This window comes from Arachis hypogaea, chromosome 5 (assembly GCF_003086295.3).
Source record: "Arachis hypogaea cultivar Tifrunner chromosome 5, arahy.Tifrunner.gnm2.J5K5, whole genome shotgun sequence".
Taxonomy (NCBI): Eukaryota; Viridiplantae; Streptophyta; class Magnoliopsida; order Fabales; family Fabaceae; genus Arachis; species Arachis hypogaea.
Window position 1 is genome coordinate 1,561,294 of NC_092040.1, and position 69,628 is coordinate 1,630,921.

General features: G+C 37.1%; 8 protein-coding genes and 1 long non-coding RNA gene across 14 annotated transcripts in view; 6 read left to right on the top strand and 3 right to left on the bottom strand.

Annotated features, from left to right (window-relative positions):
- The first annotated feature begins 685 nt into the window (after positions 1-685).
- Positions 686-5,488, top strand: LOC112800057 (uncharacterized). The gene is made up of 5 exons (XM_025842114.3): positions 686-1,416; positions 3,147-3,183; positions 3,577-3,813; positions 3,918-3,965; positions 4,642-5,488. The coding sequence occupies exons 1-5, from the start codon at positions 1,097-1,099 to the stop codon at positions 5,227-5,229; spliced, it is 1,230 nt and encodes a 409-aa protein (XP_025697899.1). The 5' UTR covers positions 686-1,096; the 3' UTR covers positions 5,230-5,488.
- A 7,752-nt stretch (positions 5,489-13,240) lies between these two features.
- LOC112799887 (probable pectate lyase 3) lies at positions 13,241-15,011 on the top strand. The gene is made up of 3 exons (XM_072236506.1): positions 13,241-14,150; positions 14,284-14,526; positions 14,793-15,011. Exons 1-3 carry the CDS (start codon positions 13,557-13,559, stop codon positions 15,009-15,011), a joined length of 1,056 nt encoding a protein of 351 aa, XP_072092607.1. The 5' UTR covers positions 13,241-13,556.
- Positions 15,012-18,043: 3,032 nt separating this feature from the next.
- LOC112800058 (cellulose synthase-like protein D3) lies at positions 18,044-22,699 on the top strand. 6 transcript variants are annotated; one of them, XM_025842116.3, is made up of 5 exons: positions 18,044-18,290; positions 18,412-18,491; positions 18,743-19,614; positions 19,910-20,717; positions 20,822-22,699. In XM_025842116.3, exons 3-5 carry the CDS (start codon positions 18,788-18,790, stop codon positions 22,571-22,573), a joined length of 3,387 nt encoding a protein of 1,128 aa, XP_025697901.1. In that variant the 5' UTR covers positions 18,044-18,290; positions 18,412-18,491; positions 18,743-18,787; the 3' UTR covers positions 22,574-22,699. The 6 variants fall into 6 exon arrangements, with proteins under 6 accessions (XP_025697901.1, XP_025697904.1, XP_025697902.1 ...); XM_025842117.3 differs by having other exon boundaries at positions 18,045-18,294; XM_025842119.3 differs by lacking the exon at positions 18,412-18,491.
- A 914-nt stretch (positions 22,700-23,613) lies between these two features.
- LOC112799888 (protein FAR1-RELATED SEQUENCE 5-like) lies at positions 23,614-25,738 on the top strand. The gene is made up of 3 exons (XM_072236574.1): positions 23,614-23,645; positions 23,708-24,750; positions 24,876-25,738. The coding sequence occupies exons 1-3, from the start codon at positions 23,614-23,616 to the stop codon at positions 25,736-25,738; spliced, it is 1,938 nt and encodes a 645-aa protein (XP_072092675.1).
- A 16,907-nt stretch (positions 25,739-42,645) lies between these two features.
- On the top strand, positions 42,646-43,368 carry LOC112799891 (uncharacterized). The gene has a single exon (XM_025841881.1). It carries the CDS (start codon positions 42,646-42,648, stop codon positions 43,366-43,368), a length of 723 nt encoding a protein of 240 aa, XP_025697666.1.
- A 527-nt stretch (positions 43,369-43,895) lies between these two features.
- On the top strand, positions 43,896-44,615 carry LOC140184640 (uncharacterized). The gene has a single exon (XM_072236575.1). The coding sequence runs from the start codon at positions 43,896-43,898 to the stop codon at positions 44,613-44,615; it is 720 nt and encodes a 239-aa protein (XP_072092676.1).
- Positions 44,616-48,152: 3,537 nt separating this feature from the next.
- On the bottom strand, positions 48,153-48,767 carry LOC112799893 (putative F-box protein At1g67623). Its single transcript, XM_025841883.1, has one exon. It carries the CDS (start codon positions 48,765-48,767, stop codon positions 48,153-48,155), a length of 615 nt encoding a protein of 204 aa, XP_025697668.1.
- Positions 48,768-49,518: 751 nt separating this feature from the next.
- LOC112799894 (uncharacterized) lies at positions 49,519-50,283 on the bottom strand. The gene has a single exon (XM_025841884.1). The coding sequence runs from the start codon at positions 50,281-50,283 to the stop codon at positions 49,519-49,521; it is 765 nt and encodes a 254-aa protein (XP_025697669.1).
- A 17,648-nt stretch (positions 50,284-67,931) lies between these two features.
- Positions 67,932-69,628, bottom strand: part of LOC140173297 (uncharacterized) — a 4,661-nt gene continuing 2,964 nt past the window's right edge. The window contains exon 3 of the long non-coding RNA XR_011861775.1: positions 67,932-68,129. This is a non-coding gene — a long non-coding RNA (uncharacterized lncRNA). The remainder of the gene's footprint in view (positions 68,130-69,628) is intronic.

Here is a 69,628-nt window from a genome sequence, read left to right on the forward strand (position 1 = left end):
AAAAAATATATCATTTTTAAATACACACACAAAATATCGTATTTTGCATTTAGAATTAATTTTTATAAACAATATAATCAAATTTCATAAATAATATAATTAAACTAAATTTATATTTGTATCTATAATTAAAGTATAAATAAAATATCATTATAATTGTGAAAAATATTTAACTATTCTGTTATAAAATTTTTAATTATTTTAATAGTTAAATATTTATTAAAGATATATAAAATAATATATATAAATTTATAAAAATACACCATAGTTGGTTTTTGGTAACTGGTATTTATGAAGCATTTTTTTTTAAAAAATGCACCTAACAAAAAGTGATACATAAGAGAGTAAAATAAACAACAGATGTTTTTAAAAGCAATACATAAATAAAAAAGTTAAAAGAATAATATTTATTTTATATTTCTAGCAAAACCTTTTAATTGTAATATTTCTAACAAATATTCTATTAGAAGAGTTTTAACCATACCAGAAAGATTGATGTTTTAGTTATTTTAATCATTAATTTAAATTATAAAAAATATATATAATATATATTAATTAAAATCAACTGTTAAAACAATTGCAATACTAATATTTTCGGTAGACTTAAAATTTTTCTTATCCTATTAACACACTTGTTACTTGTTGGTAAACTATATAAAAAAAAATAGTACAGAATACACAATTTGGGCATAAAAAATAGACAGATTGGAAATAAATGATAACAGTGTTTTCCAAAATTAAACACTTGTGTTGGGTGTTCTGTGATGTGTGTCCTTCTTCTCCCTTTCCCCTTTCACCTCTCTCTCTTCACACTTCACACACTATATACAAACACTTCCTTTTCCAGTTTCACATAGCAGCTACTAAAACTAGTGTTAGCAGCAACTGCACTAAGTAACTAGTATCTTATTCCTTCAAAGTTGAAGTTGAAGTGAGAGAGAAGAAAAGCTCAAAACTTGGCACGTGATTCACTGACCCAATAGGCTTGTTAGGTGAAAAAAAGTCTCTTTTCTTGGTTTCAAGAATCCCCAAACACAGATGCACTAATGAGTGTGAGCCTTCAACATTTCTTATTGGGGGGTGACTCAATTCATGAATGGGTTGCATGGTGTCTCAGCTCGCTTCAAAGTTCGCCTTCTTCCCACCCTCTCCACCCACTTACCACCTCAAGAACCGGGACAACGACGGCAAGCTCACGGTGGTCTCCACCGCCGCTCCGATCCCTCACGCCGACGACACCAACTTGGATGTTCTCCTTGTTGACACCAAACATGGAAACAAGATCGTTGCTTTCTATCTTAAGAACCCTTATGCTCGCCTCACTCTTCTCTATTCTCATGGCAATGCTGCTGACTTGGGTCAACTCTATGATCTCTTCGTTCAACTCAAGGTCAATCTTAGAGTTAATCTCATGGGGTTAGTCTTCCATTACTACTATATCTTCACTTCATTTCAAACACTTTACACGTTACTCACTCACTCACCCATCCCTTCTTTTCTGTTAACCTTGGCATGTGTAAACAAAACTCCTTTCTTTCTCTCTCCTATCTTCTCTGTCTCTTTCTTCCTACTTCCTATGTTGTCTTAATATCATTTTTTTATTATCTAGCATAGCTGCATAGATCTGAGATTAAGTTTATTTTTTTTAAAACATACAATTTTATCTTTGCTTTAGATTAATTTCGACTTTTGATGAGTTACCCTCGTGTGTTAGTTCTTTAGATCTGGTAGGTGAATAATCTGTGTGTGTGTGAGAGAGAGAGAGTTAATCAGAAAACGCCAATGTCAATGCCTTTTGAGTTTTAAGTTTTAACTATTACTATCTCTTTTCAACTAAAGCGGAAAGTAAGTAAATGAAGTTGTTGAGGGTTTTTGGACCAAAAAACAAAAATAAGAATTAAAGTTAAAAAAAGTGAAAGAGGTGAAAAAAAGTAGCTTGTATTTTTGTGGTTTCTTCTTGGTATTCCGTAACAATCTTCTTCTGACCTCTCCTTGTCCTCCATTATTTCACCTTTTCTTTTCTTTCTCTTCTCTAAAGGTACTTGAGTTTTTACCTCTATATACAGATTAAGACATAGCCTAGCATTTTTCTCTTTTGCACTCATTTGCCTTTCTTTTTCAATTTTATTTAGTTCCTTTTTAGTTTCTCTTATCTTTTTTTGTAGTGATTTATTGATGCATTATTATTAGGTGGAAACCTTGTTTGGTCAAACAATTTGAGATGTTTGACTAAATTGTCGTCTAATGATTCTCAACTATTAACTTCACATGAATACATTTAATTGGTGGTTTCCACTTTCCACATTCATTAGTTACATTTGTGTAAAGACTTTTCATGGGAAGATAATATCATTGATTAATTATTGGCTTTAAGCTGTAGTTTCACCATGTTTGGATGTTTCTATGTAAATGGAAATGAATTAATTAATGGTGAAAACTCACTTACAGTCGCCTTACGTAAAGTTGATAGTTGAGAGCCGTTAGATGATTTGACTGATTTGACTAAATTTTCATCTGACGGCTCTCAACTATTAACTTCACGTGAAGTCGACTGCACTTGAGTTTACACCTTAATTAATAGGGTTGGATTACAATGCCAGGGACAAAATGGGAAAACAAAAATCCTTCATGTTAACAAGGTTAATTGTATTTAGACAAAGTTTGCATGGAAATTTGAAATACATTGAACGTTGGATGCACTAATTTTGTAACGTGACACTTATTATTGACCAAGGGAATATAATAACCTTGTCTATAAGGGAAAAATAAAGAAGAATTATAATGTTTACATTTTTTAGTTATATAATTTTTTCCCCTCTAATATTACTCCAACTTTGGACAATTTGGTGGGTCATTGGTTAGTGTTTAAAGAATCTATATGTATTATCCAAACACATTGTTAGAATGTATGTTGTATGTAGTTACATCAATTTAATTTATGAATTGACTTAACAAGGCTACATACATGACTCAATTCAGTTTGTAAAGGTAGTTGATTGAATTGGATTTGGAGAATTATGTGATCAATTGATGAGAACCATTATTGATGGACTAAAATTATATATATGCAAGTTTAATATTTCAGGGCAAACATTTATGGACATGAATTGAAAGTTGATATTTTCCTTTAACGTTTTTATTTGCAGATATGACTACTCTGGATATGGGGCCTCTACTGGCAAGGTAGGCCATTCTTTTGGAAAAATACAACACTATTTTGTTCTCTTATATTCATGTACTCCTCACACACACTCACTCTCATGAAGGCACCGTTATTCTCGACCAAACGAAAAGAGAAAAAGAAAATAATGTAACGAATATCAATCAAAGTACTTTATTTTATGGTGTTGTCATTTGATGTTTATTTTCATGCTTTTGTCCATGGTAGTGGTTGTTCCAGTTGGAGATTAATTGATGGCAGGCTTTGAATTATATAACAATAGAAATAATTCCGATTATGTAACTAAGCTATCTATTTAGACTACAGTGCATAGCAAGTAACTGATTTAATTTTCGGAAATTCTATGAATGGCATGTCATTGATATGTAATTGAAGTGCTTTTGAATTTTATGCAGCCTAGTGAATCCAGCACATATGCAGACATAGAGGCGATATATGAATGCCTCGAGACTGAATACGGAGTTAGCCAGGAAGATGTAATCTTGTATGGACAATCGGTTGGAAGCGGACCAACATTGCACTTGGCAGCTAAATTGCCGAGGTTGAGAGGTGTCGTTCTACACAGTGGCATTCTTTCTGGACTTAGAGTTCTTTGCCATGTGAAGTTCACATTTTGCTTTGATATTTATAAGGTAATCTATATATTTAGTTCTATAATTCTTATTTAAAAGTGTTAGGATTAAGTTGGTTAAATTATCTTTTTTCTGTATCATCTCATATCATCTAAATCATGCAGAACATCAACAAAATAAAGAAGGTCAAGTGCCCTGTATTGGTGATACATGTAAGTAATGAACTCTGATACTGTTTTGTCGCTTTTTCGCGTTTGTTTCTATCGGCATTTATAGGAAGTAGTAGACAAAGAAATTACTGTGTATAAGATTTCTTTCACTTTGGAACCTCTGATTCATTGTATAAGGAAAGACAACATGCACTACTCTTGTCGTCCTGCCGGATTTCCTTAGTCGCAAGGAACTTTGAGTAGATAAACTCTAAGTTCTCTCCAAGTTGTGTAGCTTATCTTGTTTTCTATATCCTTGCATTTGTTCATGTTTTATATTGTCTTTGGACTACTGACTAATAATTGTGTGATGTTCCATCATAGGCTATAATTTGATTTCGAAAACTTGAACCTTTTTCTTTGGCAACTTGTTCCCTCTTGATTCAGACTAATTGGTGCAATTGGTTTTTGAACTTCTATAATGCTGCCTCTTTTGGAAATATGCATTTGGAAAACAGGTGGCGCAAACTCGAGTTTGGAGAAAGGGACAGAGACAATGACAAAAACTTATAATCGTTCTTGTCCCTGGCTTGTCACAATTTTTAAGATAATGTCTGTATTTTTAAATTTTGAGAGACTCATCTGAGCATACTAATCTATCATATCCAATTATTTTGCTCCTTCAAATGCTACCAACTTCATCTGTATGTGATTGATTGAATGCTAAATTGTTTTCCAGGGTACAGAAGATGATGTTGTCAATTGGCTACATGGTAATGGACTGTGGAAAATGGCGAAGGACACCTACGATCCGTTGTGGATCAAAGGAGGCGGCCACTGCAACTTGGAGCTTTACCCCGATTACATTCGCCACCTATCCAAATTTGTCCAAGAAATGGAGAACATGACAACCGAAAAACGCCTCAAGAAGATTCGTCAGAATAAGAAGCTGCAACCGAAAAACTGTTGTTTGTCTGGTTGTGAATGCTGCAACATTAGTAGTTGTACATGCGAATGTCCGAAATGCTCTAGCTGCGAATGTCCGAAATGCTCTAGCTGCGAATGCCCGAGTTATTCCTTGTCCTTCAACTGTCCTAGGTGCTGTAAACTTAGCTGTGCAAAGTGTTGCCGCCTACCGAAGCTGTCGAATTGTTTCGGACCATGCTTGTGCTGCTGTGGAAAATGCTCAGGTTCTAGTTATAGTATAAGATGCTCAATGCCTAGTTGCTGCTGCTCAACACCAAGTTGCTGTAAGAATTGTTGGTGCTGGAAATGTTGTTTTGGATTTGGAAGACACAGTGGCACAAATGGAAAGCACAATGGCTAAGTGGTGAGAACATAAAAAAGCATGAAGCATGTTCATGATGTATAGGTGCCTAACACTCCCTCCGGATATTATTGTGCTCTGAATGTAAAAACATATGAGGAATTAGGAAAATGCATATCATCCACTGTCCCCCCCTTTTTTTTTTTCTTAATTGTTTTATCTACACTTTTAATTTCTTAAGCTCTTCTATTGGAATTTATAACTCATAAAAACTTTGATGTTTTTAATTCATTTGTCCTGGTGGCTGGTTAATGTTGCATCATGGATCTTTACTCTTTTCTAGCACTTTGTAGCCTCATTATCTACATGTCTAATTAGTGATGAAACTATTAAGAGTTGAGTTCAGCTGGGAAACCTTATTTTTTTGGGCAAACTAATTTTTGAAATTACTTTTATTTTATATTCTAAATTTTCAATAAAAAAGATGAGGTAAAAAATATTTTTACAATAAGGGAAAAATTGGTTAGTGTTACCTAATTCAAAATTATTTTAGTTTTGTAGTTAAGTTGTTAACACAATGAGAATATAACTATCAATCTAACCCAAACTTGGGTTGGAAATTGTGTCGCCAATTCAGATATTGATTTTAACCAATTTAGGTTGATTGAGTAGTTAGTTCATTTGTCAACTTAAATAAGTGTCGCAAGTTTAGGTGTTCGCGGATCAGATTAGATCTAAATTCATACTTTATATGTTTAAATTTGGGATATATTCACAAAATAAAAAAAAATTAAAAAAAACTTATTTCTATAAAAAGTCAATAAAACTCCCTTTTCATTCTTTTAAATATGTTTACTCTTAAAGTACTATTAAACCAATTTTTCTTGAATAATAAAAATAAAATAACAATAACATATATAAATAATAATTAATTGAAATAAAGTATAAATACAATATATATATTATTTATTTATTTATTATTTGGTGCAAATCTACAAATATAGATGTGATATCCACCATACAATCAGATTATCTTGTATATCTAATTATATCCGTAAATTACGGATTAGATATAAATAAATACTACAGATTTACAGATATGATTTGATCTATCAATATCTCTAATCTCATTTGCCACTTGGTTTAGGCCTCGGCTGCATTTTGTTCACTTCTTAAAAAATTATTCGATATTTTTGTATTTCTTTGCCTTTTTTGGTCGTGCAGTTTTTTATCAGTTTTATGTTTTTGTTTATAACTGTGACCATAGGCCCAGCATTTCATCCAAAACTATGAGAAGGCAGTTAGACTTATTAGCCCATTTGTCACAGCAAATGAGCGTCAAAAGGTCATAACCCACATTTGCTTATAGTGAACTTAAATAAATAAAAATGGATTTGGATCTTCTAAAATTTGAATTTTACTTTAGAGAGTAAAATATGATTTCTCACCATTGATTTTATAGGTGAGACCAAAATAAATATAAAAGAGAAACTATTCAATGATAGAAGATCACACTTTACTCTCTAAAGTGAAATTCAAATTTTAGAAGATCCAAATCCAATCAAAATATGTGTGAATTGCCCAGAAAAGAAAAATCAACTCCAAGAAAACGGAACCAGGAAAAAAGAAATGATATAAATAGTAGTCATGATCCAGTATACGAATTCAAGAAATTTCGTTTTAGGATAATCACGTAGTTTTTTAAAATTATTTACATTTACTATAATATTGCTTGACATTAGAAGATTTGTAACCCGTAATGTTAGAAAAACAAAAAAAACTTTTTTTATTTAACATTTATTAATTATCACCAAACATTTTCGATTTGTAAGTTGTAACAATAACATAAAGTAAATTATGAAATACTCTACTCGCAAATGTGGTTGATGCATGAACAAAATAAGTTTATAATAAATAGAGTTGTGTAAGTAACACATAGCAGCATACGATAAGCTTTCAAGTTTGTCATGATTTCTATTTTAAACATTATATGAAACAATTTGATTGGTCAATTTTATACTAATCTTAGTTTCACCTTTTCAACTTTTATCAGGTTTTATATTCCATAATCTTGCATGTTCCAATGGAATGTGATACACGAAATACATACCAAGAAGTAAAAAACCATGCCATGAGCTTAATTAATTAATGAGTTGATATCTCATACAAATGTTCATTAATTAAAAAAAAGATATAATCGTTAGTGTTTAGCATGTGATGTAGGTGTAGGAGTCATGGTCAGCATTCCCTACACGCCAAGAAGTGAATGCACATTCACACCACTACTTGAAGTTAGAGTCACATTGAAGTTGGAGGCTCCTATTTTGTTCTATTTTTACATTTCATCATTCCACCAAGAAATTAAAGATACCCAAACGCAAACAACTTGATTGCATAGTTGCCTTTTTGTGTTTAAAGCCAACAACTAACACCCTTCACACAATGGGCATGGCAAATAATACAACATGAATTATTTCAATTGTAAGGTTGAATTAAATTGAATTGTTTTAGACCTTTGACTTTTAGATATGGACGGAGGGTGGGGTTTCAAATCATGGGTATGTATGTTTCTAGCGGACCTACCTCACATTAATTTTAATTTTTTTTTAGGTGTCTCACTAGATCTTGAATGGGACAAGAATTAATTCGTCGCAGATGTTTAAAGGTCTGCTACTAGCCAATAAATTATTACATGCATAAGACAAGATTTAAATTTCTACACTTGTTTAAACGGACGAATGAGTTAATAACTCGACCAACAACCAAAGTGGTTCACATTAATTTTAATTTAATTCTATCAAAACAACAATAATAAAGTAGTACTCAGAATGTTCTGCTGTCCCTTTTTTATTTGTTTCTGTTGGGGTCATTGGCTTTAATCATGAACAAAAAGAAGCAGATCTTGACATGGACAATACAAATTGATGTTTAATCAAAAACAAAATCTATGGAAGAATAGAAATTTTATAATAATAGAAATGAGCTTCTAGTGCATTTATATATATAATATGAATGTGTTTACAAATATTCTTTTTATATGTGGTATGGTATCTATGAAGAGAGAAGGAAGCTCAAACTTGCTGTCTCTTTTTAACTGGCCATCACAAATTTTTCAATCAAATTTATTCTAATAATGATTTTCAATATCATTAAAAAAAAATTCTAGAATATTTCAGTAGATATATACCCCCTTGATAATTTCATTTTTTCTACAAATAATTAATTGATTTATCTTCAATGGTTTAAAAAAAATATCATCTTTCTATAATAAAAATGAATTAAATCTATTCACAGTATACAGAAGAGAAAAAAAAGAAAGATCACTCTGTATATAAACAGTTGTTTAGAAGTTTTAATTTAATCCATTAATAATAATAATAATAATGATGTAAAGCAATGATAATGCCATTAAAATTTTTTTAAAAAGGCATACAAATTCCTAAAACTTATATTAGCGAAGAAAGTCAAATTAAAAACTCAAATCCTAAATTATACTGATTTAACGCTTTCAAATTAAAAAATAAAAAGTAGTTCCCTCATACATTTGCTATATATTTTTTTAATTAAAACGCTATTAATTAAATTAATAGCATGTAATACTAATAATTTGGTGGTGTGGTATCACTTTTGACATGGGATGGACGTGGGAAGAGTAAGATCTCAGAATCCAACCGTTTGTGATGAGATAACATTTAATTTGGTGTATGAATTCATCAGTAAATTTTAATTTAGTCTCTAAAATTTTAATTATTTTTATTCAGTTTATCAATTTTACAAATACAATTTATATTAGTCTCTAAAATCATTTTTAACATATAAGCTTTAATAGAATATTGACGTGGACAATTTTAAACGCGATAAACGATATTATTTTTGTTTAGGTACTTAAATAGTTCAAAAACATTGTAAGTAATATTTATTAAAATTTGACTACAAACAAGTGATACGAAGATAATTTTTAGATTAGTTAAATTTTAAAATTAAAATAATATTATTTTATAACTTTTATAATAGTATTTGATTGTACATTTTATTAATGTTTATGTGCCAAAAATTATTTTAAAAATTAATATGAGTGATATTTATAAAATTTAAAGACTAAATAAAAATATAAATTTTAAATATTAAATTAAAATTAATATATAAATTCAGAGAATAAATTAAATATTAACTCGTTTGTATTTTGTAATGTACATAAAGGAATGAATCGGAGGAAACGACATGAATATTGTGATACGTCGTCGTTTGAAAGCAGGGCACCGATGAAGGCTTTTGTGTTCTTGGATGCCAATAATTGCGGCGACGCACAAGCAGCCCATTGCGGTCAGATGTGGCTCCCACACGCTAAATTTATGGGCCCACAACTTCGGTTTCACACTTTTACAGCTCTCACGTGATGACGCACGTGTGTCAAATTTGCGCCTCTAAGCTATAGTGTGCAGCTGAGAGACATACTGAAACTGGAAGTAACAAATCATACTGCCATCTAATATTATGTATTGGATGTTAAAATTTGGTAAATTATAGTAAGTAGAAACCTTTTAAGTGTTAGGCGTGGGAATATATAATATGAATGAAATTGTGATGTAATACTTATAATTAGAAGTTGTCCAATTTATTCTATAACAACAAAAATTATAGTGTATAAGTATATAATTATTGAAATCAATTGACAATTAATTTAGTCAAATTATTAAATCATTAAGTTAGTGGTTTAAGGGTCTGTTTAAAAAATTTTAGAAGTAATTTTTTTTTAATTTTTGACTTATAAAAAATAGTAATATTAATGTTTGGTACAATTTTTGAAATCAAATTGCAACTTTCTAAAAAACTATTTAGAAGCTTATAGAAAAGTTAAAAAAAAATGACTTCTCTCATAATACTTCTACTTTTCATCACATTTCTATAAAATAAGCACTCTTAGAATTAAAAATCCAAACACAAAATAACTTATTTATAAGTTACTTTTAACAGAATTATTTATTGTTTAAATTATTTTGTCAAAAGGAGTTTAATTAAGTTGGTTACCCAAACTGCGCCTAACTAGTTAATCATTAATTGAGTAAACAATAATTAAATAAAAATATAAGATTTTACTAAAATTAAAATTGATAAAATGAATTATAAGGTTATCACACGTTGCTGAGTAGTGGTTTACAAAATATAGAGTATGATCCTAACAACTATATCGAGCTTAACTAACTAACTTGACATAGAAGTAAAAGGATCTATTATAGCACAAGATTTTGTTTTGGCTTGATTAAGTTCTTCAGTTACACCACAAGAAAAACGCAGAATATTGTTGAATTTAATATCTCGAGTTACCAGATTTTCTTTCTCTATGTAGCTTAGTCCCTTTCGTCGCCGCTTTAGACATTGCCGCCGTTCTAGCACCATCGCCACTCTAAATTAAGATGCATCCTCACTCTCTATCTTCATAGCATCTATTTTAAAATTAAAAAATAGAATTTTTTAATTGTTAGTGTGTTATTATCTGTTAGTTTATTATTCTATTAGTGTTAGAAATTTAATTAATGAGAGTTGTGACTGTTAAATAATTCTGAGTTAGGGTTTTGGAATTTATGATTTAGGGTCGGGTTACTTTTTGATCATGTTAATTTAGTGTTAAGTTAATTTGGGAAGAATGTTAACAAGAAATTCCCCTTTTCATTGTTTTTATAGCTACTTTGCCACGGTTGAAGTGTTTTATTTTGGATATAATTTATTGTATTCATGTCTGAATTTTTTTTCACTCAAATTAATTTACAATAAGTTAATTTGTGCTACTTTTAATGGTTATCGAGCTTGCACTCATCCAAGCCTGATTCAAATATTTCAGGACAATGAGGATAATGCTATAGTTTCATTGCTTAGTAAATGGGAATTGTGTTTCATTTTTTATTGACAATCCGATTCTATCTTGATAATAAATTATTTTTTTCTTCTAAATTTTATCTTTTTTCTAGTGTTATAATCTGAAAGGTGCGTGCCATTTACTGAATTTCAGCACTTATACAAATGTTGAGACACATTTTAAATTTTACGATTTCAACTACAGATGAAAGAAAAAAAAATAAAAAAATATAGTAACAGTAACTTTATCATGGATTGGATATTCTGTTTTCATGTTATGGATTTTTTTCATTGTGGTAAAAGGCAGACTTTCATCGAATCTTCTTACATTGTTCAGTCATCATCTTCTACTTTGACTATTATATGGACTTTATGATGTGACAAGCGAGTTTAGTGGACCAACAATTCATCATGGTGTATGTGTCTCCTTCTGCTACACTCTTTGTAGATGCAGCGACAAGAGAGAGAGAGAGAGCCTGCAGGGTGATTCTTCCAATGTCTCCCAGCAGGATTTTTCTGTACGACTGCCTATCATCCTACTAAGAATTTGGCCCGATGGCATGCAACTGTGAGTATATATTGTATTTTAATCTTACGTAGTCTAATGTTAGATTTTTTCTATGAGTTTTTTAATGTAAGGTTTTTTCTCTGCTAGGTTTGCACCAAACCCTAATTCTTGCACACAGGAGATATCTGACGTCATTAAGTCGATGTACGACCACCTGTGGTCGACCTACACTCAGATTCTAGTTGAGATTAGAGATTGATGGTTTTAGAAGTGGGCGGTAAGAACCCAATGATGTTGAATTAATTAATTGTATTTCAATTGCGGGTTCTAGTGGTAATGCTGCTGGTGGAGCACCGACGATAGCACCTACTCCGCCGCTTCAGCAGGGAGACCACGACGCCAACGACGATGACGATTATCATGATCTGTAGGAGTTAGGATTTTATGTATTTTTGTTTGTTTACTTCATTGTACTCTACTTCTGTGACATTTTATTGTATTCATACTATTTATTTTTAATAAAATAATTTGTTGATTTATGGTAATTTTAGATTTCTGATAATAATTTTATTAACAAGAGTTTTAATTTAATTTTCTGTTAGTTGTAGTTAAACTGTGCCCAAAAAAAATAAAAATACTATCGTAGAATTTGTTGTCGGATTAATTTGACGGTAATCATCAATTCAGTCTCGATAAATTCATTGAAGATTTTTCTTCCCGTAATTAGCATCGGACGAAAAAATTTGTCGATAAAAAATTTTCGACACCATTTACATTGTTAACTCTAAGACGACGATAAATTCGACGATAATCAACATTTTTTTTCGTAGTTTTCCATTAGTCTCTAGACTCAAATGTCAATGTTTTCATGTCAAAATTTAATTTGTATGAAATACTGTTAAATTAATATCCAAAGAGAATTTAAGCTTCAATTTATTTATAGAAATTCTATTAAAATTAAAGATATTTAATTCGAATTTTAGCAACCCATTTTCTGTAAAATTGGTCATTTGAACTAGTTCGTTGATCTTGATCAATGGAGAAGATTTCTATTTATTATTATTATTATTATTATTATTATTATTATTATTATTATTATTATTATTAGACATAACCCATAATCCTGGATAAATAATTTATTTAATACAACGACAATAAAATCTTTGTTAATTTATATATATTAATAATTAAAAGATAAAAAACAACTTAATAATAATCAGTGTGTATGGATCAATAAAATCTTTACTAGTATGTTATAACATTTATCCAGTGTTTTGTTTTCGATTTGAAATAAGATAAGACAGTAACACGTAGTTAATTTGTTGGATAACAGATCTTTTTGATAGTTTCTTACTTTCTCATTTCTATAAATAAGAATTTCACACACATTTTTTGTCTATGTATAGAATATTCTGTGTGTTTAACCACTGTTTAGTATTTTTCCAACCTCATCCCAAATTGGGCTTTGGAATAGTTTTCTTCTGCTGGCATCACACATATTCGAGTCATATATATTACAAAGTGCTACATTCAACATTCATCCAAGAATTCTTAAATATCATCATCCAATAAGATCAGAGCTCTTCAAATTTGTCTTGAATAGGGAGAGAATTCGAAACATCATTATGGTAGAAATGTATAACTTGTTCCTTTCATTATGTTTGGTTGCCATGATACCAATCTTGAAAGCTAATATCTTAGAGAATACAACATACCTGAATGATTTTGATGAGGAATATTGGAAGGAAAGAGCAGCAATTGCTGAAAAAGATAACAGAGAAGCATATTTCTTAAATCCATACGAGATTTCTGGCAACTTCAGTTCTACTGTTTTAGAGTGAGCATTCTCAAACTATATATATATTATTACATATTTAATTTCATAGGAACAAATTTTAGCATAAATACAAGTTTTTTATATGATAATTAAGTGTTTTTTTTTCTTTTTTCTTGAAAATACAGAGACATAGTTGGAAACAAACATGCGAGAAGAAGCTTGAAGGGTAAAAATGCAAGAGTTCCATGCATGGCAACAAACAACATTGATAGATGTTGGAGGTGTGATCCTAATTGGGCAAAGTATCGTCAAAAGCTTGCAAATTGTGTTCAAGGTTTTGGAAAAAACACAATTGGTGGAAAAAATGGTCCAATTTATATAGTTACTGATTCCTCAGACAATGACATGGTTAATCCAAAACCAGGTACTCTTCGCCATGCAGTCACAAGAACAGGGCCATTATGGATTATCTTTGCACGTAGCATGTTTATTAGACTCAACCAAGAACTCATAATGACTAGTGACAAAACTATTGATGGAAGAGGAGTTGATGTTCACATTACTAGAGGTGCAGGAATCACCATTCAGAACATTAAAAATGTGATTATTCATGGAATTAAGATTTATAATATTGTTCCTGGTACCGGTGGACTTATCAGAGATTCTGAGACTCATTTTGGTCAAAGGTTAAGCACAGAAGGTGATGGAATCTCTATTTTTGGCTCTAGCAATATTTGGATTGACCATGTTTCTATGAGAAAATGTGCAGATGGTCTCATTGATGCCATTATGGGATCTACAGCCATTACCATTTCTAATAGTCATTTCACAGATCAAAATCACGTAAGTATTAGTAAAATCAACCATTAATGTATTTATGTATAAATATATATGTACACATAACATAGTCGTTTTTTTAAATGGACATTTTGTTTTTTAGTTCTAAAATAATTGTGTAATTATTTGTGATATATAGGTTATCCTGTTTGGTGGGAGGGAAGAGCACACAATTGATAAGATGATGCAAGTGACTGTAGCTTTCAATCATTTTGGGAAGAGATTGCTGCAAAGAATGCCAAGGTGCAGATTTGGATTTTTCCATATTGCTAACAATGATTATACTCATTGGCAAATGTATGCCATTGGTGGTAACAAGAATCCAACTATTATTAGTGAGGGCAATCGATTTTGGGCTCCGGATAATATTCATGCTAAAGAGGTATGTTATATGTAGAATATCTATGTTGGTAAAAATTCAGGTGCAGTCGACTTCACGTAAAGTTGATAGCTAAGAGCCATTAGATGAAATTTTAGTTAAATCAGTCAAATCATCTAACGACTATCAGTTATCAACTTCACGTAAGGTCGACTGTACCTGAGTTTATAGAATTCAAAATACAACATTTTGTCTTGTATTACTTGTAAGTTTTAATTCACATTATTTTTCTCATATAATATATGATCTTTTTTGGATGAATGGTGAAGGTAACAAAGAGAGTGGACGCAAATATTGGAGAATGGAAATCATGGCAGTGGAGATCAATAAATGATGAGTTATTGAATGGAGCATTTTTCGTACAATCGGGATCTGAGTTGGTAAATTGGTCAAACAAAAATAAGATTGCATCAAAACCTGGAAAATATGTCGCACAACTTACTCGCTTTGCTGGCACCCTTAGATGTAGAGTTGGTAAACCTTGTTAGCCATCTTTATTTCCTTGCAAATTGAGTTGTGGCAAAGGAGAGAATAGATTGAAAACAAAACCATCATAAAGTTCTTTAATTTTATCTTCTTTGTTAACAATAGTGTGTCAAAAGACAAAATGTATATCTATATATATTAAAATGGTTCCATGGAATATTTATATATATCTATATATTTTAATGTTTATTATTATTATTATTATTATTATTATTATTATTATTATTATTCAAAGGAGCGAAGTATGTGAAAAGAAAATCAGAGAATTCAGATAATCACGTAAACCCATATCATTAAGAACTTTGGAGGATTCAAACATATACTCATTATTTGACCTCATGGCACTCAAAAATTGATTCGCGAAACATAACTTTAAACGTAAGCATGCCACATAGTATATCTGATTAATAAATACTATTAATATATTAAAAATTAAACGAGCCACTGAAATAAAGGTGTTTTTTAATAATTAAAATTTAACACAAATAATCAATTAAATCATGTTATTTTTATCAAAATTAAGCTAGACAAATTGATTTGATCGAAAAATAATGAATCAAATTTTAAACTGGTCTAAATTAATATTATTTTTCTATAGAAAATGACTACAATACCCTATTGTAGAAAATGACTAAAATACTTCTATTATATATATTAATTTTACAAATTCTAAATTTTAATTCTTTATTTTTCTATCATAGGGTTAGAATTTAAAATTTTTAAAATTTATATATATATAAGAGTATTTTAATTATTCTCTATAATAAGGATATTGTAGTTATTTTTATAAAAAATATTAATTTAGATCAATTCAAAATTTGATTTATCATTTTTTCGGTTAAATCAATTTGTGTAGTCTAATTTTGACAAAAATAACATAATTTAATCGATTATATATGTTAAATTTTAATTACTGAAAAAACATCTTTAAAAAAAGACATTTTAGACATCTTTATCTAAGTGACTCCCTAAAATTAATCACCAAAATAAATCGACATACATTTTGTATATAAATATATGTATTATTTTTAAATAGACTAAAATATATTCTACCACTAAATATACATGGAAATGTTATTAATTAAATTTTTTCCTTTAATATATGTAAATATTTTAATATTATGATCTTATCTATAATATTTATTTTAGAAAATATTAAAGTTCATTTGGTTAATAAGTCGCTTAACAACAAAATTAACATAGCGATAAACAGTGATTTTTTTTTAACAATAACTGAGTTGTTAATTAATATTGTTTAACTAATTACATTTCACTGAATATGTTACTAAGGATGGTAAACATTTCTTCCAAACTTAAATAGATGGACAACTTTGAGTTCAGTTAAGAATTTATAGAAATAAAAATAAAATATTTTAAATATTAAAAGTACAATTAAAATTTAATTTAAATATGCAAGACTAAAATATATATTTTTATCAATAAATAAAGAGTAAATGTCATTTTCGGTCTCTAATCATTTGTCCGATGGACTTTCCATCCTTTAAGAAATTTAAAAACTCAAATCGGTCCCTATCTACTTTGATATATGTACGTTCCAGTCCTTGGTTAGAGACCGGAAAAGACATTACCAAGAATCAAAAAAGTATTTATTTAAAGTTGATAGGGACTAGAATGTACATATTTTAAAATAGATAGAGACTGATTTGAATTTTTAGATTTTTTAAAGAGCGAAAAGTTCATCGAATAAATGATTTGAGACCAAAAAAGACATTTACTTATAAATAAATCAAAGTGGTATCTGAATGTGTGACAATTTGGTGCAGAGCGGCGTGGATATGCCGTGGCCATGGCGTCATGCCACAGAAAGTATCAAAAATTTCGATGGTACCGGAGCCTCATTTTTTGGCTATTTTTTTTTTAAAGGGTGTTTTTCGTTAATATTATAATATTTTAGTATAATACAATGATATTGGATAAAAACAAATTGTGAGTAACAACCAAAAATTAAAAATAATAAATAAAAATTGTGAATCATAATTCTAGATAGAATAAAAAAAAATAAAAAATATTATAAAATTCAATAATTAAATGTTACACTAAATTTTTTTTATATAAAAAAATAGTCATTGACTAATTTTTTTATATGAAAAAAATAATATCCGTACTCAATACGCAAAGAATATATTATTCCGCTTTCATAATTTTAAAGATACCATAAAATCTAATAACTAAATATTACACTAAAATTTCTTCCATAATTTTAAAGAATAAACGGAAAATTTCATCTTTTATATTATCCTTAGCACATTTGTTATCAAAATTCTACTACTGAAAAGAATTTTACTAATGAGTAAAGATACAAAATATATATTTTTACTTAAAATATATAAATTAAATAATTAATGTAAATAAAAACTAATTTTTTATTTTCCAATAAAAACTTTTTTAATTTTTATCTTTAACTAGTGTTCTTAACTAACAACAACAACAAAGATGATGATTCAAGAAATATGTGTTCTAAATTCAGAAGTATAAAAATTGATTTTTCTAATATATTTAATATATTAAAAATTTAAAAAACTTATTTAATTTATAAATATACTAATAATCAAATTAAGTAAAGTAGTGGAAGGTCACGTTTTGTTTTCTCACGCACACCGAAATTTGTGCGCCGTGTGCAATCCGCTTGCTGTAAAAGATTATTAAAGAAGGAGTAATTAAAACAATATCTATGAAATTAATTTGATTAAATATATTAAATTATTTACTAATTCTTATTATATTTTAATTTTAATACATCGATTTAATAAAATATTTTTTAGATAATTATTTATAAAATTAATATAAAAAATAATTATTTTTATTAATATATATTAGGCAATTAAATATACACGAAATAATATTTTACATTATCAAAATATTTTTGTATTATTATCTTCCATGAAAATAATTTTAACCGTATGTCCTTGTAACTTGTAAGTAACACTTCCAAACTAACCTCAAAAAAAAAAAAAAAAAAACATCGCGAGAATCAACACTACACTATATTATAGTACCTTGTACACAACATTCTTGTGTTCTGTCTTTGACCCTTATAAATTTATTTATTTATTTTTTATTATTACTATTTATTTCAAGTTATTATTTCGTGGTTCTTCCTTACCATACAAAAAGCTGGTCACAATTTTGCAAAGCACCGAACTTGGTCATCATTCTCAAAACCACTGAAGAAAAGGGAAAAAAAAGTTTGCAACTTTCAAGTTCAGTGAACGTTTAAGGCTTCCGGGCCGGCATTGATCTTGTTGTTCTGTTCTGTCTGTGTGAGTATGTGTTGGAATTTTTAAATGGGGTGTTGTTATATTTGTTTTCTGAGTGTGTTTTGAAATATCTTTGATCTATGTTTTGGACTGAGTCTTCTTTTTCTTTGCTTTCACTTGCCAGCGTCATCCAAATTGATAAACACGCGCTTTTTTCACTCGGCTTGTTTTTTCTCTCACAATTGCTTGGTTGTCATTGAGTTGGTAAGACATTTTTGTGATAGAAATTAGAAATCGTCTTTGCCACACTGCATTTGTTTATAACTTCATGAACCACGTCTTGCCATTTGACACAGTTTTCCCACTTGGAGTGGTTGCTGATGTTGTTGTTCTTTGAACTTTTCTAAGCTTCTATTATTTAATTATTCATTAGCTTAATTGTCTTTTTTCACATATATAAGTCCACGATGGTAATGAAGTAGTGGATGTGGTGTTTTTGGATGATGAAATTTCAGGTCTTGTAGAGAGTGTTTGGAACTGTGGAATTTTCATTTCTCATCATGGCATCTAAGTCACCTCGATTCAAACACGGTTCATCAATGGTTAGAAAAATCACCCAACTGAGCAATGATCTTGATCATGATCAAGATCAAGAGAGTGAGAATGGTGGTGGTGGTGTTGCTACCTACACAGTTCACATTCCACTAACCCCTGATAACCAACCAATGGAGATTGCTCTGGAGAGATCGACTTCGAGGCGAGTGGAGGACCAATATGCATCTAGTTCATTGTTCACTGGGGGTTTCAATCAGGTTACAAGGGCTCATTTGAAGGAGAAGATGATTGAGTCTGAGTCAAGCCACCCCCAGATGTCGGGGGTGAAGGGATCGTCCTGCGCGGTCCCTGGCTGTGATGGGAAGGTTATGACCGATGAGAGGGGGTTAGACATACTCCCTTGTGAGTGTGATTACAAGATTTGCAGGGATTGTTATAGGGATGCTTTGAGAACTGGTGAGGGGATTTGCCCTGGCTGCAAGGAACCTTACAAGGAGTTGGATGCAAATGATGGATATAGGGCCGGCCAGCAGCCTGCACTGCCCTTGCCACCCGGTGCTGGAGTGTCGAAGATGGAGAGGAGGTTGTCGTTGATGAAATCGGGGACTTTGACAAGGAGCCAGGCTAATAATGACTTTGATCATGCTCAGTGGTTGTTTGAAACTAAGGGGAGCTATGGCTATGGGAATGCTATGTGGCCGAAAGAGCCCGAAAACGATGCTAGTTCTGTTTCTGAATGGATGGGTGGTGATCCTCATGTGTTCAAGGAAAAGCCATGGAGACCTTTGACCCGGAAATTGACTATCTCTGCTGCAATTCTGAGTCCATATAGGTATAAGATCCTTTTTCCTCTTAATTTCTTTTGCTTTACATTGAATCTTTTAGTACCTCACTAATGATACCACTGAATCTTTTAGCACTTTGCTTTGCTGAAAACTGAATTTATAACTAGTGTTCCTTCATTCTAAACCAATAAATTATGTTAATTTATCTGATTCGTAGTTAATTTCTAGTTTCTTGTTGTTGGAGTTGGTCAATGTTTGATGGATGCTCTATGTACTTTTGTATTATTTGAATCAAGATATTAACTAATTGAAAGTTAATTTTCATGGTGTTTTAAATTTCAGGCTAATAATATTTGCTCGGCTAGTGATTCTTGGTTTCTTCTTAGCGTGGAGGGTTCGAAACCCCAATGAAGATGCACTCTGGCTGTGGGGTATGTCTGTTGTTTGTGAAATCTGGTTTGCCTTCTCCTGGCTGCTTGATCAGCTTCCTAAGCTCTTCCCTGTCAACCGGTTCGCGGATCTTGATGTTCTGAAAGAGAAGTTTGAAACTCCCACTCCCAACAATCCTTCTGGCAAGTCTGATCTCCCAGGAATAGATATTTTTGTGTCGACTGCGGATCCTGAAAAAGAACCTCCACTTGTCACAGCAAATACTATTCTTTCCATTCTAGCTGCCGATTATCCGGTAGAGAAACTTGCATGTTATGTCTCTGACGATGGAGGTGCACTTCTAACTTTTGAGGCCATGGCAGAGGCTGCAAGTTTTGCCAACTTGTGGGTTCCTTTTTGCCGAAAGCATGACATTGAACCGAGGAACCCCGACTCATACTTTAGTATGAAGAGAGATCCCTACAAGAACAAAGTTCTCCCTGACTTTGTAAGGGATAGAAGGAGGGTAAAGCGTGAATATGATGAGTTCAAGGTTCGGATCAATGGCCTTCCTGATTCAATCCGCCGGCGTTCTGATGCTTACAATGCCAGAGAAGAGATAAAAGCTATGAAGCTTTGGAGGGAGAATGGACATGATGAACCAATGGAGAATGTGAAAATTCCTAAAGCTACTTGGATGGCAGATGGTACCCACTGGCCTGGCACTTGGACAATTCCAGCATCGGAACATTCTAGGGGCGATCATGCTAGTATCATACAGGTAATTTTTCAGTCTTTTTAAGAATAGCTTTTAATTTGGAGTGTTCAAGATTTATAATGATACAGAATTAGTCTAAAATGTTGTATTTTCTCACACAAATGCAGGTCATGTTAAAGCCTCCAAGTGATGAACCACTAACAGGTGTTGCATCAGATGCAAATGCTATGAATTTAACCGAAGTTGATATTCGCCTTCCCATGCTTGTCTATGTTTCTCGAGAAAAAAGACCAGGCTATGATCACAACAAGAAGGCCGGGGCGATGAATGCGCTGGTCCGAGCCTCAGCCATTATGTCAAATGGTCCTTTCATACTTAATCTGGACTGTGACCATTACATATTTAATTCCCAGGCATTGAGAGAAGGTATGTGCTTCATGATGGACCGTGGTGGCGACAGGATCTGCTATGTTCAATTCCCTCAGAGGTTCGAAGGAATAGACCCTTCGGATCGCTATGCCAATCATAACACAGTCTTCTTTGATGTCAATATGCGCGCCCTTGATGGGATTCAAGGTCCTGTATATGTAGGCACAGGTTGCTTATTCAGAAGGACTGCACTCTACGGCTTTGATCCACCTCGGGTGAAAGAAGAGTCTAGTTGCTTCGGCCGCAAGAATAAGAAATCCTCCACAGTTGCCTCACTCCCGGAAACTGGTTCTGTTGAGGATCAGTCATTTGCAAATGGTGGCGCCTACGATGAAGGCCTTGCTCTTATTCCCAAGAGTTTTGGCAACTCAAGTCTCCTTATTGATTCAATCAGGGTGGCCGAGTTCCAAGGTCGACCCCTCGCTGATCATTCGTCCATCAAAAATGGAAGACCACCGGGTGCTCTAACCCTTCCTCGGGATCTTCTGGATGCTGCCACTGTGGCAGAGGCTATCAATGTTATCTCCTGCTGGTATGAAGACAAGACCGAATGGGGCCTTCGAATCGGGTGGATTTATGGGTCTGTTACTGAGGATGTTGTGACAGGTTATAGAATGCACAATAGGGGATGGAGGTCCATATATTGTGTGACTAAGAGGGATGCCTTCCGTGGCACTGCTCCGATCAACCTGACCGACCGGCTCCACCAGGTTCTTCGTTGGGCTACCGGCTCTGTCGAAATATTCTTTTCTCGAAACAATGCTCTTTTGGCCAGCCTCAAATTGAAGTTCCTACAGAGAATAGCTTACCTCAATGTTGGAATCTATCCATTCACATCAATCTTCCTCATTGTTTACTGCTTCCTTCCAGCTCTTTCCCTCCTTACCGGTCAGTTCATCGTCCAGAGCCTCCAAGTAACATTCCTAGTGTACCTCTTGGGCATCACCGTGACCCTTGTCTTACTCGCCATCCTCGAGGTTAAGTGGTCCGGTATTGAACTCGAAGAGTGGTGGAGGAATGAGCAATTCTGGCTGATAGGAGGCACTAGTGCCCACCTTGCTGCAGTTCTCCAAGGCCTACTTAAGGTGATGGCTGGCATTGAAATTTCATTCACTTTGACATCAAAGTCAGCCGGGGACGACGAAAACGACGAATTTGCTGACCTCTATATCATCAAATGGACATCTCTGATGATACCACCAATCACCATCATGATGGTAAACTTGATAGCAATAGCTGTGGCAGTTAGCAGAACTATATACAGCGAAGATCGAAAATGGAGCAGCTTGCTGGGTGGTGTGTTTTTCAGCTTATGGGTGCTGGCTCATCTCTATCCCTTTGCAAAAGGGCTCATGGGAAGAAGGGGTAGAACACCAACCATTGTGTTTGTATGGTCAGGGCTTATATCAATCACCATTTCTCTTCTTTGGGTTGCCATTGATCCTCCTTCAGGTAGCTCTGATATTGGAGGATCTTTTCAATTCCCTTGATTCATTCTTTTCTATTGTTTCTAGTGCTGACTTTTTTTCAGCTAGCACTTGTAAGTAATCCAGATTTCAGACATTGTTTCTGACTTTTTGGTTCATTAATATACCTGTGATTCATTGCTGTTCAAATAATAATCATTTGCTTCATTTTTGTTTATTTAATTTTGAGAAGCAAATATAATGTCACTAAAAAACTTAGGGCCAGTTTGGCTGCGAAACTTCTTAAATAAGTTCTTTTGAAAAAGAAGCTTAAAATATAAGAACTTTTATTAATAACAATTTTTAAATAAGTTATTTTATCTTTGAAAAGTTATTATAGAAGTTACATTTTTTAACTTCTTCAAAAGCTCTTAAATAATTTTTTGAAAAATTAAAAGTTTATCTAAAAAATTGTACCAAACACTATTAATATAACTTTTTATAAGTTAAAAGTAAAAAAAAAAAATAGTTTTTTAGTGTTTCTCAAATGGACCCTAGAAAGTCAAATTTATTATTTTTGCTTACAGAGTCTCAAAACAAGTTTGTGGGGCACGGATTCGGTACACGGGTAGTGTTAGCGCATCCAAACGCCATTTAGGAGTTTGGCGTACCGGTCAGCCAGGGAGGGCAAAAATGAAATACGACGCTTTTTTTGGGGGCTTTCTGCAATTTCATATAAAATAGGAGGGCATGTTTACGATTTTTAAAAAGCATACAATTAAGTTGATTGTTTAAATTAGCTGCACACTCAGTATTTGATTAACAACTATTACTGCCGCTCTCTTCCTCCCCTGCCCTTCCGTTGCAATCGCACTCTCTTTCTCCTGTTTCCCCTCCGTCGCAATCTCACCCTCTTCCTCCCCTTCCCCTCCGTCGCAATCGCATCGTCCCTTCCTATCTCCACCACCGAGAACGACTGAAACCTCCCCAGTCAGCTAACTTCTTCTCCCCCCACCAACTCAGTGTTAACGATTCTGTTTAGGCGGATCGAAGCACACAATCAGCCTCACCACATCTGACGACCACGGTACCTGATCTGTATTGTCGGTTGGCTTCGGCAGTAGATGGCTTCGCTGTCTCCATCAATGGAAAGAAGGTACCCGCTGTATTATGACCCTTCACTTGATTTACAAATATCCCCCTTTTTCTTCGTCATAGGTCTGAAATTGTCTTTGAAGTACGTCCCACAATTTTGCGTGTTTCGCTAAATTACCGCGTTGTTGCTGTTTGGCACAGGGTTGCCGGTGATGAAGATACCACTGGGGGCGAAGCAAACCATGGAGTTGGATCGGTTGAGGGCGAAGGCTTTGCAGGGTTGGAATCGTACGAGTACGATTTACAGGAAGATGAAACAGAAAACGACCATCCGGTTGAGGGCGAACGCTCTGCAGGGATGGAGTCGGACGAGAACGACTTTCAGGAAGACGATACAGAACACGACCGTCATGCAGAGGCCGATGTCGACAATGGGGATGCGGTTGAATTGGAAGACGGTTTGGACGGCGCCGGAGGAATGTCTGAGAATTATGCGGAAGAGGAGTTTTACGCCGTTGATTCCGCCGAGTCCATAGGTTGGATTGATTTTTTGAACCTGAGCGCGGAGGATGTTCTCCGGTTTAATTTCGCAGATGTTGACATTGCATTTGAGTTCTATCAGCAATATGCAAAGCACCATGGATTTGGCGTGAGACGTTCCAGAAGCGAAAAACGCGGCGAATTAAGGATACGGCAGGAGTTCGTGTGCCACCGACAAGGGTTCCGATCCCCGAAGTTCTACTCGATGCCTAACCGGCAAAAGAGGCCGAGGGCCGAGACACGGTGTGGATGCCCTGCAAGGATGTTACTCCGCATGGACGATGAATCAGGACGTTGGCACGTTGCGTTCTTTTCAGACGCGCATAACCACCACGTTCTTGAGTTGCGATTTTCTTCCATGCTCCCGGGCCATCGGAGGATGAGCGAAGCGGACATCCAGCAGATGAACGACATGCGCAAAGGGGGCATTGGCGTGTCCCGAATCCACGGTTTTATGGCGAGCCTGGCCGGCGGGTATCATAATGTCCCGTACACAACAAGGGACATGCACAATGTAAATGCGAAGCAACGAAGGGAGGGTGGCCTAGATGCGGAATCGTGCTTGAGGTATCTCCGAGAGTGCAAGGCAAATGATCCAGCACTGTACTACAAGGAAGTCGTTGACGGTGAGGGCGTGTTGCAACACTTGTTTTGGTGTGACGGCACCAGCCAAATTGATTACTAGTGTTTGGAGACGTGGTTGCGTTTGATGCAACGTACAAGAAAAACATTTACCTTTCACCTCTCGTAGTATTCTCCGGTGTGAATCACCACAACCAAACGGTTGTCTTTGCCGCTGCACTGGTGGCAGACGAGAAAGAAGAGACCTATGTCTGGCTGCTTCAGCAGTTGCAAACTTCAATGAAAGGGAAGGCTCCCGTGTCCATAATAACCGACGGTGACAGGCAAATGAAGTCTGCGATCGAGCAAGTTTTTTCAGAGGCTCACCATCGACTCTGCGCTTGGCATCTACTCCGAAACGCCACGAGCAACATTGGAAAGCCCAAATTCACCAGGATGTTTAGGGATTGCATGCTCGGCGACTACGAGGTCGGAACATTTCAGAGAAAGTGGTTTGAGATGGTTGAGAAATTTGGAGTGGCCGATAAAAGATGGGTACAGGACATGTACGAGAGAAGGCACAGCTGGGCCACAGCACACATACGGGGAAAGTTCTTTGCCGGATTTCGAACAACATCAAGGTGCGAGGGCTTGCACGCTGTGATATCACGGTATGTTAAGTCTCGATACAGCTACACTGAGTTTTTACGTCATTTCCATCGATGCTTGATGTTCGTCCGCGCAAAGGAGGTGGAGGCCGATTTCGAGTGCGCAAAGGGTGACCCTGTTATGACCACCAACCTGAAACAGCTGGAGCGGAGTGCAGCCGACAACTACACTCGTGCGATATTCTATTTGTTTGTTCCCATTCTTGACAGGGCCTGTGTAATGAGGGTGGTTGACTCTGAAGACAACGGTTCCTATTTTATTCACACCGTCTCTCGATACGGCACTCCGGGGAAGGAGTGGCGTGTTGTTGCGACGTCTGATACGAGGGAGGTCCGATGCACGTGCATGAGAATGGAATGTTTCGGGGTCCCTGCGAACATATAATTGCGGTGCTTGTTCTTAACAATGTTCATGAGATCCCGAGGTCTCTGATATTACCGAGATGGACCAAGGATGCAAAACTTGTGGCGGTGGAGTCGATGGGCGTGATTTGGGATTCTGTACAACTGACACAACACTGGTGCCTGATGGATTGGTACCGGAAAGTGTGCAAGATTGCATGTCACAGCACCGAAAAGTTCCAGTTTGCAAGAGACATAGCCGTGCTGATGCTGAAGCACTTCGAGAACGAAGATGCAGGGAACAGCAGTTTTCAACAGGAGGGGCCACCTACGGAGGGTGGCAGACCCCCGGCGCGAAATCCACCCAGGCGTAATACAAAGGGTAACGGTGTTCATGGTGGAAAGAAGACCCAGCGATGTCGTTTGTGCCGGGAGGTGGGACACAACAGGACGACGTGTCCGGAGCGTCGCACCATGGAACCATCCAGCTCAGTTGCAGAAGACATGGATTCGATGGACACTGACATGGTGGGTTGGTCGCTCTATAGACGATGTAGTTAAGTTTTCTGCTCTGTTAAATGGATCTAATAATCTATTTTTTACATTGGTGTCAGGTCTATGATAACCTATCCGGCGATCTGTATGCGACCGCGAAGATTCCTTCGTTCGAATGCTCCGATAGTGACACGCATGCCGGGTTTGCTAACAGCGACTTCACTGGGACCAAGACGTCCGGGCCAGTCATGTCTCTCGCCGATTGAGCAAAGGGGGCCGACAGTCGTCACCACCGTGTGTTGCAACGGCAGGTTGGTCGAACCCTTTGACGTTCTCCGGTAGGTTGTAGCCGCACACCTAGTGTTGTCTGCATGTCAAATAGGTACAGAACCGTCTACATGTCGTCCACGTTAAAACAGTTTTTTGGTATGTTGGCTTTCCGTGGTATGTAAATGTTCTACAGATATCACCGTTTTTAACCGAGATTCAGGATGTGTAGGGTTTAAGTGGTGTCATGCGAATAGCTGCAAATCGACTGTCAAAGCTGATGTATTATTATTCGGTTGTTGTCCACCGTTTTGTTGAACCGGACATGGTAGTTAGGGGCATTTTTACAGCCATTCTATGATCAGTGGATATTTTGTATGTATGGTAAGTAGATATTTTGTATGTAGTTGGTAGTAACGTTCAGTGCATATTCAATCGCGACCTAGAAGTTCTTTGTAAGGGATCGTTGCTTGTGGATGTAATTTAAAACAGACGCTTAAAACAGCTGAAGTGAGGAGTACTAAATGAAGCACGGCAACAACTTCGAATCAATAAACAACCACGCACACTACTGATTAGCATTCTGAGGGTATTAACGCCTCAGTGGGAAGTTTCAAAATTAAAAAATGCAAAGATACAAAATGCAGGTGAAGTGAATCGAATTACATTCAAGGTTCACAGCTTAAAATAACATTCAAACTTCAAAGGCAAAAATTGACATACATTTCTAATATGGGCAGATCAGTCCGTTTGCAATGCTACGTGCACGTTAACGACAGAAACGATAATCGTGTTTATCATCCAAAACATAAGCTAATGAGGGGAAGGTAGAATTGTATTCCTGCGCCCCAATAACATATAGATTCAAGATACAGATGTATGGACATGCAGGTTGCACCACCGTACTTGACCGAGTTACTTGGATGGGGTTGGGGACGGTGGCTTGGGGTTTAGGGGACCGGAGTTCTCAATATACATGCAGCCGGTATTCTTGCGGCACAAGCCATTCGAAGACACAAACATGGCCGTGTCTTAGTTGGCATGCAGTTGCTAAGGCAGACCAGCCAATTCCAAAGCATCCGTTCGTCCTCCCGACGTAGTGCGTAAACCGAATGGTCCACGCGCCCCTGTCGTTGGTAATCGTAATTGGGCTATCCTCGCATACTCCCGGCAGAGGGGGGACATTCGGCTGGAAGTGAAGACATTTCTTTGGGTTAGATCAATAAAATAGTTGAGTAGAACAATAGGATATGAAATAGTTGCCCTTAAAAACAATTGTCGGCACACTTACGAGAAAACGGTTTGCCAGGCGGTGCATGATTGGAATTACAAAGAACGGATTGGTCGATCTGAACCCATCGGCTATGTGCCTTGACCTGGGGGCCGACGGATCGGTTATACAAGTGGAGTCCGTCCCGGGGCCGGCATGGGCCAAGTAGTTGATTTCCATTGTGTGACCGTTGAAGAACATGACGTACATTGTGTTCTGAAGGGCATGGTAACGGAACAGCACAAGCCACTGATCCCTTAGGCCATAGCGTGCCCGGACACCGTCCCATCCTCCATGAAGCACGATCCTCCCATTAGGTTGCATATTCCACCCCACGCGATGACGATGTCCTGTAGGCGTGGTTAGGGTCAGTGGTCGCGGTAGGGACCGGCCATATTCCCGGGAGAACCGTAGCGGGAGTTTCTGCAGTGGATGGTGGAAAAAAAGGGTTAGAATGTGCCACAGATGGATGGATTGATGATTGCAGGTGGTAAAGGAATTGAAATTGGGTTCTATACCAGTGTATCAAGGTCGTTCACCGGGATTATCGCGAAGAACTGGACTGCATAGTTGCCATGTGCGGGTATTGCCGGAAGACTTCCGTTTCTCAAGTTTCTGGTGGAACGTAAAACAGCATAAAACAAACGAGTTAGCCGAGTGCATACCAATAACCCACTAGAATGATATTGTTACCTTCCGTAGTTGATCTCAAAGTATGTTGTGTCGTGGATGGCCGCATAGAAAAACTTGGGTTGGTGATACGATAGCAGCATTGAGTCACCGATTCGTAGGTGGTAGTGTTTGTAAAAGGCTCGCCAGCCTCCGGTGAAAACGACTTGATGCGGATGCTCCTCCTCCACAAACCACGAGATGCTCCACGACTGACCGTTTGTTGTGATTACCTCGACGGGGTTGCTCATGTTATCCCGTACAACGTTGGAGAAGGCCACCGGCAATCTCTGCAGGAGCAAAAAATCGATAATGATGTGGGCTTGCATGCGGGCCTTGGGGTTATGTGAGTAGAACAGAAAAAGTGAAAACTTACAATTTGATTCTCCATGTTGGGGATTATGAATCTGAAGAAGCGACAATCAGCGAGCGGCGGCATGGTGATACCTCGTGTGCGATTTATTTGATGGTTTTGGGTTCTTTACTGGCGGAAGCTGTTGAGTATCCAACAATGGCTTCCCTTCTTCGAAAAGTATGCGATTCTTTATTTTTTGGGTAACGTACAAACCTGCGCGCGTTAAACAGGCGAAACAACTCCCGCCGATTAAAGTTATTTTTTTAATAAATAACTCTTAAACCTGATTAGAGTGGACTTTAATGGGGCATTAATATAGTTGCACTTACCAATGGAAATTACTGGATTTCAAAAAAAAAATCGATAACCACCGAATGAGCACAGTATTTAAATTTAGGCCTAATCTAGTGTTATCATTCATTCCATTGCGTGGGTCAGTGAGTAATGACTTCGTATTGTCAGCCTGGACTTGGTGATGGATGGATGGATTGATGTATTCGAACGACGCAGATAATCACGATATTTTTTTCTTTTTGTATATTTAGCGTTTTTAATATTTTTTCCCTGGAAAAAAATTTATTTAAATTGTTTGCACATGCTGGAAGATAACATTTGCTTCTGTGTTGGTGTTGGTCCGGAGAAACCGAGTCGAGTCAAAACCCAGATCCCGTACTCGTCCAACGACCCGACATCAAATAACATAAAGGGCCCAACATAAGTATACAATAACAGTAGGGGCTCATAAAAGTAAAAAGAAGTATGGCCCATGATATAAACAGTCCACGAAGACTGTCCGTCAATTGCAGAATGCCGAACAATGTCACATAACATAACCGTTTTCAATGCATCCAAGAACCAAAAAAATTGTGGTGCATGAGTTAACCAAAAAAAAAATGTTGTATTCCGCCACTTCAGTCGTTTCTTACTCACGCACTCCCTTCTTGGCGGCCAACTTAGCAAGCAATGCACTACTTTCCTCGTTGCATCTTCCCGTTAACAGTGCAATTGCCATTTTTATCCTGATCTTCTCTTCGTCCAGCTACAATGGTCAATACTGCGTTTATTAGAGACACACAGTGCGATTGCATTTTACCTGTTTGCATGCGTTTACTTACAATTGGCAACACCGCGTACGTGAACCTGCGTCCCATTGCCATCCACTGCATGACCCAAATGCCAGAGTCTGTACTGCTGCTGTTTTTGGGCACTCCCGGTGCGGACATGATTTCCATACTGGCAAACTCTGGGGCGGCCTTAGAGCGTAAGTTTTTATACCCGTCAGTTGCAACAATTCCATCCAGGGCAGTCAGCTGGCACACATACAAAAACATAAAACAGATTAGCGTATTCGGATAGGACGATGATCTTACTTATGTTCGTCGCGTACCATGCATTGTATGACACGTCTCCTTCTTGCCTTTGATTCTTTAGTCGCATTCGTGTCAAATTGATAGACTTGCTTGTCCGACAGGTCAACCACGGCCAAGAACCAGTGCTTGTCATAGTCTTCTTCTACTACTGGCATATAGACCTGCGATCGATAGAAAAAGCCGAAAACCATCAGAGACTCAAAATTCAGTCTGACCATGACTAGAACTTGCGTACAAGAATCTTATTGGTCGGTAGCTTACAATGCGCAGGTCTTTCGTCGGGTGCAAGTGTTCTTCCCCGTATCGCTGTGCCAAAATTTCAGGGTGGACGCCCTCCATTACATCGGACTGGTTACTCAGGGAGTATTCAGAGGTTGAAACAAGTCATCGTCATATGTCAACGGTACAAGGTTCGTGTAATAACAGATAAGGTTAAATCATAGTTATGCATTAAAATAAAGTACGGAAGTTTGTTTTGGTCGTACCGCAAAATTCGGGTGCAAGCACCACACGGATCGAGGGTGATCTCCATCGGTTTGTCCCTTCGATGCAACCATGATCGTGATCATCTCCATTATCTGCTAGTCAAATCCGACAAAATAAAAAATCGGACTTCAGATGGAAGTAATAAACCCCGGTCAGTGGAAATAAATCCATTAATTCGAAGAGGGTACGATCGATTGCTACGTGCCTTCTGGGTTGGTTGCCGTCCGTCTAACAGGCATCCCATGTCAGAACGAGTTGCATGCTGCGACCCGATGCGTACAACGATCTCCCTGCGGTCAACAAATGGAAGATGTTACACCATGAGGGGAATTTTAACTGCCTTCCGGCATTAATGACGCCGCACGGCATATTCAGCCGGTGATGTTCAGATACAACACCCACGTTGGGTCAGAGTCATGGTCGTAGACGTAGCTACAGATGTCCATCGCGTGCTGAGAGATGGGCCATGCGTTGGTGGTGTTTGTTCCCTTCTTGGTCAGGTTTGAGGGGGGTCGTCGCGGAATATGCTTGTAGGTGTTGGCTGTCCGTCCGTGGCTGCTTTCAGGCTTTGATGAGCTCTCGTCGGACGACGTCATTGTTTTAAAGGGAAAACTGCCTTTTCTGTTTTGCGTTGGCTGCAGTCCATTGCGTCCTGTCGGGTTGTCTGCATTGTTGGTCCGTTCGGAGGATATAGTCCCTCGGTTACCCCCGTATAGCTTTTCCTTAAATCGATTGAAGAAGTTTGTAGCCATGCCACCCTTCGTGTTATTTTCGTCGAGGTGAGTATTTGACCTGCACATCTTTGGGTACATGGCCCATTTCGGATCCTCGTCTTCATCGTAAACAGACATTTGGACGTCTCCGCCACTGCTTATTATTGACGACTGATGATGTCTCTTCTTCATCGTTCCTGGAAACATCACCTGTCTACGGTTGGGAATGGAGGTGCGTGACATCGGGTTGTGCACGTGTACCCTATCGGGCACAGGTTGTCTCTGCTTCTCGATCCGGTTTCCATCCGACGTTGCGTTGACTTTATCCGCATGTTCCTTTGGCCTCTGGGTGTCAGGCTCTCTGAGACCGCCCACCAACAACCGAATGGACACCAATTCCGATTCGACCCTGTCCATTCGGCGTTGCGCGCTCTTCATTTGAAAATCGTAACAGATCTGTCAGTTGGTTGGATTTACATATTCAGTTAGAGCAGAAAGTGAGACGAGTGTTACCAACCTTTGTGTTCTCGAGCACCTCCGTCATTATTTCCAGCAACGCGTCGTTCGGAGTGGCGTCGTTGGGGCCCGGTGTTATCTGCTCCTCCTAGCATTGGGTGCTTGTTAGTTCGTTCGGGTATACTACTAACTCATGAAGAATCGGGAGTAGAATAATCATAACTACCAGAAATAAAAAAATAAATAAACAAAAAACGGTTGATGCACCGCAACCGTACCTGGGCCGTCTCATGGTTGAAGTTGTTGGATGCAGCGGGTGTCCCATTCTCTGCCATTGTTGGTTGCAGTATCGGTCGTCCGATGAGTTGGTCCGCGTTGGTTGTGCGTGGATATGGTTGTTTTGAGACCGTTTGATTTGTGAAGATATTTGACTAGGGTAGGTGTTGGCCGGTCAAAAAAGTTGGGTCTGCAAACACCTTTCTTGGAGTCTGAAGAAGGTCAGCTCCATCCAGGCAGGATGCATCACATGCGTTTAGAATTGCACCGGTTTGGCAACCACGGGTGCTGTCCAATATTCAATCCCTTGCAAAATCCTTCCTAAGATAGCAAAAGGTGACCTGCCATAGCATGAGGGGGCATGAGGTCAGTTTTGCTATACACTTCTTTAGTTTTGCTACAGCGTAGCGCTCAGACGCGCAGTTGTGCATCATGATGGGTATGTCAATCACGTCATATCGAACAACGTAAATGCCCCTTAAATACGGAAACATATAAAACAACTTATTAATCAATATCCTTTAACTACAACGAATAGCAAGAGATTACTTGACAGTAAGATAATTACATATGAATTAGTATTTTCGAAGTTTTTCATATACAAAGATTATGACATGCAAAGAAAACGGGTCACATATTTAATGTTGATGGTTTAGATCGTCAGCTAACAACTACATGGTTTAAGATGTATCGGGCCCGCGGTTGGGGGCTATAATCGACCGTTCCGTGCCAAGTTGGCGTCACATGTGTCAGTGAACAAGAAGGCTGTTGGGATGCGAACACATTATGGCATTAGCAGAGAGGTGAGTATGAAACCTCGTTGCGCAAGGCTATTTCAAACGCCAGTGTTTTACTCCCCTCGTGAACTATTGAACACACAATGCAGGGATCCTCTTCCATAAGCTCGTCCTCCGTCGATGCACCGACGCCTCGATGTCACTGTGGCGTGAGATCGCCAATCAGAACCGCTTGGAAATGTGACTATCCGGGCAGAAGATTTTATGGATGTTCCGGGTACGGAACCAGCAGGAAATGCTCGTTCTTTCAGTGGTACGATCCAGAGCCCCCGCCTCGTTACTCCGACGTCATTCGCAGGTTGCTAGAAGCGAACGAGGGCATTAGAAGCGAGAACACGGAGTTGAAGAAGACAAGACAGGAACTCCTAGACGAGCTGCGTTCTTTGCAACATACTTTGGACGAAACAAGGGCAGATCTGGAGGCCGCCATTTCAGCATCTACGGCCATGGAAGACAACATGCTTGCGAGTGTCGCGACGACGAGGAGGCGAGGTGTTCTGATCACCGCGCTGATATCCGCGATCATTTTGTTGGTTTTTTACCGGTGAATATCGCTTGATGAGAATTTTAATCTGTAATTTAATTTTTTTTCTTGGTATTCACGACTGGAAAACATGAGTAGTTCAATGGATTTGCCTAGACGTAATTGTTGCGTGGATTTGACTGCACTGGTACTATCTTTTCAATCTAATAAGATAATTTTCATTACGCATATTCATTCTACCAAGTATAATAAAACATGATACACATAAATCCATTTGAAAAACATATTTTAAGCATGGCCGGAATACAAAGAACGATACAAGTAGTCCACATTTATTCGCGACGGATTTACGCACCAAGTGCCTACCGCTTATGTGATCGAATCACAATAGCGGCCGCTCTATTAGGGAAGTAGACAACCCACTCCCACAGTTATAACGCGCTAAAGGTTCATGTCACTCGGCCACTCACCATTGAATGCGTTGACTCTGTGTCGGTTAAGTAAATTAATCTGAACCAACGAAATCTCCGTCAGAAAATCGCCGTTAGCACCTCTTGCCCGTTTGTGGTTGTTTTCGCGCACTATGATCATGCGATCACCGATGATCGTCACAGGATTCCATGGAACGCCGTATTGACCCGCAACTCTTCGCTTCATGAACGGGACGACGCACATGGATTCCAAGTCAATCTTGCACCATATGGTCGATAGTCCTCGGTGCGGGGATCGTTCATAGCCGACGAGGTGTGGGATGCCGTCGAGCACACGCAGTGCCTGCACGTGCTGAATTAAGTTACGGTTTATCCTTATCTTGCTCAGAATAAATGTGTCCGCATCCAGCACTACCACATGCGTTGCAGTCGTCAAACCACGTCCACCCCAGTTTACCCACACGGCCTTACCAAGGTGAAAAGTTGAGCCCTCGTCAAGGTGAGTTAGACGTTGATCGTTTATGTACGCGTGTTTCCACCTTCCTTCTGCCGAATTGAAAACATTGCAGTGCAAAAACCTGTCTAAGACGTGCCTCTTTGACATATGGACGACGTAGTAATTGTCAGTTCCCGCCCGGTATCCAAACGCGTATCCGATGACGGCTTGTTTAAGTAGTTTGTCGGCCAGATCGTCGAGTTGACGAGCGATTCGCATCAGCGGGTTCCATAACAGGAGCCTCAAATCAGGACCATTCGTGCTATACTGGACGCAGATCACACCGCAATCGGAGCCGATAACATTCCACCATCCGCGTGGACCCAGTTATTCTGGCATTGGCGCGGCTACTCTTCCTCCGCCTACACAGTCCACAATGCAAAAAGCCTGGGTTGAACCGTACCTCTCCGGGTCACCAATCTGGAGCAACACATTACGGTATTTTCCAACATTTGTGAGCGTGTTGTCTTTCATAAATCTCTCAGAAGACAGTCGGACACGCCAGGTTGTGCTTGCGGTTCTGCATCTCGCCGCCGTCTTCGGATCAGTTCGAGTGAAAATCTCCATCAAGAGATCGTCTGAAAGGATCTGCTCCCCCATATCAGCCATCATTTCCGGAAATTGATTTTCCATATTCAAGTTGCTTTTCTTTTCCTACTTATTTTTTTTTCTTTCAAGTCCGTGTGTTACACTAGCGACAACAATGGCAATCGAGTAGATGGAAGCGTATATTATACAGTTTCCACATTTGCTGTATTATATAATTGTTGAGCGCGTTGCGTTGGGCAACGTGGTTATTCTGACTATCTTGTTCCGCGGGCCGTCTGAAGCAGTCACTCGCATCACATCAAGAGACGTCAAATCCCGTTAAATAAAATAAAAAATTAAACATCGTTTTTCAAGAAATATCGTGATATTATGTGACAGTAAATTAGGTTTATTCGAATTTCAAAGAAGAGGAAATGGAAGAGTCTTGCCACAATACCGAGGTAAGCTTTTTTAAATTTTTTGTCCCGCGGATCTGGGTCAGCACACCGCCCCGAACCAACTCAATATCAGTGGTCCGGCCGAATCCATTAAAGTTCCCGCACCCGCTCCAGATGAGGCCCGGCTGTGAACCATATGTTTGCTCGTCGTCCTCCTACACGCTGCTGTCGCTACTTCGGCTCACCTTGGTTTGATGCATCATAAGAGGAGGATTTGGGAGTTGATGGGTGGGGCTGTATGATCTGGATAGTATTAACGGCTTATCCAATGAAGGAAATAATGAACACATGCAGGAATTTTGTTGGTTTTGTTGTTATACTGCCATGTGTTCAATCGAAGAGACACTTCTTGCAGCTTTTAATGCAAAAATTACGAGGGTGTAATTAAAGTATGTAATTAAAGTCTACTGCGTGAGTTATTATTTCAAAAATGTAGGCTTATTAATGAACATTAGATGCGGTTCTAGTTTTGGATTAGATTATGTTTTGTATTTTATTTATCTTAATTTAATTTTAAAAAAATATTTACTCTAGTTAATAATTTGACAATAACGACAAACTTAAATTTATATATAACAAGCATATTTATATATAATTTACAAATTTCATACAGGATTAATTTTTTCTCATTATATATATGTTTTTAAAATTTTTTCAGTTAAAATTTATAGTCTTTAATTAACAAATCTAAATATTTGATAATTTAACTAATTTTATATTGATTATTTGTTCTTGCTTACATCACTAACATTTACTATTGTTATTATTACATGTCATTTTAATATGTCATTCAATATAAATAGTGTATCAAGTTAATAAGCCAATGTAAAATTACTTAGGGTTTAGGGTTTATGGTTTAGGGTTCAGGGTTCAGGTTTAGGGTTTATGGTTTATGGTTGAGGGTTTAGGTTTTAGGGTGCAGGGTTTAGGGTTTAGGGCTTAGGGTTTATGTTTTAGGGTTATGGGATTTAGGATTTATGGATTAGGGTTTAGTATTTAGGGTTTAGGGTTTAGGGTTTATGGTTTAGGGTTTAGGATTTAGGGTTTAGGATTTATGGTTTAGGGTTTATGGTTTAGGGTGTATGGTTTAGGGTTTAGGGTTTAGGGTTTAGGGTTTAGGGTTCTGGGTTTAGGATGTATGGTTTATGGTTGAGGGTTTAGGGTTTAGGGTGCATGGTTTAGGGTTTAGGGCTTAGGTTTTAGGGTTTATGGTTATGGGATTTAGGAGTTATGAATTAGGGTTTAGGATTGAGGGTTTAGGGTTAGTGTTTAGGGTTTTAGGTTTAGGGTTTAGGGTTTAGGGTTTATGGTTTACGTTTTAGGGTTTACGATTTAGGGTTTAGGGTTCAGGGTTTATGGTTTATGGTTTACGATTTAGGGTTTAGGATGTTGGGTTTAGGATTTAGGGTTTAGGGTTTATGGTTTATAGTTTAGGGTTTAGGGTTCATGGTGCAGGGTTCAGGATTTAGGGTTCAGGGTTTAGGGTTCAGAGTTCAGGGTTCAGGGTTTAGGGTTTATGGTTTAGGGCTGAGGGTTTAGGGTTTAGGGTTTAGGGTTTATAGTTTAGGGTTTAGGGTTTAGGGTTTATGGTTTAGGGCTAGGGGCTTAGGGTTTAGGATTTATGGAGTAGGGTTTAGTATTGAGGGTTTATGGTTTAGGGTTTAGGGTTGAGGGTTTAGGGTTTAGGGTTTATAGTGTTTATGGTTTAGGGTTTAGGGTTTACGGGGTTAGGGTTCAGGGTTTATGGTTTACGGCTGAGGGTTTAGGGTTTAGGGTTTAGGGTTTAGGGTTTATGGTTTATGGTTTAGGGTTTATGGTTTACGGTTTACGATTTAGGGTGTAGGGTGTATGGTTTAGGGTTTAGGGTTCAGGGTTCAGGGTTTACGGTTTAAGGTTTATGGCTGAGGGTTTAGGTTTTAGGGTTTAGGGTTTAGGGTTTAGGGTTTATAGTTTAGGGTTTAGGGTTTATGGTTTAGGGCTAAGGGCTTAGGGTTTAGGATTTATGGAGTAGGGTTTAGTATTGAGGGTTTATGGTTTAGGGTTTAGGGTTGAGGGTTTAGGGTTTAGGGTTTATAGTGTTTAGGGTTTAGGGTTTACGGGGTTAGGGTTCAGGGTTTAGGGTTTATGGTTTACGGCTGATGGTTTAGGGTTTAGGGTTTAGGGTTTATAGTTTAGGGTTTAGGGTTTAGGGTTTATGGTTTAGGGCTAGGGGCTTAGGGTTTAGGATTTATGGAGTAGGGTTTAGTATTGAGGGTTTATGGTTTAGGGTTTAGGGTTGAGGGTTTAGGGTTTATGGTTTATAGTGTTTAGGGTTTAGGGTTTAGGGTTTACAGGGTTAGTGTTTAGGGTTCAGGGTTTAGGGTTTATGATTTACGGCTGAGGGTTTAGGGTTTAGGGTTTAGGGTTTAGGGTTTATGGTTTATGGTTTAGGGTTTAGGGTTTATGGTTTACGGTTTACGGTTTAGGGTGTAGGGTGTAGGGTTTAGGGTTTAGGGTTCAGGGTTCAGGGTTTACGGTTTAAGTTTTATGGCTGAGGGTTTTGGTTTTAGTGTGCAGGGTTTATGGTTTATGGTTTAGGGTTTAGGGTTTAGGGTTTATAGTTTAGGGTTTAGGGTTTAGGGTTTATGGTTTAGGGTTTATGGTTTAGGGCTAGGGGCTTAGGGTTTAGGATTTATGGAGTAGGGTTTAGTATTGAGGGTTTATGGTTTAGGGTTTAGGGTTGAGGGTTTAGGGTTTAGGGTTTATAGTGTTTAGGGTTTAGGGTTTAGGGTTTACGGGGTTAGGGTTCAGGGTTTAGGGTTTATGGTTTACGGCTGAGGGTTTAGGGTTTATGGTTTATGGTTTATGGTTTAGGGTTTAGGGTTTATGGTTTATGGTTTACGGTTTAGGGTGTAGGGTGTAGGGTTTAGGGTTTAGGGTTCAGGGTTCAGGGTTTACGGTTTAAGTTTTATGGCTGAGGGTTTAGGTTTTAGGGTGCAGGGTTTAGGGTTTAGGGTTTATGGTTTAGGGTTTAGGGTGTATGGTTTAGGGTTTAGGGTTCAGGGTTTAGGGTTTAGGGTAAAGGGTTTATGGTTTAGGGTTTAGGGTTTAGGATGTTGGGGTTTAGGGTTTAGGGTTTAGGATGTTGGGGTTTAGGGTTTAGGGTTTAGGGCTTAGGGTTTAGGGTTATGGGATTAAGATTTATGGATTAGGATTTAGTATTGAGGGTTTATGGTTTAGGGTTTATGGCTTAGGGTTTAGGGTTTATTGTGTTTAGGGTTAAGGGTTAGGGTTTAGGGTTTAGGGTTTAGGGTTTAGGGTTTACATCTCATGTTTTAGGGTTTAGGGTTTAGGTTTTAGGGCTGAGGGTTTAGGGTTTAGGGTTTAGGGTTTATGTTGCACCGACTTTAATTTTTTTGTCTACTAAAAAGGACACATATTCATCAAATCTTCAATCAAAAATTATATCCAAGGGTCGGTTTCCAAGACTTCGCTGGAAAGTCCACCTAAACGTAAACCCTGTGCTTCATGCTTAAAAAATAACGTAACCAGATTGGTTTGCAATGGTGGTCATAACCGGGAGAGAACTAGATGCTACTAATCCGCGCACGATACTGGAAAGCAACCTCCGCCACTCATTTCGTCGTGATGCCCCCGAGGCGAAACTTTATGACGCGCTGACCTACAGCATGGGTAGCTGCAGACGAGCAGGTGTATATGTCAATTCGGGGTATGGGACAATACGCTTTCTGTAGATATTTATGCTTTAAACAACAATGGTACAACTTTGGACAAAAGGTTAATACGTACGCTGGGAAGGGAACCAGAAGGAAGCGAAAGTATTAGCCATTTTGGCTTTGTCCCATCTCCCAACGAATGCCTTTTGACGGTTTACTTATGTAGGAAATTCAGCATTACGCCCATCGCATATATAGCGCGCAGTCCCATGCCTCTACGAAATAATGAATTAAAATAATGATGGCGAGGGGGTGGGGAAGGCATGGTGTGACTTAGCGCCTGATTGGAGGCCAGTCGATAGTTTTGGATTGATTTGACCGCGGTGGTCACAGCATAAGTGATTGCATAAGGAAGTTTTATAGTATAGTGTCAGTCAGAACTTTCACTTTTGGATACGGAACACACCATAAAACGAGCCCAAATAACAACGTACCATATGAGTGAAAGATTTGTCGCGAGTTTGACGATTACAACAGATAGCCGTGACTCCATCCACAACACCCGAGTACCGTTAACATAGACGCATCACATTCCGTAAACGGAGGATAAAGCCGTAGGCATTTGCAAGTTCCTTCGCATTTAAAATAAACCCACCTCCCGTGCTAAACGATCAGTATTCGAAACACCAAAAAAATAAAAAACCAAAAAAACAAACACAATGGGCGACGGTGAAGCACGCTTCGACGGTGACACAAACAGCAGGTTAGACAGGTTTCATTTATGACTTTTAGAATACAACAAAACGCACTACGTTGCATATGCATGGTAGACGAATATTCGCCTTAACAACCACGTACGTGGTACATGCAGGGACGTATGCGAAGAGGTCCACGACGCAGATACAATTGAGCAGTCGCAGCCCCGGCAAGCGTGTGAGGTAAATCTTCTGATCAGGTGTACTTCACACATTCTTTAAACAAATAACTGATTTGATATTGTTTTTTTTTAATATGTAGGTCCCCGGTGGACCCAAAGCTGCCTTGGAAAACATAGCCGAAGCTCCCCAGCCGGATGATGTTAATGCGGTCAAAGGTGACCAGATCCAGTCGGAAGAGGACTGGTCGTTTTCGAAGATCGGTCTCATCGTCAAAGACTTGATGAGGGGCTTCGTGGAAAAGGTTCTGGTTAGGTTTCACTCATAGGCCATGTATGTAACGTGTCATGTAGGTGTCCCTCATACTAAACCGGTTTTGCTTGTTCTCCGACAGAAGGATCTTGAGAAGGAGACCGACAACGCAGCTGCAGCAATCTCCGACAAAACCATCGTGTTGTTGGATTCCGACGGGGAGACGGATGAACAGTCAACCCCGCAGTCCATGAAAGTTGCATCTGGCATCGCTAGTGGAATGCCTATTGTCCCAGATCCGCCTGAGAATAGTACTCCACCCCTTTCAGGAACGGACAGCATCATGAGAAAGCTGTTTCGCACACCACCATCGGCAACAAGGAACGCCAAACGGCGACGTTCCGGTGATGGAACTGACAGTTCTATGCGATCTGGTTCCAGCAGGGAAAAGTCTGCCCATTCAACGAGCAAGAAGGTAACTAATCGGTAGGTTTGTTTATCGAAAACTGCGCTAACCTACTGACGTTTGACAAACATGTGTCGTAGATGAGGTTCAAGATCACACCCGCCATGGACTTTAACAACCGACAGTCGGCCTTATTCGCGTACGTCTTCGACGGAAACCTTGATCCATGGTAAAACTCGAGTTACGTTTTCTTTAAACCGGCTTATCGCGGTTATATTAAATCGTTAACACTTTCCTCTGACTATAGCGAGGAACTTGTCCGTATTGGAGTCAAGTCCGCGGACAGGGTTGATTTACACAGCTTACTACCGGGAAATGACGTTGATGACAAGGTATGGCACCTGTTTATGCTTGTTTTAAGTAGGAAAAACACATATATGGTGTTGCGAGACATCGTCGGGGTTTTTTGTTTATTTTATATTTTTGGCTATTCTTCGTTGCCAGATCATCCACCTGGTTGCCATGACTATGACCGGTGCTGAGATACTTGCCACGTCGCCTGCGTACTGGTGCTTACCACCGTCTGTCTCGGTAAGTTTGTCCTGATCTGGCGTTGGTACACGTATAGAACATAACTTATTTAATGCGTCAGCGTTGTCTGTGCAGGATGATATATTGCACGGGGAGACGACAGAATTAATGCTCAACCGTTACATGGAGAACTGGATGCGGCCATCCAGATTCCTTGAACTTGTCTGTTAAAGGACAACTTTTGGTTCATCGTAAACTAAACCAGGAACAAGTGTCTTCAGTGGATTAACTATACGTGTTTATCCTGTGCAGATTTATGTCCCCATGCAGGACGCGCTGGGCCACTGGTTTTTGATGCTCGTGTCTCTGAAAGACAATGCAATTTACAACCTTGATTCATCACCGAACCAGTTCGAGACGCCTCACCGAGAAGACCGGATTCGGAAAACGGTTAAGTACAACTTTGATTGTAGTCTTTACTTTTAATTTGCCATACTGGCATAGCATGCAACACGGCGTGCATAAAAGCGTTCTGATTAATATTCCGCGGTCCGTGCAGGCAAGGGTGTTGTACAACGTCACACAAGCTGTTTACGAGAAGCAATTTATGCCCTTACCGAGCAACTTCGGAGGTTTCCCGATAAGGAGCCCCATAGGGATACCTAATTGTGGTCAGAGGTACGTTAACCGCAAATAAAACATGCATGTATCACAGTGATGATTTTCACATGTTTTCCATAATACGTACTGACGGTTACTGTCTATTCGTCGGATCAACATTCAGCATGAACTCAGGGATATGGGTCATTAGGTGGCTCAACATGGGGGACAAATTCAACCCGATCATGGACGGGATTGTAAGTACGCTCAAATAAAAATGGTAGATTACGGATTTTAAATTATAGGGTCACAATAAAATCGATCGTTAACCATCTTGCAGTTATGGGAGGACGAGATCAGGGCAACAACTGCGGTGAACCTGACCAGCACACCATTCAACAAACTCCGGGACCGTGTATTGGGCAAGGCAGAGTTATGGAGGATGAAAACAAAGAAGAGCACTTAAGTCGACCGGCTGGTACTGCATTGTCGACATGGATCAACCAGCTGTGACGCTTATGCCCCCATGCCACAGGTAGTATTACGTTGCTTTCTTCTTTAGTCTTGTATTAGGGTACGCTGCGAGCAGCTGTGGCGATTCAAGGTTATGTTACTCGCAAATTAAGACTTTATGTGTTTACGGAATTTCAAGGTTGTGTTTACACCTATTGCAATTTCAACGAATGATTTTCTTTAATTATATTTTTACATATTGATGCGATGATGATTAGCTAGCGTATATTTTACTTACATTTAATTTTAACGCTCCAAGCCGGCTACTAAATACGCACCAGCGCGTAACGACACATCTAATTAATGCCATCAATTAACAATGTTATTTCTATTTACAATGCAAGTTCGTAGAATCCATTTTTCTTTTTATTTTTTTGGAAAACTTATGTGGATTTTCGCCAACGAAATGATGCGTCGGTTAAGTCGACTGTCCGAGCGAATTGGATTCCAAAAGGCGACCCTTATCCATAAATATACTAGCATTCCTACTGTCAAAACCACTGGTCAGTGGATTACATCCTGTGAAGTATATACACTAGCAGGCCCCAGTCCAAGCGAGAGTTTTAATGGAGCGTTTCTGTAACGTCTCTGAACTACCCCGCGGCGTTTGGGTAGCCATAGCCATTAAAGTCGCGACCACATCGATTGAGGACCTGTGCAAGTTCCGTATGACGTGTTGCGTTGCGCGTGATGTAGGCGACGACGATAATGTCCTCAGGATGGTTGCCATACCACCTCCGCATCAACTGAATTGGGTGTGGATACGGGACCCTATTGGGCGAAGATTTTTCGAGAGGTGCATTGAAATTGGTCACCCGGAACTTCTGTTTCGGGAGGCGCTGCGGGAGCTCTACATAAGACGTAACCACGCTGTAGGATGGCAAATGATGCAAAATGCAGCAAGGAATGGGCTGGACGCAGCCAAGTACGCACTTTCAATGGAGTTGCTCCTCCGAAGGGACGACAGAGACGCCAAAAAAGAAGGTTTGGAACTTTTTCGTGCGCTCGAAGCAGGTAACTTACTCCCGGCATGTTACTCGAGTTGCTTCGCAGTCCTCACAATTTCTTGGCCAGATGAAGTCCAAATGCCAGATAAGGGAGAGGAACATACAATATGTGACTCGACCAGATGCATGACCCGAGGCCACATGGGTCTTCTCTATGACTACCGCCGAAGGGCGGCAGAGCGGGGCTCCATCCACAGAGTCGGAGGCGCCAACCATATTCGGTGCATTCGTTGTCGCGCCGACTACGAGGTGGAACGTTTCGTTGACATAGCTAGGGTTTAGGATTGTTATGCATATTAGGTTTGTTATTGACATATTATGTATCGGTTTAGTATGGACGTATAATATTAACGGTTATCTTCTTTATTATCATGTAAATGTTATTTAGGTAAACGGATACTTATTACATATAAATATCTTATAATTAAAATTAAACAACAGGAATTTGGAACAATGTCTAAATAATGTTATTTAATATTATTAAAATATTAGACTTAACTACTAATATTAAATAATGATATAAGAAAACATAAAGAGAAATTTAAGGAACGTGTTGGCTAAGGAACCCTTCTGTGAGCCGACGGGAAACTCAATCGGCAGGCTCCCTAGACGACGTGATTGTAGCTGATTAGGTGTCGATGTACGGTACACAACCGATGGGATACCATCGCACACGGCACCGGGTGACTATATATACACCGTAAACAACAGCCATTGAGATAACTGATTGGAGCCTTTCAGTTATCCAGTATTTACAAATAACCGATCATTTATCTATCGTGTGAGGGCGCTCAGTACAAGGGGAGGAGATGTATCGTCCGACAGGCACTGCCAACCTTCCCCACGATGTATGGACCTTAATTGCTGGAAGGACCGCAGCACAGTCCGTCAGGGACTTGTGCAGTCTCAGGATGTCGTGCACCGCTGCACGTAATGCAGGGGATGAGGATTTCGTTTACAGATGCGCCAACATTCCAATTTGGGACCAGCGATGGTGGAGTGTGAGTCCCATGCACCATCCGGGAAGAAACTTCTTAGCGCGATGCAGGCAGAGAGGCCACGTGGAAGTTATGTTTCGGTATGCGGTGTCTGACCTTTTCCTAGGCGGGTGTCGTTTTGCAGGGATGGAAACCATGCACGTTGTCGCAGCCCAGGGCCATTCGGCAGCCCAGTACATAGTGGCGATGATGCTGATGCTACGCGACGACGCCGAGTCAAAGAACAAGGGCTTACAAACATTTCGTTGGCTTGAGGCGGCTGGTGCCCTGACAAACTGCAAACTGGTGTTCCGCGGCGTTGTCCAGGGGACGTGGAGACACCTGCGTCGCGTGCCGAGGCTAAACGAAGAGAATCAAGTTTGTTCTTCGCATGCATGTCCAAGCCGTGGGAACATGGGTGCCATTTACCGCCATCAACGCTATGGAAGAGGGTGGGACGTAAACGACGGTGACGGAGGTGCTGGTCATATTTCGTGCGTGCATTGTAGGGCTGATTATGAATTGATCCTGTTTGTCCACCTCTTTGACTGATTGGATAGGAATGGGTTCTCAATATTTTTTTGGTTATCCAATGTAATATATCTATTATCACTATTATGTAATAATTTTTCCAACTATTTTGCCGTTTTGGTACTGTTTTATTTTGCCATATTTTTTATTTTTGTGTTTTCTGCGTAGTCCCTAAAAAGTTAAGTTATGGAAAATACAATTGTTTCCACTCACTGGCCTCTCATTCGGTTACACTTGGTTGCATAGCCAGGTAACAAAGTTTTTTTTTTTTGAGATCAACGCAAGTCCTGTCTGCCACGTTATTCATAGCAGTCCATAGACCTTCAGCCCTTCCTGTCTACTCTAACGTCACATTGCAAAGATTTGCAATCATATCGGATTTTGCGTAATCGATGCCGCCTTAGTTTTCCCAGGCTTTCTCTTCGTTTATCGATAAAACCACCAGGTGCATTATTATCTTCGTTTTCTGATGGAATACCATACGCACATTAATTAACCTCAATAAAATGTATTAATTTATCTATTATTAACTTAAATTTTGTTTTTCATTAATGCATATCATTCCACACGTCCGTCACAATTCATAACCATTCCTTATATTTATCCATAACCACTTCCGGGAGAAGAGTCATAGCTTCAAGGGCCGTTATCGTCTACCAAACCTCCCGGTCTTCATCCAACAAAATGTCGCACGAATCCCTCGACGACCACGCCATTAGTCCGGGCGACCTCCAGGAACACCCGACCGCAGACCTAATCAACACCCTCCAACAGAGGATGAGGTTTCTGAGTGATAGTCTTCGTAGGACACAGGACGAAGCAAGGACGGCCAGGATCGAGGCAATCACCGCCAAAGTCAGGGCTAGTATCAGGAAGCATCAACTGGAACAAGGCCGCCGGTTGGAAAAGAAGTTGCGCACGGAGATGGAACAGCATCAAACCACCGTTCGCGAACTGGAAGCCAAAGCAAACGCTTTGAAAGCGGAAATTGCCGATCTTCGTCGAAGGGAACAGCAACAGATGGCACCGTGGTGTGAAATGGAAGGCAGGCTTGAGGTTGTGGAGATCAAGGTAGGTTTATTGGTCCGCCAACTGTATGGTCAACCTGCGGCAACGACAAACGGCTCTGACTATCAGGATCCCACCGGGCAGAATGGAGACGATGTCGGGGCTATATGAACCACGGCATCTACCGTCCGAGTCTTTATTTGCTCTGTTTCCGTATTTCGTTAGCTGTTCTTTTCATGTTCTGTAACCCCTGAGTAAAACTGGGTTTTCTTAATTATATATAATATATAATTTCCGAGTCGTTTGAGTTATTTTTCTTTCTTTCTTTCTATTTTCGGATGAAGCCATCTACACAGGCGGCCAAACCGGAAACACTCCGTCAACCCCTGTCGGAGTATAGGATCTTTAATGCCTGCTTCAACACAGCGACCGATACTATCCGGCCGGTCAAGAAAAAATAAAAAGGACAATAACGGTATAACACGTAAATCGTTTCGTTGCCCAACAGTAGAATATACACTGACATTAGTTAATTTTTACGGCTTAGCGCGTAACTCATTTCGTTTCACAATATTATGGTTAATACCGGATATTTAGTACAATTAATTTATGTACTTAGACCCATATTTACCTATACGTACAATTAGAAGTGGCATTTTTGTTGTTTGCAAATTTAATGGAGCTCGTCGATAATCGTTATTATTGGAAACTATCAGATAAAACAATTAAATACATGTCGTATTCTGTACATTATGGAATATTAAACTGAATAAAAATCGTCATTGATCACATCAGATTAAGTTATCGAATAATATGGTAATTTTTTTTCGGTAAATTGCAATAATAATTTTTTTTATGTTTGATTTGACAAAACAAAACTCTTTTCTTCATATCTCTGTACACCACACCCCTACACCTGACCCTGGCATCCCTGCACACCTGCTTATGAACCTAATTCGGCTTGAAGTACACGTTAACTCCTGAGCGTGGGGTCCGCGCGACAGAAATACGAATGTGCTTTCCAATTCTCTACGGATGGTTCTGGAAAGGATAAGATAATTAATTAATATCGGACGAACGAAATACTAATGTGCTTTCCAATTCCAACTGATTTGGTTTTACGACGCACAAATTTAATGTTGACTATTCGATTCTTGTGTTATATTCATGACAAGCTTAATTGCGTTCCTTAATTGCTCATTGAAGAAATGTTTAATGTTATCGTTAACTTTTTTTTTCAACCGAAATAGCTTAAATTAATGTCTTATTTTCGTGAATAAACCCCATTATTGACACGTTATTTGCGTAAAAAACTCATCCAAGCAACTTTATACTATATATATTTATACGTGCCCGTTATTCAGAACCCCCAAACCCTACTAACCACTAACCCTTATTCACGTCTTCCTTGCCGTAACTCCTTCTCTCAACTCTCAGTCTAGCCTTCTCCATAACTGCCACTATGTCGTCGTCGTCTTATCCCGAGAAAATGTCGGAGCAATCAATCACAGAACACGCCATTAGTCCAGAGGACCTCGTGGAACTCTCCATCGACGCACTTATCGACATCATCCGCGTAGATGATAGGTCCGCAGATTGTGATCACCAATGCAGAACTGAGCCAGGCAAAGGTGGAGCTGATGGCCTCCAAGTTCGTCTTCGAGGCAAGGAAGTATGAACTGGAGAAAGAGGTACAGGAAAAGCGACGGCTTGAAAAAGAATTGAAAACAGAGAAGCGAAAAAATGACACGCTCCTTCAACAGTTGGTTCTCACTGAGAAGGAATTACAGGCTGAAATTGCCAAGCGCCATGAACGACAAGAGGTTGAGTCTCTTCCGTGGTCTAAGCTGGAACGCCGGCTGGACGTTGTGGAGGAAAGGCAAAAGTTCTTGCTCCGTCGTCGTCCTCGTCGTCATCCGGCCGGGCAGAATGAAGACGGGGCCGGAGTTAGTTGATGGGTTGCACATGCAAGATATCTGAATGTCATGTTTTCCGCCGAGGCCTGTGTGATCCTTTTATTTCCTATGTTTGTTCCGTCGCCCTTTTGATATTCTGCAATGGAACTTAAACACGGATAACATAATTATGCATACTTTTCTCTGTGTTCTTAGCTTGTTGAAACACAATTAGGGATTTACGTTACGACGAAGCCAAACGCTAATACCTAATAAAAAAAATTAATACAGACATGGTGTCCTTTTTTTTTAAATCATACAAAATACGTCTTTTAAAAACCCTAAACAAACATTTAGTGTATTTACATAATAAATTATATATTATTTAAAACAGAAGAAGTTAAACAATCCTATAGTCTATAAGTCTCTAAATATTAGAACTTTACACTAACATTGTCCCCAACCCGAAGTAACAAGTGAAGAGATATCAGATCAAGATTAATCATTATATTCGACAATTAATCAAGATTAATCATTTTTGTATATATTTACTAGCCCTGTTATATTATGCGATTACAAAAATAAGGTAAAATACACCATCAGTACGCATAGCAATTACCATGATCGGCATCTCCATCGCCGGGGTTTACAAAAACTACTTAAACGCAGTAAGTCCCAAGAATTTCCGCACCTCGTATTCGGCCAGGCATTGCACACACGCGACACTGGACAGATCGCTGTCGTCACCAATGGTCCCACGGGTACGGCAACTACCGGAACGGCATGACACGGACTCTTCTGGGTTCGCCGGGGGTATATCGGACCACGGGCCGGCGAACACCTGCGTGAAGACCTCCCTGCACCTTTCGACTGTGCCGGAGTCACGAACGACGCAAAAAAATTCGAATCCACGGCGGACCTCATCATCTGTTTTGTCACCGAGCGACAGAAGCAGCATCGCAGCGATGTAGCAGGCCTCCACATCGCCCAAGTCTGCTGCCTCGGTCAGGGTCCGCATACCACCTCTGCGGTGGCCACACCAGAATAAATGAGACATCCCAACGCAGAGCATAGCGGCCGGGTTCCGCGCTCTGGCGCATCGACGCAGAAATGTCATTGCAGGCATACCGGAGTAGTCGAGGAAGCAGCCGATCGGCAACACTGACACCAACGCGTGCCTGTACACGGCGTCGGAATTGCATGCTGCTGCAAATAACCTGCAACTCGCCTGCATGTTGAACAGATCCTCAATCGAATTCGATGCAACCATCGTCGCAATACTCGACCACAATTCGAGAGGAAGAATACTCGGCAGACACTCGTGCTGAATGGATACCTCCAGTTTCGTTTTGTCCTCTTGGGAACTTCCGGCCATTTGGGGGGACTTCGAGGACGGATTATTGGAGATTACAAAGGGGGGGATGGACGAATTTGTAGATGCCCTTGTGGCATTTTGCTTTTAATATAATATATTGCCGTTCGGGGGGTAGGAGTAGGGGGGTTGCCCGTGGTTCAGTACCGCATACGTTTTCCTAGATGTTTTCGTTTACCGATGCATTCATATATTATAATAATTATATTCATTAAAGAAGCATTTATCGTAATTAAATCATACGACAGATGGCGGACGTTTTGCTGGACAGGTAAAGTCCCAGGTCTTACGGTTCAGTGCAACAACGGCATGGAGACACCATAAACCGACGCCTCCCCTCCCCGGCAATGTATTTTAGGATTACTATTGTACTGTTTAGTCCCAACGTTAATATTGAACTTTTATGGCCCGTTTTTTATTTTTATTTTTTTAATTTATTTGGCTTGGCCTGTTAGCTAATGAAGTTATGAAATAGTGCTTCTATCGAAGGTTATGCGTGTGACCGTCTAAATGTTTGAATACGGTGATATGCATCGGTTCGAATATGTCGTTCATCTGGTCCATGAAAGAGGGGATTTACAAGGCCACCCAACCCAAACACCCGACTCATTAACAATGAAAGACATTCAGTTTTGGTTACAGCGAAACTTCATCTGAAAATAAATAGACTAAAGAAATGCAACACCTCGAACTCGGCAAGGCAGTGGACGCAGGACACAGTCGAGGAATCGTTGGTGGCACCCATGGTCCCGCGGGTCGGGCAGACGCTTGACATGCAGACGACAGACTTCCCTGGATCCGACGGGTGCACCCCAATCAGCGGATTTGCGAACAACTGCCCGAAGAATTCTCTGCACATTTCGATTTTTCCAGCAGCCAGCACGTTCTCAAACATTTCAACCCCCCTTCCAGCGTCCGCCCCGTCCCCAACACCTGGCGTCAGCAGCAGCATCGCACACATGTAGCGGGCTTGGACATCACCCGCATCGGCGGCCTCAAGCAGGGTGTCGACCCCGGCGACGTGTCGGCCCATCCAGCAGAATTCTCTCATCCCTATACGGAATATAGCGCCCGGATTACCTGCGCGCGCGCTTACATAAAGGAACCCATCCTCAGGACGGTCCTTCAAGTCATAACCGAACACGACGAGTATCTCCGCCATGGAGGCCACCTTGTACACCGCAGACGAGCGGCCTGTGTCCAAAAATAGCTTGCAGGTTGCCTGCATGTTAAACAGATCCTGGATCGAGGACGACGCAACCCTTGATGCAACTCTCTCCCATATTTCGTGAGGCAGAAGAGTCAGTGGACAGACGCCTGGTAGGACCCCTTTCCCTTTCCCTTTCCCTTTCCTTCTCCCGTATCCTGCCTTCTCTCCCATTCTGCCTTTCTCGGTGGTTGCACTAGATCTCATCCTATTTGATCTAAATTTATTGAATAGGTTGTGGAAGGGGAAGTTTACAGGAGGACCGTCGTTACTATGGATCACCAGATGCGATGAAGGAAAACTGGGTAGCGAACTTATAAACTGCAAAACAGCTCACCAGATAAGTCAGGAACCGTGCCACGCACGCCTTCATTTACGCCCGCTGTAACCGATGCTTCGTTTTTTGGGTTTGGCACAGGAATCGAAGACATCTTAAACGTAGGTTTAAAACCTGAACGCTGAAAAATAACTTTAAATTTAAATTTAAAACTACATTAAATTTGTTATCCCTTCTTTTTCGTTAAATATAAATATTTTCTTTTTCCAAAAAAAATGAAGTACATTAATTACACATTTTCTATGGAAAAAAAAGTATTCGAAGCACCTTCTCACTTTACAGTATAGGGCCTACACTATAGAGCTATACGTGCACGTTAATGACAAACCCTATCCCTCTCAGTGCTTCTTTCCCAGGTCTTCTCTTCCGCATCTCCTTGCATCTCCTTCTGTCACCTCTCCGTCTATCCTTACCCACCTCCTTATTTCTGCCACCCTCCACTGCTCTCTCCGTTGTGCACTACCGAGAAAATGTCGAAGGAGACTGTCGATGACAACGGCGCCAGGCCCGTCTACCTCAAGGAACAGCCCATGTCCAAACTGATCGACATCGTCCGTACAGATGAAAAGTCCCTGGTATGTGACTTCGTTCAAGCCGAACTTCTCAGGAGGGAGGAAATTTGGGAGGCTAGCGTTGAGACAATATCACAGCAACTCTTCAGGGTCAGGTCCGAGAACTTGAAAGTTAATGGTCAAGTTGAACAACATGGAGGATCAACTGGCTCAAGACGAGAAGGCAAGGCGTCTTGAGGAAAAGTTTCTGCGCATGGAGCAGAAACAGTGTGATGCGACCGTTCGCCGAATGTATGACAGAGCAAACAAAATGATGGCCGAAAGCTCAAAGTGGCGTGACCTGGCACAAAGGGTCGTCGATGTTTTAGAGGTCGAGGACAAATCTATGTCCCCTCCATTACGCGTTCAACCGGAGCAGAGTGAACACAGGGACGGAGGAATTTGACCTGGTGCACATGTGTGACATCTCTATGTTGTGTTGGTTTCTGTCGAAGCCTGAAGCCCTGAACTTTCTATTTAGTTTGTTTCTTAGGTCGCCCTTGTTTCGGTAGATTAATATTCTATGCTTCTAGTCATTATAATTCCGTTTAATCCAGATGCGGTTAACTATCAACATCTTCTCATCTCCTGTATTGTTAGTAATAATTTGAGTATATTTAAATTGAAATAATTTCCCATAAATACGCAAAAGGCAAAACACGCCTTTCGGCGACTCGCCATTGAGTTAACGATTTTTTGGGCTGTTCTGTATCAATTAAAGGATTACACCAATTTTTTTCCAATATCCAAAAAAAGGGCTAATTTTTTTTATATTGGATTGTTATTGGTGTTTTTCATTAATATTATAATATTTTAGTGTAATACAGTATTATGGGATAAGAAGAAATCGTGAGTAACGATTTCAAGTAAGACAAAAAAATTAAAAAAAGTTAATAGAAATCGTAAATTACGATTTTAAGTAAATATAAATCGTTTATTTTCCCAAAAATAAACCAAGTACATCAATTACTTGTTTATTCGACGAAGCTTCCCAATTTACACGGTATATGTATACGTGCCCCTTAACGACAAACCCTACCTCCCAATGCTTCTTTCCCAGTTCTTCTCTGCCGTAACTCCTTCTCTCACCTCTGCGTCTATCCTTATCCTCTTCCTTATTTCTGCCACCTTCCACTGCTCTCTCCACTGTGTAGTTCTGAGAAAATGTCGAAGGAGACCGTCACTGACCCCACACTTAGTCCCGTCGACCTCACGGAAGAACCGATGTCTAATCTGATCAACATCTTCCGTACACATGAACAGTCCGCGGATTTTGACCTCCTTGAGGCCGAACTTCTCAGGAGGGAGGGGTTATGGGAGGCTAGGAGTGAAAAGGCGGCAGAGGAACTCTTCCAGCTCCATGCCAAGAACGTAGACTTAATGGTCAAATTGAAGCAAATGGAGGATCAACTGGAGGAAGAGAAGAATGCACGACGACGGGATGAAAAGTTGCTTCGCAGGACCTTGCGACACTATGACGGGGCCGGTCGACGACTGTATGACAAAGCAACCGAAATGATGGCGGAAAGCTCAAATTGGCGACTCCTGGCAAACAGTGTCGTGGATGTTTTGACAGCCAAAGAGAAATCTTTGTCCCGCCAGGCAGGCGATCGACCGGAGCAGGGTGAAGACAGTGACGGAGGTATCTGAACTGGTTCACATGGGTGACATCTTTATGTTGTTTTGGTTTTTTGTCGATGACCAAAGCCTTGAATGATCTATCTGGTTTGTTTGTTTCGTCGTCCTTTTGATCTTATGAAAAGCTAATTAAACCTCTGTAGCGATTATTATATCTACTTTCATCGGTTCGTTCTCTGCTTATCGTGAATTGTTTGTTGTTACCCATAACTCAGCCCCTATGCCTGTAATTCACCCAAGTGAAACAAGTCGTTTGAGCGATTTAGACAAAATTACGGAATTGTCTCGAGCCGTTATCATTTAACGTTTACCACTCATGATTCCAGAACATTTCGGCAACTATTTACAACTCATGATTCCAACTAAGATGCTTGGATCAACAAAGAATATGACGGGACTGGTTTAAACAAGTACGAACCTCAGTGTGATTCCCTTATTGGAAAAGTAAGCGCTTTTTTTTGTTTGGGGGGTAGTGAAAAACGTAAACGTACGCGCGTTAATCTGCCGAAACACCTCCCGCCTTTGAAAATTTTTTTTTCTTCTTTAATAAATAACCCTTAAACCTGATTAGACTGGAATTAATTGGAAATTAATGTGGGTGCAGTTACCAAGGGCAATAATCAGATTTCTAAAAAAAGCTATGACCGCCGAATGAATTCAAAATTTAAATTATAGCCTTAACCTAATCTTATCAATCATTCCATTTGAGTGGGTCAGTGAAAAATCCCTTCATGTTGTCAGCCTTGGCCCGTTGATGGGTGCACGGATTGATGTAGTCGATCGAAGCAGGTAAGTTGTTCATAATTACACTTATTATTTTGTATATTTACGGTTTTTAAATTTTTTTTTTTTTTTGGTTTGGTCATCCTGGAAAATAACATATTTTTTATCTGGTATTGGGCCAGAGAAACTGACTCGACACAAAAACGAAAACCCGAACTCGCCAGAAACCCAACCCCTAATACCCGACCCCACTCGAAGCTCCTCTCCTCTTCAGGGACGAAACTTTTTGGGGGGCCCAACTTTTTGGCTTCTCCGGGAAGACTTCATGGAAGGGTCATGGGATGGCGCACAGTGCTAAGGGGTGGAACTCTGACTAAATTAATTAATTAGATAGGATTCACCCTTCATATCCGCTCCATTCACACGCTGTCCACTCTCTTGGTGTTCTCCTAACTAGGAATATCTCCTTCTTCTCTGTTGGTGCCTAGACGAGAAAATGGTACGAGAACTCGCGAAAGGTGACGTCGTTAGGGTTATCAAAGCGGCAGGAGATCCGTCGCGACCGATGGTAGGTTAAAGCTTGCTCTTCTGTTCTTTCCATTATTTCTGACTCTCCTCTCCGCATTTTGTTCTATCTCTCACGCCGACTCCTCATGTGCCCTTATATGCAGCGTCTACCGTTACCGATTGAGCTCCTGCCCAAAGATAGCAACCATCTCTACGTCACGGTCGCCGATGGGTCAAACCATACCTACAAGATTGCATTCAGACCCAAGGGGTGGAAAGAGATCACTCTCGGCAGGGGATGGCAAAGGTTCTATCGTGAATACAAGCTACAACCATCTAACATTCTGCTGTTCAAGCACAAGGGCAGAGACGACTTCAGCGTTCGCATCTTTCAGTCACCGGGTGTCGAGAGGTCGTATGCTACGTCCGGTGATGAAGCCGTCGACGTCACGCCCCCGAAGGTTCGACGGAACCGTACACGCGCTCCTGAAGCACCCCGGCGTCGAACGGGGTGCATCAATGTCCCCAGGAGCGCAGTTGCAGCTGAAGTGGAGCAGACGTTTCGGTCCCAGCACCCCTTCTTCATCATGCACATCACAAAAAGGCTCTTGGGCACCCACTTCCTGGTAATGGCTTTCCTTCTCCACTATATATACACGTGTTACGTTCTTCAACTTTGGGGACCGCATTATCTGTTTTCTTACCCTGCTGTGCCCTCTATTAAAAGTAATGTGGCGGCCTACCTGGTCTACATAAAGTGTTGTTCTTTCGCTGGTCCTTACTTTGTTGGCATGTGTGCCCTCCTACGTTTTCCACATCTTCTGTCCTCTGCTGTTGCTTAATTGTTAATGGTTGGCTATCTGGTGGATCGGTTGTTGACTTCAGATTCATTACAGAAATTTGTTCGTAATGTATGTTGTTGTTAAATACTTGAATTCCATTGTTTAGGGAAATAAGCACCCAATTGCATGCTAATTGTTCATAATGCCATCGTCAGTAGTTGTCATTTCATTCTGTTTGACTGCATGCACATTGCATTCATGTTACACATGTCCTTAACTTCATCTCCTTCTCTATTTTGGTTTGCCCAGCCAAATGTGCCGCACTTTGGAGACGACGTCAGGGATGGTGTCATGGTCACTCTCAGATCGGGGAAGATTTCCGTTCGGGCCGTCTACAGCAAATACGGGGGCAAGAGAAGGCGCAATTGTGGCGCCATTAGCCAAGGCTGGGTGGGTTTCTTGCGCAAGTGTAACATAAGTGTGCCCAAGCTGGCCGTCTTTGAGATCTCCAGTACCCACCCAGAAGTGGAGTTGTTGGTCCAATTTCTTGATTTTGAATGAATCCAACTGGGTTGATGAACTAGCTGAGCATGTTATTTTGGATTGCCTTTTCTGATTTCGCAACAACTTTTTCTGTTCTGATTGTTCATGTCTTGCAACTGCTAGACTTAACTCTTTTTGTACATGGTAGAATCTTATGACCGGTGTAACTAAGAAATTTTCAAAATATCAGTGTTCAGAACTTTTCAAAATATCAGTGTTCCTTAGATTACTTTACAATTCCAATTCACACAGCAGCATGGATGCTATCTACACTAATTTGCAATTTCAATTCATACAGCACCATGGATGCTCTACAATAATTTCCACTTTAAATATAGCGCGTTACAAAATAAAGTCATATGGCGGCCTGGATATGGTCAAATTGGAACTATAACACTCCAAAACAGTTTTCTATAGCTACCTATTGTTTGTCCAAACATAGAACATCACGCATGATCTTCTAAGAAGCTAAAACACCTGCTGCATCACCAAACCTTTGCCTAATTTGAAGACCCACGTCCCCACTGGAATTAGCTGTGAGCGCACTAAAAATAATGACTGGTTACCAAATTGTGCCCTGTGAATCATAATCCTCGTCCAAGGCAACGTCCGATGCATCGTTGCATGCCAGCTACAACGATACTTTCAGTTAGCCATGAACTAGGAATCGATGAACAGCAATACATTAATTGAAAAAGACGACTAAACAAATTTGTTGGCAAAGTCTTACCTCATCCTCCGCAGACGAGTCCTCCCTTCTGCCAGTTTCACCTTCGCCCTCACCAATAAAGTACGCTGCACCCTCTTCTGTGTTCATTCTGCTGTTGGGATTTAAGTGGCAGGAAACTCGATCATGCCCTGTCTGGCGACAAACACCGCACCTCTGCACCCCCTTTCATCGTTTCCTTTCTTTGCCTCTTTCGACACCGGACCAGCTCGTGCGGTGAAAAGGACCACCATACTAGACCATTTATCTACTTTTAACAACACTTTTAATAGCCCAACACTTGAGCCCAGCATTGGTTTCAGAAGAAATGTGCATATCAGGGAAAAAAACTCCAGAGGCCCATCACGATTGACCCAAATTCAACCAACTGTGTTCTAACCTAACCCGCCCGACCCGTAACACCAGGGGCTTCTCCTTCGTCATCCTGTCGCCCACCATTCCCGCGTCGCTTCGATCCTTCCTTGTTGGGCGTCTCCGGCAAATCCAGGCATCTAGCCGAAACATCACTCATTGTTATCCGACGGTGACCGTTTCCAGCTCCGGCGAGGACGCTATGCAGATCTTCATCCTCCGAACCAACGAGTCACGACAGAGGCCGCATTTCGGAGAGCAGGCAGCTTTCCAGTGTGACTCCGCGAGAGAAAGCTTCCTGCAACTCCGTTACTCCATTGACGGGTCAGTGACGGATCGCAGCTTATATTGTATGCGTCAAACGACGTCCACGGCGCCTTTGCTTCCCTCTCAGCCCTCCTCTATCATGTCTGATTTGGCGTTAAACAGAATCACTAAACAGCCATTAATTTAGTTCTTAAAACATGATAAACTAATTCTACATAAACCCAACTAATTTTTTATTGTAACAAAAATAACCACCTACAAAGTTAAATTTGCAAACTAACCCCTCTGACACACCTACACCACTAACCAATCATAGGAGGAGAGAGAAAGAGTAGTCTGTACCATTGGATTAAAAAAACAGAGAGATCCGACGGCCATCCTCAAATGGCGCACCAATTAGCCAAACATAAACATCATGTGCGCTGGTGTGCCAAAGCGGTTCGGCACACTGAATCCGTGCCCAAGTTTGTGTAGGAAAAGTGACCAGCAAAATTTTACATGACCATTGGCCTAATTCATGTCTTAAAGTATAACGAGAAACTCTTGGCGAGCAATTTTTAATATTGTTGTCTATCATTTAACAAAGGGGTTAAATGAACCTTTACCAAATATAAATATTAAATTGTCTTTAACAAATAAATTTTATTAATTAATAATATCTACAATCTTAAAAAATATAAATATAAATTATATCAATTTATATGTATAAAATTTTATAAATATAAGTATAAATTATATTTGTATAAAAACTTTTATACATATAGAAATAAATTATTACTGACTAAACACGAATAAAAAATGATAATATTTACTATGGATATAAAATTACTCTTGTATAATAATCTAATTTGTAACATTTTAGCTAGTCAAAATCTTCTATCTGTCACAAGATAAGATTTGACGTGTGACATTTTTCTTGAAGATTAAACACAATGGATTGGTCAAAATTCCTCCCCAACAAAATTGGCTCTCCTGCCTAAGTTTTTAAGGGGACATCTAGTGTACAGATGCATTTGTAAAGATTTTTGTCTTTTATGGTTATTTGTTGGTTTTAAAAGCGTGTCACTAAAAGTGTTGCTTAAAGAGAAAGTGTTACCCTTAATCGTTAACTTGGCTCTGATACCAATTTTAAGATGTAATTTCTTTTAACTCTTCATATTTTGCTTCGAATAAGTCTATGATTTGTATAGATTTGGTTGGTGGTACTTTATAATTTGTAATTTCATAATCAAAAGTATTGAGCATTTCTACTATTACTAATTCTGATTTCATTTTTATAGTTTTTTCAATCTTGTTTTAGTTTATAATATTCTTTTTTGCATTGATTGTTGTATATAAAATCTTTTATCTGTTTGTCTTTTTCTTTAATATAATTTTTCAAGTCCTCCAAAACTTCTTTTATTTCTACTCTTTCTGTTGTTTCTAAATATCTTTTTAATTTTTCAACTTCATTCTCCATTTTTTCTTTCAACAGCTTTAATTCTTTTAAGCCATAATATGGTGTTCCAGGCATTTATAAATTTTTTAAGTTTAGCTCCAACTTGTTTATATTTGTTCTTATTTCTATCCTTTTTATTATAAGGTCATTAATTTCGAACCGAAGACTATTTAATTCTCTTTTATATTCCTTTATTTTACTTTTTAATCTTTTCGCCCTTTTTCTTTTTATTTTGTTTTCTGGTCTTTCAATCTTTGTATACTTCATTATTTATCTTAGAATTTCTGCAAATTCTATCATTGATTCATCACTATTTTCTAGAGATTCTATTAATTTTTCTAACTCTTTAACTTCTCCTTTCAATTTGTCATAGATTATTTTTAGAGCTTCAAATGCTCTTTGATTTATTTCAAAAAACTGTAAATAATTCAACCAATTTTCTCTTTCAAAGAGCTCTTGTTTTTTATCTTGATAGGTTACATATATTTTCTCTTTATTTATTGTCATAACTTAGTGTTTAGGGTGTCATTTAATTTTTCGACCTTTTTTGTTAATTCTTTTATTTCAGAATTTTCTTCTTTAATCTTTAACTTAGATAAACTTAAAGGGCTATTAATTTTGGATTCTCTTATTTGAAAATTCGATGAAACTAACTTTCCTGATGGTTCTTTTAGTAAAAGAACTGGGTTTTCAATAGCTTTATATTTTGGTATTTCTGTTTTTACAATTTTCTGAAATAATTCATCGACATAAATTCTTTCTCTGTTTTTAAATATTATACTATGATGGCTATTTGTTAAAGCATAATTTATATGTAATTGAAAATGGTTCATCGTCTTGTTCCATTAGATTCTTTCTGTGAAATTTATAAGCCAAACTTATAGATCTTCCAAGATTTTCAGTTGATAAAGGTATAGCATATCCAAGATGGGCATTGAATTTAACATTTACGTTTGCCAAGTTTCCATGAACAATTCCAATTATTTGATCTATTGGGTCATCAGTAATTCTTTTGTCACAGATTGCTAAGCTTATTGGTGAATTAATTCCTTTCATATATGTAGATTTGATTAAGACTTGTATAGTACTAATATGAATCCATCCAATTTTAGATCTTTTTTGTTGATCCTTAATTTTCTCAATCTGTTTACTCAATTCTTCATCATTTATCAAAGCTATTTCAAGTTCTCCATTAGCAGATTTTATCTTTATAGGGGCTTCAAGTTGAATTTTTCCATAGTATATTATATTTTTTCTATTAAAAACTTCTTTTAAAAGATTTTGTTTATTAAAATTTTCATTTGATTTGAGATTTAATTCTGTTTTTAGAACAGCCTGTTTTTCGTTATCTAATAAGGCAGATAATCTATAATAATCAGATTCTTCCGTTAATTCTAAACTTTCTAAATAATTCATAACTATGAGATTAAGATAAAGGCGTACCTTTCTGGAGAAAAACTTCCTTTATTTAGAATATTTTACATAAGATGTTTTTATCTCCAGAGGGGAGATTGTAGATACTAACTCCAGATGGGAGTTTAGAATTGGTTTTTCCTAAGGGAATTCTTCTTCAAACTATAGAATCGCCTCGGCCGCTTCCTCCTTGCTCTCCTAGCATATGAGTACTCCTAGCCTCCTGCTTTCTATTGTTTGATGCCTTCTACAATTGCCTAAGCAACCTATTTATAATGGTTGGGTCTGATGGACAATTCCCATCCTTACCCTTCTTATGACGTCATTGCTTACGTCATTGTTTATTATCTTGCACCAGCTACATCGTTGGTGCTCTATGACCTAAGCGCTTACGTCACTATGCAATAATGTTGAGAGATGCTTCAGATTTGCTGTCCTCCTCTTTCATCATGTGACCTTCAGATGCGTTGTCTTCTTCCTTTATCATGTGGGTTGATTCCGTTTCATTATTGCTTTCTGAGACACATAGCTGGCACTTGTGGTCTTCTCTGTCTTTTATCAAATAGCAGAGATTCCTCTTTATCCCTTCAGGGAGCTTTTCTAAGAGTCCAGATAAGTTGTAGAATGCTGATTCAAATTCTACTAAGAGTCTCATCTCTCTTTCTTCAATTTCATTTCTTTTACTGGACACAAGCAAAGTATTTCTGCTTTTATAATTGATTCTTGTGTGAGATTCTCTTGTTATCTTTTGAGTTCTTTCGAAGACCCTTGCTAGTGTGCTGGCTAGTCTTCCTTCATGACTGTAGATTGTTAAATCTTGAACTTGATCAATTGGTTGAAAATTTCCTGGGAAGACGGACATGAAGATTACTTGATGTGCTGGAACCAAGCATTCTTCTTCTTCATTAAAAATAGGTTGACTATTCGTAAATTTTAGGGATATATCCCTTGGATTTACGTTGTCAATCATATTTTTAAATCTCTTTACTGCATCAATGAATCCTGCAGGAAACTCACTAATAATTTTTAAATCATTAAAAATTAGAATTGTATCAATTAATCCATACTGGAAAAACTGATAGGTGTCAGATGGGGAAGCTTCTGGAAATATAACCAGCTTTGTTAGCTGTTCTTTCGCAATAGGATAATATCCCAAGATTGCCCTTTTTTCTTCAGTCCAATTCAGGACTATGTTAAGGGTTTCTCTGAGATTTGATCTACAGACCCTTTTCTTTTCCTTGATTTCAGCCCTTGTAGGAATGTTTCTTATTATCCCTGTTCTCTGGGTTTGAATTGGAGCTTTATCTGCTCTTTTTAGGGTTTGCTCTGGATGAAGAGTTTCATATTCCCTGAAGGATTCTTTTGCTTCTTCCAGTGTTAAAAACCCTCCTTTATGAATTATCCTTGATTGATGTGTAAATGGTGCTGCTTTTTCCCAGGCATCATATACTCCTTTCATGGGGCCATTATAAATTACATAATATTTTTTATCTTGGGTGGATTTTTTGATAATTTCAACAATTGTTTTATTTTCTGGAATTTTTTCCTCACCTGATTTGTCCACCACGCTTAGCTGGCTGAACTCTGATTGTTTGGGTTGTTGTGTTGATTTCATTGCTTCGATGGCCTTCTGGAGGGATTGGATCTGTATCTTTATTTGCTGACAATGCTTGCACTTTTCAAGTTCTTGTTCGTATTTTTGAATTTCTTGATCTAATGCGTTGTAGACGAACTCCATTCTCTTGTTAACGTATCTGCAATAACATTTTTGTCACCCTTAATATATTCAATTTTTATTGGATATTGTAACAAAAATAATTGCCATCTTACCAATCGTCCATGATTATAATCAACTTTTAAATTATATCGTATAAAACCTGTTAGGTAACTTGAATCTGTCCTTAATGTAAATTCTTTGGGTAGTAAATCAATTTTCCATTTCTTAAGAGATTTAATTGCTGCCAGAGTTTCCTTTTCATGAGTGGTATATCTCTGTTCTGTTGGAGTAAAAGTTCCTGAAATATACCTGCAAAGTAATTCCTTTGGGGGATATTTAGAATCTAGTGATTCTTTTTCTTGTTCTAAGCTTTTTATAGCTTTCTTAGCTTTTAGACATCCTGACCAGGTTATGTCTGAGGCATCTGTTTCTACTATTAAGTAGTCATTTTCTTCTGGAATATAAAGTTCTGGAAGTTTTTCACATAATCCTTTAATTCTTTGAATTTGCATACTATCTTTTTCATCCCATTTCCATTCTTTTTTAGTACTTATTTTTGGAAATAAGCTTTTAGTATATTCTGTTATATTTTTTAAGAATCCTTGATCAGAAATATAGTTTATACACCCTAAAAATCTTTGTAATTGTTTTCTATCTTCTATTTTATTAGGAAATAAATTTACTTTTTCTAGAACATTTGGTTGAAGTTTTAGCTTTCCTTGGGCGGATAAAATTAATCCAAGAAACTCTATTTCTTGTTTTGCTATTCTTGCTTTCTTTTTGCTAAGAACTAATCCTTTTTTTTTACATCTTTCTAAAACTATTAATAATTTTTGAAGATGATCTTCTTTATCCTGTTTTGTAAAAATTAGTATATCATCAATGTACACTAAAACAAATTCATTTAATTCCTTTAGATTTTCTTCCATAAATCTTTGATAAATACCTGGGGCTTGTTTTAATCCGAATGGTAATACATTCCATTCATAGAGCAACACACTTGTTGATTCTTTTGTTGGGCAAGTAAAAGCAGTTAATTTCTTTGTTTCTTCGTCTAAACGAAGTTGCCAATATCCTGATTTTGCATCAAGAGATGAAAACCAAGTTGCTCCTTTGATTTTTTCTAAAATAGAGTCTTTTCTTGGAAGTTTATGAGCATCACCAATAGTTGCTTCATTCATCTTCTTATAGTTTATTACCATTCTTCGTTTTCCCCTTTTAATTTCATTATTGTTTTCAACGTAAAAAGCTGGAGCCGCATGAGGACTTTTACTTAATCTTATAATTCCTTTTTCCAAAAGATCTTTACATTCTAGTGAGAACTCTTCTCTATCTCTTGCGGAATAAGGAATTTTATTTGGAACATTTATCTCTTTTGTGGGATCTTTTAATTTAATGCTTACTAATTCGTTATTTGTATTTTTAATATCTAAAGGATTTTCAGCACAAATTTCATCCAAAAATTCTTCTATCTTTATTTCAAGATTATTTTTTGGAATGTTTATCTGAAAGTATAGATTTAAATAACATGTTTCTAATATAGAAAATATTTTAAATTTTAAGATCTTATCTATAGTAGTAGTTGGTATTTTTATACGTTTTGATTTTTGATTTATTGAAGAATCATGTGGAGCTTTTAAAACTATATATGTTAATTCTTGAATGAATGGATGATATAGCTTTAAAAAGTTATTTCCTATGATAAATTCCATTCCAGAATCTAACATATATATAGATGGAACAATGAACCTATAATTTTGAATAAAAATTTCAACCATCTCTGCTTTTTGGTCAATTTTATGTATTGATTTGTCAGCTATTCTAACTCTTAATGGTTTCTTTAATTTTTTCCAATCAAGTTTTATATTTGAACTAGCAAAGCATTGTGTTGCTCCAGAATCTATGAAAGCATTTATAAATTTTTCTGTTATTTTTATAGTAATAAATGTAGCATTATTACTCAGTCTCTGAGTTTGTTTCTGAGACATATTCAAAAATATAGTCTAAGTTATCATATTCTTCTAATGGTTCCATGAAACAAAACTTAGCAATTTCTATTTGTTTAGTAAGATCCTTTTTATCCTTCTTTTTTGGGCATTCATTTGTGTAGTGTCCTTCTTCTTGGCAATACCAACATTTACAATTTTCTTTTTTATTCGGGCAATAGTTATTTCTTTGTCTTTTGTTTTTATTGTTATTTTCTTTCCTAAAATATCTCTTTTTTCTCCAGTTTGGATAGTATTTTCTTCTTCTAAATTGATATTTTCTTTTTCTTTGAAAATTTTTATTAAGACCATATTTTTGAGGTATCTCTTCATTGTCCTGACAGCAAATTCTAATTATATTTGCAAATCTTTTTTGAGTTGCTTCTTGCATACAACGTTCTTTTATTTCCTCTCTTATTGCAGAGGTTGCTCCACCAAAATTATTTTCAATTGTTCCTCTATTTATTTCTCTTATAAATCTTCCCATTATAAATTCATTAGCAGGATATGGAAGTTTTGTTATATACATACTGAGATAATGATTTTTGTCTTCTTCTTTTAATTTGTAATAGTGTATTCTATATTCACATATATAAGACTCCACATTACATAAATCATATATCTGAATATTAGCTAAATGGTTTTTTGCTTCTTGATATTCTTTATTATAGACTTCTTGTCTATGATCTATAATATTTTTTCCAAAAAATTCTTTATATAGAATCATCATTATATATAATATCTTATCATAAGCTGTTGTTTTTGTTTCTAATTCTTCTATTACTTGGTTTTCTATTGATGTCATATAATCTCTTATAGTTCCTTTAGTATGAAATCCTATGTAATTCCAAATGTCTCTTCCAGACAATTCACTAAGTTTTGGATTAGTAAAGGCCTCTAATAAGAAGGAATTCAACCAGTTTTCAAAAATTTCTTTTTCGTTCTTTTTGCAGTCTAAATCGAGCATTCTTTCTCCTTCCATTTCCTGGATTTTAGGAACGTATTTCGATGGTATTTTTGTATATTTTGAATCTTTATTTATAAATCCTTTTTTAAAAGCATAATTATCAAAACCTGTTTCCCATTTAAATTGAGATTGATTATTCTTAGATGTTCCAGCTTCATTTTTTACTTGTATTGGAATTGCTGGTTCTTCGTCACTTGAATAATCTAGAATGTGTTCTTCATTTTCTATGTTTTCAGAATTTACTAATTCTTCTTCTATTTGAAAACCATGTTCCATAATATTATTTTCTTGAGCCATTTTTAATTGTTTAAAAAGCATTGTAACTTCTTCTAATTTTTCTTCAATATTCATAATTTCAATGGTGGTTTTACTTTTAAGTCTGTTATGTTGATTATATTTTGAAATTTTTCTTCTTTGAGATTCTCTTTTTCCTTATTTCTTTGAAATTTTATAGATAGTAATATTTCTTCAAGCATATCTACTATAGAATTTAATTGTGGGTTAAAAGTATGATGAAGATGTGGGGAATCATTTCCATGATAGCATTTTTTAGAAATTCCATGTGAAAAGTAAGTTTTTTCAGGTTTTTGAAGTCCTTCAATAAAACTTATAGTAAAATAAAGATTTTGAGAAAAATCATTTTGTATTGATTTTAAGAATTCAGTGTCATTACAATTAACATTGGTTAAAATCATTAATTTTTGATCTATTAGTTTTGATAATTTAATTATTTATTCTCTTAAATCTTCTAATTTACTTTTTTCCATTAGGTGACGCTTTTCTTTGTGAAGAGTTACGGTTTTAAGTTAAAGTGTGGTTTTAGAATGTGTGGTTTAGATTTTGCCACGTAAGCACATCTTTAAAACAACATCTTTACCATATATTTCTCCGTTTTTAATCATTAGTTACATGTGGATTAAATATTAATTTTCGGAGTGGAAAATGTTCTCTCTCTTATTAACGGAGGATACGTCCAAGATTTAATAAATAAAATTATACAACTCTAGATATCAAAATATAACATATATTTCTTTTATTTTAAAATAATTTGTCTAGAAAATTGAGGTTTAATTATTTTTTTGGTTTTTATAATTTTTATTAAAATTTTAATTAAATTTTTATATTTTTTATTTTTTAATTAAATTTTTAAATTATTTTTCATTTTATAATTAGATTATTATTAGTGTACAAAAATTGTTAGAGTTAACAGATTTTACAAATTATTACAATTAAGAATCTAATTAAAATTCTGACTACATATTTTTTGAAAAGAATATTCTATTAATGTTAATATTTTTTATATGAAAAAATTTAATTACAAAATTATAAACAATGTGAAATCTAGTTGAACGAAAAAAATATAGAGATCTAATTACAAATTTAATAAAACTATAAAGACTAATAATTAAACCAAAAGATAATGTATCTAGATTTAGAGCCCGTTTAAAAATTTTCAAAAGGTATTTTTTTGGATTTTTTGACTTATGTAAAATTACATTGTTTAGTACAGTTTTTTAAATATGCTTTTAATTTTTTGAAAAATTATTTAAAAACTTTTGAAATAGTAAAAAAATTTGACTTTTCTCCTTTTCAAAAATTATTTTATTATTTCTATTTAAAACAAGTATTTCTATAATAATAATTTAAACATAAAATAATTTATTTATAAACTGTTTTAATATAAATCCATATATATGTTTTAAACTCTTTTATCAAAAGAATTTAATTAAATTATTTACCTCAAATAACCCTTAATTCACATCTAAATACATTATTTTTTAAAAAATGAAAATGTCAAAGCATCATCTATTTTAAAATGGAGGGAGATAGAAAATTGAGCATAAGATTTCTCATCTAGTTCTGAATTTTATTTATTTATTTCTTCTAACCATCCACATTAAACATAGGTAGAGTGGCAGCTAAAACATCCTACACATCCTTTTCACTAAACACCCTTATTGAGATTTTCAACAACGTAAAATGGCAATAATTGAACAAGTATGTGGACTTTTTCTCAGTGTTCTCCAATCTTTGTCGATACAATTAGTTTTTCTTTTCCCACGCTACTTCAAAGACTATATCTAAGTCTAAGCCAACGTAATTTGAGGTTTCGTATGAAGTCTTTCTCATTTTACTTGGTCGCACAATGATCCATTCCCCGCAGTTGAAGGTCCACAAATTGGTTCGGTGATATTTGTTGCCATTTTGTTTTTTTTTTTATCAATAACACTGTTCATACACCAAATATTCTTGATATTTATTTAAAACTAATGTATGCTTTTGTGTCCTACGCGGATAATATATAAAATTATATAAATTTTTTTATTAAAATTTAAATAAAAAAATATATAATAATTATTATTATAAATATTTTACAATTTAAAATTATTAAAAATAATTAATATTTATTTTAATCAATTTGAATTGGTCGAATGATCATTTCATTTGTCCGCTTAAGCAAGTATTTTGAGTTTGAATCTTATCTTGTGTGTATAACAATTCATTAATTAGCGACAGACCCTTAATAAATAGAGCATCAATATGTGGTGGATTAGTTCTCGAGATGCCGAGCTAGAAAATTCATAAAAAAATTGTATTTATCTTTAGAATAGATTAATTTTTTATTAATAGCAATATTTATGGACTTTTGTCTTTATTAAAATTTATTTGGACAATTTTATTTGTTGGTAACATATTCATGCTTGAACTCAAAATAATATGATTAACATTGTTACTTATTAAAACTTTATATTTTATAAAATAACTTTTAAATTTTTTAAATTTATGTGATTACAAATATTCTTGATATTTATTTAAAATTACAATTATTATTAATTAAATATGTCAGTTGCTAAAAACTCTTGATATTAATGGTATCTACTACGAGTGTATGACCAAAAAAAAGAAAACGACTCAAAGCTAAACTGCTCTTGGGTCAAGCCCATCTTTTTAGTGCGGATTTTTTTCTCTTAAAAGGTCATGCCCATCTCTCTGTTTTCTACGGGTTTCATTATGATTTATGACCTTTATTATGATTAGGACAAATTACAATGAGCTCTAATGAAATTTTGTGAAATTTATCATGGGTCTGTTCAATTTACACAACATATATTGATCTCCTCTGAAAGTTAATTAATATTACATCGATGTACCTTTATAATTTATAAAATGTGATACTAAATTTCATTGTAAAGATAATACATCATCAATGAAGATAAATGTAACTTTTTTATATAAAATATTTCATACTAATAAGATAGCTAGATATAAAAAAATTATATTCTTCTTAATATGGCTAATCATTTGGTAGACTGCTTTAATATCTGAAAAGTAGATATATATAAAGAAAAAGAAATATAAAATATGTCAAACACCGTTTGGTTAATGCCTATGTTTACGAAAAAACTATGAATACAGTTATATATATATATATATATATATATAGCCTTTTTTATAAGACACAAAATTAAAGATATAAAGAGATAAATATGCATAAAATATATGTACTTTCTGTCTTTCTAAAATATTTAGACACATTTTTAATTTGAAAAATTAATTAAATTATATCTTGAATTATTTTTTTTAATATTTTTCACTTTAAAATTATCCTAAACTTATTAGTTTCATTATTTTCTTTTCTTCTCTATTTTTTCTATTTCTCATCTTCTTCTTCCTTTAGATTTATTGCGCGAAGAAAAATGTCATTCATTCACCACTAATATCTCGCAAAAAAAGTTTTTATACTTTTGACGATGTATTTTATAGATATATTTCATCTCTTCGTTCGTCTCTCGTCTTATTTATTAATATATTTTATCTTTTAATTCTTCTCTACTCATCATTTTATGACTAAAATTAATACTTAAAAACATTGAAACACATATCACCATAGTACATGTGAAATAGAAATACCTTTCAAATAAATAAATTAAATAAATAAATAGGTTTATATATAGTGATATAAAGAGCATGTGTAACTGTAAGTAGTTCCAACCAGAATATGTTGTTGGTGATGATGATTAGGCCAGCACCTATAATTTAGGCTCCCCAATATTGTTATGGTCAATTTCCCATCCAGATAAGATAATCAATTAGCGATGTTGAAACCTTAAAAAGGAGGATAGAGCAAGATTAACAAATGCTATAATTAAGTGGCTGTTCCATTAATTTAAGACCACTTTCCTAACATTCATAAGATATAAGAAAAAAGTCTTTCAAAAAAAAAAAAGATATAAGAAAAAAGGGTATAAGCTAATAAACAGGTAAGCATCCACTAAATTTAATTTGCTTAAATTATTATTATTATTATTATTATTATTATTATTATTATTATTATTATTATTATTATTATTATTATTATTACTATTATTATTAAACACTTTAAAATCCCTAAATGGTTGGGCATGGTAGCTCAACTGCATCCATCAGAATTCAACTATGCAATCTTTAGCCTTTTAGAACTAAGCAACTATATGAACCTCTAGTGTTTGTTTGGGTCTAAAAAATTATATGGCAATGATTTGATTTAAAATGAAATATATATGTTGAAATTAGAAATTACATTGATTTAGAAATCATAATAAATGCATAATATTGCATCTTGCTTACCCTTTTGCCACATCATGTTATAATAATAATAATAATAATTAGGGAACATTTTAATTTACACAATTTGAGTTAGAATTTAATTAATTAAGGAAATTGAGAATGGGTGTGTTTGTAATATGAGAGAGTTCATTCTGACATAACATTCATGTTAAATTAAATTATTTAATTTAAACTCTCACAAGTATTTGAACTAGTCATTGCATGTGTATAAACTTTGAAAATTTTACAAGCTAACTAACGTTAGCTAGCAAAAGAAAAAATGAGTGAAACAGGTAGAAGCTTTTGATACAAGAAACTTACCTTCATTTAATACATAGAAAAGGATGAAAAAAAATAGTGCAAATAGCTAGAGAAATTAAAGATTCAAATGCTTGACCAAAAAAGAAGAAATATTCGGATGAAAAATCAAGTTTCAACGATGGTGTTTTGGTATACATGTTATCAAAAAATATTAATCGATCTAATAATTTTTGTAATAACATAAGTTTATAAATTTGAAAATTTAAAAATTATTTTATAAAATGTGAAATTTTAACAAGTAATAATGTTGATCATATTATTTTGACTTTAAGAATGAATACGATACCAATAAATAAAATTTTTCTAAGTAAATTTCAACAAAGACAAAAGTTCATAAGTATCGCTGCTATTAATGAAAAATTAATCTATTTTAAAGACAAATACAATTTTTTTCTATCGACTTTTTTAACTCGACAAGTCGAAGATTAATCCACCACATATTGATGCTCTACTTATTATTAATCTATTCAAATTTCAAATACTTACTTAAGCAGACAAATAAGATAATCATTTAACCAATATAAATTGATTAGAATAAATATTAATTATTTTTAATATTTTTAAATTATAAAATATTTATAATAATTATTATATATATATTTTTCATTTAAATTTTAATAAATTTTTTTATATAATTTTATGTATTATCTCATACAAAGTATGAAAACATACACTAGTTCGGATGAAAAATCAAGTTT

Excerpts from the sequence above, each read along its gene's own strand:
- LOC112800058 (XM_025842116.3), top strand. The coding sequence starts at position 18,788 with ATGGCATCTAAGTCACCTCGATTCAAACACGGTTCATCAATGGTTAGA. Across the intron at positions 19,615-19,909 it reads GCAATTCTGAGTCCATATAG|GCTAATAATATTTGCTCGGC; the intron begins GTATAAGATCCT and ends TTTAAATTTCAG. Across the intron at positions 20,718-20,821 it reads ATCATGCTAGTATCATACAG|GTCATGTTAAAGCCTCCAAG; the intron begins GTAATTTTTCAG and ends ACACAAATGCAG.
- LOC112800057 (XM_025842114.3), top strand. The coding sequence starts at position 1,097 with ATGGGTTGCATGGTGTCTCAGCTCGCTTCAAAGTTCGCCTTCTTCCCA. Across the intron at positions 3,184-3,576 it reads ATGGGGCCTCTACTGGCAAG|CCTAGTGAATCCAGCACATA; the intron begins GTAGGCCATTCT and ends AATTTTATGCAG. Across the intron at positions 3,814-3,917 it reads TTTGCTTTGATATTTATAAG|AACATCAACAAAATAAAGAA; the intron begins GTAATCTATATA and ends TAAATCATGCAG.
- LOC112799887 (XM_072236506.1), top strand. The coding sequence starts at position 13,557 with ATGGCAACAAACAACATTGATAGATGTTGGAGGTGTGATCCTAATTGG. Across the intron at positions 14,151-14,283 it reads ATTTCACAGATCAAAATCAC|GTTATCCTGTTTGGTGGGAG; the intron begins GTAAGTATTAGT and ends TGTGATATATAG. Across the intron at positions 14,527-14,792 it reads ATAATATTCATGCTAAAGAG|GTAACAAAGAGAGTGGACGC; the intron begins GTATGTTATATG and ends TGAATGGTGAAG.
- LOC112799888 (XM_072236574.1), top strand. The coding sequence starts at position 23,614 with ATGGCTTCGCTGTCTCCATCAATGGAAAGAAG. Across the intron at positions 23,646-23,707 it reads TCTCCATCAATGGAAAGAAG|GTCTGAAATTGTCTTTGAAG; the intron begins GTACCCGCTGTA and ends TCTTCGTCATAG. Across the intron at positions 24,751-24,875 it reads CTACAAGGAAGTCGTTGACG|TATTCTCCGGTGTGAATCAC; the intron begins GTGAGGGCGTGT and ends CACCTCTCGTAG.
- LOC112799894 (XM_025841884.1), bottom strand. The coding sequence starts at position 50,283 with ATGAGATCTAGTGCAACCACCGAGAAAGGCAGAATGGGAGAGAAGGCA.
- LOC112799893 (XM_025841883.1), bottom strand. The coding sequence starts at position 48,767 with ATGGTTGCATCGAATTCGATTGAGGATCTGTTCAACATGCAGGCGAGT.
- LOC140184640 (XM_072236575.1), top strand. The coding sequence starts at position 43,896 with ATGTATCGTCCGACAGGCACTGCCAACCTTCCCCACGATGTATGGACC.
- LOC112799891 (XM_025841881.1), top strand. The coding sequence starts at position 42,646 with ATGGAGCGTTTCTGTAACGTCTCTGAACTACCCCGCGGCGTTTGGGTA.